This window comes from Bos grunniens, chromosome 15 (genome assembly GCF_055505025.1).
Source record: "Bos grunniens cultivar Pamir isolate PY7600 chromosome 15, Bosgru_T2T1.0, whole genome shotgun sequence".
In the NCBI taxonomy this organism is placed as follows: domain Eukaryota; kingdom Metazoa; phylum Chordata; class Mammalia; order Artiodactyla; family Bovidae; genus Bos; species Bos grunniens.
Window position 1 is genome coordinate 1,290,260 of NC_141179.1, and position 72,089 is coordinate 1,362,348.

Genomic DNA, 72,089 nt, shown 5'->3' on the forward strand with positions numbered 1-72,089 from the left:
ATGAGATGGCTGGGTGGCATCACTGACTCGATGGACGTGAGTCTGAGTGAACTCCGGGAGTTGGTGATGGCCAGGGAGGCCTGGTGTGCTGCGATTCATGGGGTCGCAAAGAGTCGGACATGACTGAGCAACTGAACTGAACTGATAGAAGGTATCAATGGAAGATTTTGCCTCAGGGAATAAAAAATAGCCCCACCTTGTCAGAAATTTGTAGACCAAGCTGTGCAAAATGTTAGAGGAAAGTATAAGGATCTATATTTGATGCATTATATGGATGATATTTTGACTGCTCATAAAGACAGAGCCTCATTGCAACAAATCATATCTAAATTGATTGAGGCCTTAGAAAACTGGGGTTTGAAGATAGCTCCAGATAAGATACAAGTAAATCCTCCTTTATTTTTATTTAGGGAGGGTATTAAATACCCATACTGTGATTCATGCCCCTTTGCAGCTGTGGAGAAATCATTTAATAACTTTAAATTATTTCCAAAAATTATTAAGAGATATTGATTGGATACCACATTCAAGACTGAAAACTGCAGATTTAAAGCTTTTGTTTAATTGCTTAAGGGGCAGTCCTAATCCCAGTTCTAAGGGAAAATTGACTAGTGAGACAGAGTCTACTCTTGTTAAAGTGGAAGAGGCTTTAAATGATCAGTTAATTAAGATTAATATTACCAGAGGGTGGAATTTAATTATTCTTGCCACAGAACATACACCTACAGGATGCTTGTGACAAGAAGGCCCATTAAAATGGCTCCATCTACCAGCGTCCCCAAGAAAAACAGTTTTATCTTATCCCAGCTTGGTGACACAATTAATTATAAAAGGTAAAAAAAAAGAAGTGTGAAAAAAATTTTTTAAAGTAACAAATATAGTGATTCCATTCAATAAGGATCAACTACAATTTCTTTTACAAAATAGTGATGATTGACAAGTTGCCCTGATAGATTTCAGGAGTCAAATTTTGTTTCATTTTCCCTCAAGCCCCCTTTTTACATTTTTTGAAAACACATCCAGTGATTTTTCCCCAAAAAATTTCTATTCAACCTTTGAAAGGGACAATTTTAGTTTTCACAGATGGTTCCTCTAATGGTAAAGCAGTCATTAATTATTAATTATAATTAATAATTATAATATTTTAATTATTAATAAAATTAATTTAAAAATCCCATGTTCAGGTAACTGAAGAGACATCTGCCCAGAGGGCTGAGTTACAAACAGTTATTTGGGCTTTTCAACATTTAAGAGACCATGCCTTCAATCTTTTGACTGACTCCTGATATATTGTAGGGTTGTTTCCTCATATTGAGACTGCAAATATTCCGGAAAATGAAACTACCATCTTCTCCTTGTTATCTGATTTACAAAAACGGATTAAATATAGAGATAAAAATATTTTTTGAGACATATTAGAGCCCATTCCAGCTTGTCCAGCCCTTTGCATGAAAAAAAAAAAAAATGCTTTAACTAAAGTAATTTCTTTAAAGTTACATAAAAAGATAGACAAGGCCAAAGATTCTCACAAAATACACCATCAAAATGCAATAGGGTTAAGGTATAAATTTCATATCCCGAGGGAAACAGCTAGACAAATAGTTAAGTTATGTCCAAATGGCCCAACATTTATTCCATCTCTACCATTGGGGATAAATCCCCAAGGCCTTAGGCCTAATGCTCTCTGGCAAATGGATGTAATCATACCCCGGCCTTAAAAAAAACTGTCCTTTGTACATGTTACCATGGATACCTTTTCTTATGTTATTATAGCCTTTCTTAGATCAGGTGAAACAACAAGAGATGTAATTCAGCACTTGTTTCAATGTTTTTCCCAAATAAGACTCCCTGAACAGATAAAAACAGATAATGCCCCAGATTATACTTCTGCTGCTTTTAAGATATTTTATCAACAATTTTCTATAGTACATTCAACAGAAATACCTTATAATCCCCAAGGCCAAGCCATAATAAAAAGGGGGCACCAGAATTTAAAAAATCAAATAGCTAAATTAAGACAGAAAAGATTTAAGTATTCCTCTCCACATCATATTCTACACCATGCTTTATTTATAATTAATCATTTAAACATAGACACACAGAGACAGACTACATTGATGAGACACTGGATTCCTAAAGGGGCTATGACTTGGCCCTTGGTCGAGTGAAAAGACCTCCTTACTGGAGAGTGAAAAGGGCCAGATGTGCTGTTAACTTGCAGAGGAGGTTATGCTTGTGTGTTTCCACAGGATTCCACTTCTCTTGTCCAGATTCCTGACAGACTGATTCAACATGTCCAGTCCCATAAGATCTCCAAGATCACAAAGACCCCTGAGGTCACCAAGATCCTTGGAGTCTGAGACCAAAAAAAGATGGGGAGATCAAAAGCTTGTCGAGTCCAGACCTGAGAAAGCCAAAAAAAAAAAAAAAAGCCAAAGGACAAGTGACCCTTCACCTGAGGCTTCACTGCTAGTACATCGCTTCAGACACCTGGCACTTCAAGAGAGACATGCTGATCAAGTCCAACCATATTCTGCTCCATCTCATCGCCGTCACCATACTCAAACAACTACTTCCAACACGGTGCCAATTTGGGGCCAGCTAAAACGTCTTGCTCAACAGGCTAAAAAATTAATAGAGAAGGAGAGACATGAGGCCACTTCTATGATAATGTTTGTGGCTATGCTTGCTGTGTTGGCTTGTCACCCAAGGTCCTCCAACCCAAAAAGTTCATTGGGCATATTTACCTAATCCACCTTCTTTTCAGCCTGTTGATTAGATAAATGAGCCAATTTGTGTTTTTGTTAATGATGTTCATCTTTTGGGCGGGGCTTCCATCTATCCTAATAATGTTAAAGCAGTGGTCAGCACGCCCTTCAATTTTTCAGGCGTGTCCATTTATCCACCTATTTGCTTTGCCATGCCTTCCTCTTTGCAAGGATCAGCTTTAAATGGATGTGTTAACACGTCCTTGAAAGGCATGCTTACTGATTCTCTGAAAAACAATGACAAGAAAGATTTTTGGTCCTTACAGCTGTTGATGCTGGGGGCACAAGAAAGACTATATGATGCCATAAAACAGACAGCCCTTCATTTAAAAGACTTTCCGAGCTGTACACTCCCCCCTCTGGATTCTGATGAACAAAGACTACAGGCCTAAAAAAACAAACAAAATTTCTGGCTTTCCTCGTTAAAAAAAATATACATGTATACCCTAAAGTTATTTATTCCCATTGTTGCCACCAGACATTTTCTGATTAAATGGGGGTGCCCCTAACTTTAAGATCAATGATTAAATTTAATTTTTAAAAAACCTTATAGATCCATATGAAATGATTCATTCATCTCTTATCCTTTAACAATTACTAGGTGACATGTTAATAGATGGGTTCCTCCTTTAGTGAGTGTCGATAAAACAAGTCCCATACAACCTGAATTATGGAGAACATTGGCTGCTATGACACCTGTGATCTTATATAGACCTTTAAATAAACAAAGATATATTGTACGGGCCTGCATACATTCTCCCTATGCCTTTTTGTTGGCCAAAAATTGAAATGAGTTGGGAGTTTTTAAAAGAAAAACTGTTTATAATGTCAAATGTGTAAATTATTTTATATCAAATTGTGTTGATAAAAATGACTAAAGTAATTATAAGGCTGTAATGATTGTAAAACAACCACCATATTTGATGGTTCCTGTAAAATTAGAGAGACAATGGTTTGATGATTATATATTAAAAGTTTTATATGAATTTAATGGCTTAATTTCTCAACCTAAGAGATTCATTGCCGCTCTGGTTGTGGGAATAATTGCCTTGATTGCCATAACTGCTTCAGTTACGGTTTCTACTGTTGCCCTGTCAAAAAAAGTGCATACTGCCTCATTTGTCAATCAGCTGTCCAAAAATGTCTCCGTAGCCCTTACTACACAAAAAATTATAGATGAAAAAACAAAAAATAAGTTCAATGCTTTAGAAAAAACAGTTCTACTTATGGAACAAAAATTTAAAAATTAGGTTGTCTTTAAGGTGTCATGCTAAATTTAAATAGATGTGTGTTACCCCTCTACAAGTAAATGATTCCATACATTCTTGAAAACACATTAAAAATCATATTTTAGGTGTCTAAAATCATTCAGATTTTAGTATTGATATTTCTAAGTTACATCGAGATATTCAAAATTTAAAGCAGGCCAAGTCTGACTTTTCCTCTCAGTGGCTTTCTAATTCCCATTTAAAAAATCTAGAGGGGTATCTTTCCCATAGATCCTTTTTTACAATAATGATTAATGTGGCCATGTGCTTATGCCTATTCATTCAGATTTGTGTAATAATCCTGAGCCTTTTCAAAATACTCAACCAGAATGTTTCTGCTTTACAGAGTTTCATATCTATGCTGTAAAAAAAAAAAAAAAAAAAGAGGGGGGAGATGTCAGGAGCCGAGTTAGGCGTTACTGACAAAATGGAGGCACAACTCCAACACCCTCTCTTTGTCCCTCAGGCACAGACCCAGGATGAAGGAGTTAGGCCTTTTGATTCTGACTTCTTTTTTTACTCTCCTTGGCTGAGTTGACTGAAAAGAATATTAAGTTCAGTTCAGTTCAGTCGTTCAGTCGCTCAGTCGTGTCCGACTCTTTGTGACTCAATGAATTGCAGCATGCCAGGCCTCCCTGTCCATCATCAAATCCCAGAATTCACTCAGATTCACATCCTTCGAGTCAGTGATGCCATCCAGCCATCTCATCCTCTGCCGTCCCCTTCTCCTCCTGCCCCCAATCCCTCCCAGCATCAGAGTCTTTTCCAATGAGTCAACTCTTCCCATGAGGTGGCCAAAGTACTGGAGTTTCAGCTTTAGCATCATTCCTTCCAAAGAAATCCCAGGGCTGATCTCCTTCAGAATGGACTGGTTGGATCTCCTTGCAGTCCAAGGGACTCTCAAGAGTCTTCTCCAACACCACAGTTCAAAAGCATCAATTCTTCGGTGCTCAGTCTTCTTCACAGTCCAACTCTCACATTCATACATGACCACAGGAAAAACCATAGCCTTGACTAGACAGATCTTGGTTGGCAAAGTAATGTCTCTGCTTTTGAATATGCTATCTAGGTTGGTCATAACATTCCTTCCAAGGAGTAAGCGTCTTTTAATTTCATGGCTGCAGTCACCATCTTCAGTGATTTTGGAGCCCAAAAAGATAAAGTCTGACACTGTTTCCACTCTTTCCCCATCTACTTCCCATGAAGTGATGGGATTGGATGCCATGATCTTCGTTTTCTAAATGCTGAGCTTTAAGCCAACTTTTTCACTCTTCCCTTTCACTTTCATGAAGAGGCTTTTTAGCTCCTCTCCACTTTCTGCCATAAGTGTGGTGTCATCTGCATATCTGAGGTTATTGATATTTCTCCCAGTAATCTTGATTCCAGCTTGTGCTTCCTCCAGCCCAGCGTTTCTCATGATGTACTCTGCACAGAAGTTAAATAAGCAGGGTGACAACAGACAGCCTTGACGTACTCCTTTTCCTATTTGGAACCAGTCTGTTGTTCCATGTCCAGTTCTAACTGTTGCTTTCTGACCTGCATACAGATTTCTCAAGAGGCAGATCAGGTGGTCTGGTATTCCCATGTCTTTCAGAATTTTCCACAGTTTATTGTGATCCACACAGTCAAAGGCTTTGACATAGTCAATAAAGCAGAAATAGATGTTTTTCTGGAACTCTCTTGCTTTTTCCATGATCCAGCAGAAGTTGGCAATTTGATCTCTGGTTCCTCTGCCTTTTGTAAAACCAGCTTGAACATCAGGAAGTTCACGGTTCACATATTGCTGAAGCCTGGCTTGGAGAATTTTGAGCATTACTTTACTAGCATGTGAGATGAGTGCAATTGTGCAGTACTTTGAGCATTCTTTGGCATTGCCTTTTTTGGGATTGGAATGAAAACTGACCTTTTCCAGTCCTGTGGCCACTGCTGAGTTTTCCAAATTTGCTGGCATATTGAGTGCAGCACTTTCACAGCATCATCTTTCAGGATTTGAAATAGCTCAAATCACCTCCACTTGCTTTGTTTGTAGTGATCTTTCTAAGGCCCACTTGACTTCACATTACAGGATATCTGGCTCTAGGTCAGAGATCACACCATCGTGATTATCTGGATCGTGAAGGTCTTTTTTGTACAGTTCTTCTGTGTATTCTTGCCACCTTTTCTTAATATCTTCTGCTTCTGTTATGTCCATACCATTTCTGTCCTTTACTGAGCCCATCTTTGTGTGAAATATTCCCTTGGTATCTCTAATTTTCTTGAAGAGATCTCTAGTCTTTCCCATTCTGTTGTTTTCCTCTATTTCTTTGCATTGATTGCTGAGGAAGGCTTTCTTATCTCTCCTTGCTATTCTTTGGAACTCTGCATTCAGATGCTTATATCTTTCCTTTTCTCCTTTGCTTTTCGCTTCTCTTCTTTACACAGCTATATGTAAGGCCTCCCCAGAAAGCTATTTTGCTTTTTTGCATTTCTTTTCCATGGGGATGGTCTTGATCCCTGCCTCCTGTACAATGTCACGAGCCTCATTCCATAGTTCATCATACACTCTATGTATCAGATCTAGGCCCTTAAATCTATTTCTCATTTCCACTGTATAATCATAAGGGATTTGATTTAGGTCATACCTGAATGGTCTAGTGGTTTTCCCTACTTTCTTCAATTTAAGTCTGAATTTGGCAATAAGGAGTTCATGATCTGAGCCACAGTCAGCTCCTGGTCTTGTTTTTGTTGACTGTATAGAGCTTCTCCAGTTTTGACTGCAAAGAATATAATAAATCTGATTTTGGTGTTGACCATCTGATGATGTCCATGTGTAGAGTCTTCTCTTGTGTTGTTGGAAGAGGGTTTGTTATGACCAGTGCATTTTCTTGGCAAAACTCTATTAGTCTTTGCCCTGCTTCATTGAGTATTCCAAGGCCAAATTTGGCTGTTAATTCAGGTGTTTCTTGACTTCCTACTTTTGCATTCCAGTCCCCTATAATGAAAAGGACATCTTTTTGGGGGTTAGTTCTTACAGGTCTTTAGGTCTTCACAGAACCATTCAACTTCAGCTTCTTCAGCATTGCTGCTTGGGTCATAGACTTGAATTACTGTGATATTGAATGGTTTGCCTTGAAAAAGAACAGAGATCATTCTGTCGTTTTTGATATAGCATCCAAGTACTGCATTTTGGACTCTTTTGTTGACCATGATGGCTACTCCATTTCTTCTAAGGGGTTCCTGCCAATTGTAGTAGATATAATGGTCATCTGAGTTAAATTCACCCTTTCCAGTCCATTTTATTTCGCTGATTCCTAGACTGTCGAAATTCACTCTTGCCGTCTCCTGTTTGACCACTTCCAATTTGCCTTGATTCATGGACCTGACATTCCAGATTCCTATGCAATATTGCTCTTTACAGCATCAGACCTTGCTTCTATCACCAGTCACACCCACAACTGGGTATTGTTTTTGCTTTCACTGCATCCTTTCATTCTTTCTGGAGTTATTTCTCCACTGATCTCCAGTAGCATACTGGGCACCTACTGACCTGGGGAGTTCCTCTTTCAGTATCCTATCATTTTGCCTTTTCATACTGTTCATGGGGTTCTCAAGGCAAGAATACTGAAGTGGTTTGCCATTCCCTTCTCCAGTGGACCACATTCTGTCAGACCTCTCCACCATGACCCGCCCATATTGTGTTGCCCCACGGACATGGCTTAATTTCACAGAGTTAGACAAGGCTGTGGTCCTAGTGTGATTAGATTGACTAGTTTTCTGTGAGTATGGTTTCAGTGTGTCTGCCCTTTGATGCCCTTTGCAACACCTGCTGTCTTACTTGGGTTTCTCTTACCTTGGGTGTGGGGTATCTCTTCACGGCTGCTCCAGCAAAGTGCAGCCACTGGTCCTTACCTTTGACGAGGGATATCTCCTCACCATCACCCTTCCTGACCTTCAACATCGGATAGCTCCTCTAGGCCCTCCAGCGCCCGCGCAGCCACGGCTCCTTGGGCGTGGGTTTGGTCCTCCCGGCTGCCACCCCTGGCCTCGGAAGCGGGGTAAGTCCTCTCATCACTGCCCCTGACCTCAGATGCGGGGTAGCTCCTAAGGTGCTTATTGTTCTTTAGAGAAGCATGACAAAGCACAGAGCCTTCTGCAGTTGTGCCCAGAAAAAAATCTATAAAGTAACCATTGACATCTGTTTAAGAATCATTACAAAGAACGTTATGGGATGAGCACATAGGCCACAGCTTGAGGCCATGGGAAAGATGCCCAATATGCTACTGAAGAGTGGAGAAATAACTTCAGAATCAATGAAGTGACGGAAGCAAAGCAAAAAAAGTGCCATGTGGATGTGACTGGTGATGGAAGTAAAGTCCGATGCTGTAAAGAACAATACTGCCTAAGAACCTGGAATGATAGGTCAATGAATCCAGGTAAATTATAAGCAGTCAAACCGGAGATGTTGAGTGAACATCAATATTTTAAGAATCAGTGAAATAAAATGGACTGGAATAGGTGAATTTAATTCAGATGCTCATGATATAAACTACTGTGGGCAAGAATCCCTTAAAAGAAGTGGTGTATCCCTGATAGTCAACAAGAGTCCAAAAGGCAGTAATTGGGTGCAGTCTCAAAAGTGTCAGCATGATCTCTGTTTATTTCCAAGGCAAACCATTCAATATCACAGTAATCCAAGTCTATGCTGAAGAAACTGAAGTTGAACATTTCTATGAAGACCTACAAGCCCTTCTAGAACTAACATTCCTAAAAAGATGTCCTTTTCATCATAGGGGACTGGAATGTGAAAGCAGGAAGTCAAGAGATACCTGGAGTAACAGGCAAATTTGGCCTTGGAGTACAGAATGAAGGAGAGCAAAGGCTAATAAAGTTTTGCAAAAAAAATAAATAAATAAATAAATAAAGTTTTGCCAAAAGAGCACAGTGGTCATAGCAAGCACCTTCTTCCAACAACAGAACAGAAGACTCTACACATGTCCATCACCAGATGGTCAATAGTAAAATCAGATTGATTATATTCTTTGCAGCCAAAGATGGAGAAGCTCTATACAGTCAGTAAAACAGGACCGGGAGCTGACTGTGGCCCAGATCATGAACTCCTCATTGCCAAATTCAGACTTAAATTGAAAAAAAATAGGGAAAACCACGAGACCATTCAGGTATTAACTAAATCAAACCCCTTACTATGTATGGTAGATATAATGGTCATTTGATTTAAATTCGCCTGTTCCAGTCCATTTTAGTTCACTGATTCCTAAAATGTTGATGCTCACTCTTGCCATCTCCTGTTTGACCACTTCTAATTTACCTTGATTCATCGACCTATTCCAGGTCCCTATGCAATATTGTCCTTTACAGCATGGACTTTACTTCCATCACCAGTAACACCCACAACTGGGCAGTGTTTTTGCTTTGGTTCTGTCTCTTCATTCTTTCTGAAGTTATTTCTCCACTCTTCAGTAGCATATTGGACATCTACCAATCTGGGGAGTTCATTTTTCAGTGTTCTATATTTTTGCCTTCTTATACTGTTCATGGGGTTCTCAAGGCAAGGATTCTGAAGTGGTTTGCCATTCCCTTCCCCAGTGGACCACGTTTTGTCAGAACTCTCCACCATGACCTGTCCATCTTGGTTGGCCCTACACGGCATGATTCATAGTTTCATGAGTTAGACAAGGCTGTGGCCCATGTGTCCAGTTTGATTAGTTTTCTGTGACTGTGGTTTTCATTCTGTCTGCCCTCTGATGGATAAGGATAAGAGGTTTATAAAAGCTTCTTGGTGGGAGAGACTGTGGGGGATACCGGGTATTGCTCTGATGGGTGGGGCCATGCTCATTAAATCTTCAATCCAATTTTCTTCTGATTGGCAGGACTGTGTTTCCTCCCTGTTGTTTCATCTGAGACATACTATGATGGAGGTAATGAAGATAATTGCTTTTTTGAAGAAAAGCTATGACCAACCTACAGAGCATATTAAAAAGCAGAGATGGTACTTTTCCAAAAAAACGTCCATCTAATCAAAGCTATGGTTTTTCCAATAGTCATGTATGGATATGAGAGTTGGACTATAAAGAAAGCTGAGCACTGAAGAATGATGCTTTTGAAATATGGTGTTGGAGAAGACTCTTGAGAGTCCCTTGGACTGCAAGGAGGTCAAACCAGTCAATCATCAAGGAAATCAATCCTGAATATTCACTGGAAGGACTGATGCTGAAGATGAAACTCCAATACTTTGGCCACTGGATGCAAAGAACTGACTCATTTGAAAAGATCCTGATGCTGGGAAAGATTGAAGACAGGAGGAGAAGGGGATGACCATGGATGAGATGGTTGGATGTCATCATAGACTTGACGGACATGTTTTTGAGCAACTCCAGAAGTTGGTGATGGACAGGGAAGCCTGGCATGCTACATTCCATGGAGTCACAAAGAGTCAGATACGACTGAGCAACTGAACTGACTGACCCCATAGAGGTTAAATGGCCCTTTGCTTTTATATTGTTAAAGTAATTTCAAATCTCATGTTACAGTCAAGATAATATCATCAACTGTGATATATAAAAGTGAGTAAGAAAAGTAATGTAACTTATTCATATATAATGAGCTAATATATAATTGTTCATGTATGGTATATGTAATAATATATAGCTAATATATAATATAACATACAGGGCTTCCCTGGTGGCTCAGATGGTAAAGAATCTGTGTGCAATGTAGAAGACCCTGGCCAATCCCCTGGAGGTGGAAATAACTACCCACTTCAATATTCTTGTCTGGAGAACACCATGGACAGGGAATCCTGGCAGTCTACAATCCATGGGGTCAGAAAGAGTGGGACACAACTGACTAACACACGCATGTATATATATAAGTGTGTGTATATATAGCATATATACTATATTATACTTTATTTATTAATGTCTTTGTGATTCCATGGGCTATACAGTCCAAGGAATTCTCCAGGCCAGAATACTGTAGTGGTTAGCCTATTCCTTTCTCCAGGTTATCTTTCCAACTCAGGATTCAAACTTAGGTCTTCAGCATTGTGGGCAGATTCTTTACCCCTGAGCTACCAGGGAAGCCCATATATACATATATGGGTGTATATATACACTTAAGTATTTCTGGTTTGGAACTTTGTTGTTTTTTTGTTTTTTTTTTTTGTTTTTAATTTGCTTCCTTACTTATAAAACGGAGATAATAGTAGTTTCTACCTCTTTGGATTGTTATGGAAATTACTCTCAATACCAATACGTTTTGTATTTCTTTAATTTTTTATTAGAAAGAATGCTTGTGAATCTATATACATTGTTGAATTAGTTGGAAAAGACTGTGATGCTGGGAGGGATTGGGGGCAGGAGGAGAAGGGGATGACAGAGGATGAGATGGCTGGATAGCATCACTGACTCGATGGACATGAGTCTGAGTGAACTCCGGGAGTTGGTGATGGACAGGGAGGCCTGGCGTGCTGCGATTCATGGGGTCGCAAAGAGTCGGACACGACTGAGTGACTGAACTGAACTGACTGAAGCCCCAATATGGAAGAATATTTCAAATGTTTACCCTTGCCTAAATACTTCTTATTTCTTACCATCATTTCTTCTATCACTGCAGAATTTATGATTATAATGCTTAGCTGTTTTCTTTATATCATAAGTATTCATTGCTAAGATTATTGACAATGCATTTTTGACCCTTGCTGCCACTGAATACTGCCAGGGTCCTGCCCCGGTTGGATTCAGGGATTCCCTCAGGATGACGGCGTCGGTGATTAGAATAGCTATAGCTTAATTAAGTATTAATTAGATATAAAGAGTGGTTAAATAGCGATAGCTCAGTGAGAAAATTCAGTGGAGAAAAGAGGCTGAATAACTTGGTTTATGTGGAAAACCAATAAAACTCCAAGACAAGGAATTTGCACCACGTACGTAGGCCACAGGTGTCCTTCTGTTCTCCTGACGGAGAGGAGATGCTAAGGCCTCCCCGGTCAGATCTTAGAAGCCCAGGCAAAATTAATAGGCTTGACGAGCCTCCACGCTCCAGATGGGAATTCAGCCAGAAGGTGAGAGAAAGAACGACATGGGGAGACCAAGCTTCGGTGAGCAAGGCCAATAGCTTTATTTTCAACAGGGGCTTTTACACCCTAAGTTGCACATAGAGGATAATAGGGGGTGTGAAATCATGCAAAGTCAGCAGTCTTTGATCCTTATCAAAACCAGGGTTTCTTTTCTGCAAACTTATCGTATACAAATGGTTTAGGTGATTTACATCATCTTCTGGCCAGAAGGCCTGTTAACATTTTATGACTCTGACAAAGGTTTGTCAACCATAAGACTTATTTTCTCTAAGAGTAATTATTTAAAGTTTGGTGCCACCCTCCAAAGGTGTTAGATAAAGTTGCATTCCTATAGGGCAAAGGTGCAGTGGGTTTACAACAAAGGAAAGAATTTATTACCTTAAAGGTCTAAAGTTGTTAACACCAAGGCCACTACTTATTTTTTCTACATACCAACTATATTAATTAATACACTTCCAAGGATACAATACAAGGGATGTGGAAACTTGGCAGCAAGCATTGGCTCAACAATGAAATCTTCTACTAGTTCTATTCTGACAATTTCTAACTCTCTGAGAGGCTCTATACTATTTGAATATCTTAAGCTTCTTAAGGTTCGGAGACTGTAAACAATCGTATGCGTAGCTGTAGGAATCCGAGTAAACCTGTCAGGCAAGTTAGAGAGCCATCTGAGGGGTTTGTGAACTAAAACACTCTTGTCACGCCCAGGAACTTTATTAACTGGAGCTGTCAGTTAACTCTTTTTCAGAGAGGGAGATGGTGGTGGGGGACAGCCCCCCATAAAGTCAGAGGTGTAGGTGAGAGAACAAAACAGTAAAGTAGGCAGACTCTGGTTTTGGGGGTAGATGCTCGAGAATTTCCAGGGGGACTCCTGAGGCTCGATCCTGCCTTTGTGTATGCCGGCCTCCTTCCTCATGACTTTTGCCACAGGCGGAATTCCTCATGCTGGCTCCTGGCAGAATACATGTTAGGTTCCAATCATATTTTATGATTCATCTGAAATAGCTTTCCTACTATACAGTTTCCTAATAGTATTTTTCATCTGAGTATTTCTCAAAGTATAGATTAAAAGATTTAACATGGGAGTTATCATAGTGTAGAATACAGACACTGCTTTATCAATAGGTAAAGTAGTTGCTGGTCTCAAGTATACAAATATGCAGGGCACAAAAAATAGGACCACAACTGTTGTATGGGAGACACAAATGCAGAGAGCTTTTTGCCTTGCCTCCAAGCTCTGGGACCTTAAGGAGTGCAGAATGACCACATAGGAGCCAATCAAGAGAAGGAAATTTAACAGACAGAGGAAACCACTGTTGACAGCAACAAAGAGCCCTGGAGTATTAATACAGGCAAGATTGAGCAAAGGATTCAAGTCACACATAAGGTGATCTATGATATTAGGGCCACAAAAAGGTAATCTGAGGATGTAGATGATCTGTATGAATACATGAAGAAAGCCTGCTACCCATGACACTCCCGAAAACAGGTGACATACTCGACGAGTCATGATGCTTGTATAGTGCAAGGGCTTGCAGATGGCTATATAGTGGTCATAGGTCATCACAGTAAATAGGATGACTCCAGCATCTCCAAAGAAATGTTCCCCAAAGATTTGGGTCATGCACTCATTAAATAGAATGGTCTTCTTTTCATGGAGTAAATCTACTATCAGTTTAGGGGTATTGACAGAGGAATCATTTCAGCACAGTTCAGTTCAGTCGCTCGGTCATGTCTGACTCTTTGCCACCCCATGAACTGCAGCACGCCAGGCCTCCCTGTCCATCACCAATTCCCAGAGCCTACTCAAACTCATGTCCATCGAGTCGGTGATGCCATCCAGCCATCTCATCCTCTGTCGTCCCCTTCTTATCCTGCGCGCAATCCCTCCCAGCATCAGGGTCTTTTCCAATGAGTCAACTCTTCGCACGAGGTGGCCAAAGTATTGGAGTTTCACCTTTAGCATCAGTTCTTCCAGTGAACACCCAGGACTGATCTCCTTTAGAATGGACTGGTTGGATCTCCTTGCAGTCCAAGGGACTCTCAAGAGTCTTCTCCAACACTACAGTTCAAAAGCATCAATTCTTCAGCGCTGAGCTTTCTTCACAGTCTAGCTCTCACAACCATACATGACCACTGGAAAAACCATAGCCTTGACTAGATGGACCTTTGTTGGCAAAGTAATATCTCTGCTTTTCAATATGCTATCTAGGTTGGTCATAAATTTCCTTCCAAGGAGTAAGCGTCTTCTAATTTCATGGCTGCAGTCACCATCTGCAGTGATTTTGGAGCCCCCAAAAATAAAGTCTGACACTGTTTCTACTGTTTGCCCATCTATTTCCCATGAAGTGATGGGACCAGATGCCATGATCTTCGTTTTCTGAATGTTGAGCTTTAAGCCAAATTTTTCACTCTCCTCTTTCACTTTCATCAAGAAGCTCTTCACTTTCTGCCATAAAGGTGGTGTCATCTGCATATGTGAGGTTATTGATATTTCTCCCAGCAATCTTGAATCCAACTTGTGCTTCCTCCAGCCCAGTGTTTCTCATGATGTACTCTGCATATAAGTTAAATAAGCAGGGTGACAATATACAGCCTTGATGTACTCCTGTTCCTATTTGGAACCAGTCTGTTTTTCCGTGTCCAGTTCTAACTGTTGCCTCCTCACTTGCATGCAGGTTTCTCAAGAGGCAGGTCAGACGGTCTGGTATTCTGATCTCTTTCAGAATTTTCCACAGTTTATTGTGATCCACACAGTCAAAGGCTTTGGCATAGTAAATAAAGCAGAAATAGATGTTTTTCGGGAACTCTCTTCCTTTTGCCATGATCCAGCAGATGTTGGCAATTTGATCTCTGGTTCTCTCAAAGCCGCAGACTGAACCTTTGCAGGATTCCAACCCCAAATTTCCAGCCAGCTAAAAATGAATGGAACAACATATCCCCTATCCAGATTCCGGGCTCTCAAGATCTATAAAAAACATGACTGAGCGACTAAGCACAGCACAGCATAAATATACATATATAATTGAATCAAGTTCAGGGGTGGTGGTGGAGAGGATATATCCCACGTCCAAGGCAAGGAGCAGTGGTTGCGCTTCACTGGAGCAGCTGTGAAGAGATACCCCACGTCCAAGGTAAGAGAAACCCAAGTAAGATGGTAGGCACTGAGAGAGAGCGTCAGAGGGCAGACAGACCGAAAACACAATCACAGACAACTAGCCAATCTGATCACACAGATCACAGCCTTAACTCAATGAAAGTAAGCCATGCCAGGTGGGGCCACCCAAGACGGATGGGTCATGTTGGAGAGGTCTGACAGAATGTGGTCCACTGGAGAAGGGAATGGCAAACCACTTCAGTACTCTTGCCTTGAGAACCCCATGAATAGTATGAAAAGACAGGAGTGGCAAGCATCAATAAAGGAGAGATAGGCCAGGAAATAGTGCATAGGGGACTCCAATAATGGGCTGGCAGTGATGATGACCACAATGAGCACATTTCCTACCACAGACACAATGTAGATGACTAAAAACCCAATAAATATGATTTTCTGGGTTTTTTTTTTCTTTTTTGATTCTCTGTGAGCCCCAGTAGAATAAATTCAATAACATTATTCTTATTCTCCATATATTTCATGGTATGCATAGTTACATTACTTGAAAAAAATCACTTTTTCTTAAATGAACCTTGAAGTTATTAACATAATAAGTTATATGTCTGTAGACACAACTGAGCGACTGAACTGAACTACTGAAATCTGAACACTTATGAGATTTTCTTTTTTTTTTTATTTTTCAGATAGGAAAAAATGTTCTATTTCCTTGAAAATTATTCACATTATCTTCTGGAGCAAGGTGATGTTTATAGATTTGAGGAACTTAGTAAACATGGGCAGGAGATTTTTTTCTGCACCCTTCATCATGTGAGATGCCTCAGAGCCCAACATGAAACAGACGATCTCAGATATAGTGACAGCAAAGTCTGAAAAGAGTAGAAAATAGATGTAAAGGCTATAAATGCAAGCCAAGGATCTTGTTTTCTTTATTCTTGGTTAATGGGAAACCAGGAAAAGTAGTTGAGAATTTGAGTGTGGGATGAAGAAGGATTTGAGAAAGAGGGAATTTTAGATATGTATCTAATAAAGATGTTTGTATCACTTAGGTAAGGTGTACTGAACTTCTGTAAGGTGATAAAAGATAAATAATTTCCAGTGTCAGACTATTTATAGTAATTGAAAGTGTAGCAGGATATTTATGATGGAAAGGAAATAAAGTAATACAGGAGCTACTATAATCAAATGACAAACACTTTGCCTAAATCCAATAACTTTATGATAGGTAATAAATATACTTTTAATGATTGATTGAAATCACCATAGCAAGACAGCAACCTTTGTAGATGCTATTATTTCATCCATTTAGCACATGAGGAACAATCTCAAATAAAAATGTTGGCAGTAATGTTCAGTTCAGTTCAGTTCAGTCACTCAGTCATGTCCGACTCTTTGCGACCCCATGAATTGAAGCATGCCAGGCCTCCCTGTCCATCACCAGCTCCCGAAGTTCACTCAAACTCACGTCCATCGAGTCGGTGATGCCATCCAGACATCTCATCCTCTGTCGTTCCCTTCTCCTCCTGCCCCCAATCCCTCCCAGCATCAGAGTCTTTTCCAATGAGTCAACTCTTCACATGAGGTGGCCAAAATATTGAAGTTTCACCTTTAGCATCAGTTCTTCCAGTGAACACCCAGGACTGATCTCCTTTAGAATGGACATGTTGAATCTCCTTGCAGTCCAAGGGATTCTCAAGAGTCTTCTCCAACACCACAGTTCAAAACCATCAATTCTTCAGTGCCTAGCCTTCTTCACAGTCCAACTCTCACATCCATACATGACCACAGGAAAAACCATAGCCCTGACTAGATGGACCTTTGTTGGCAAAGTAATGTCTCTGCTTTTGAATATGCTATCTAAGTTGGTCATAACTTTCCTTCCAAGCAGTAAGCATCTTCTAATTTCATGGCTGCAGTCACCATCTGCAGTGATTTTGGAGCCCAAAAAAAAATAAAGTCTGACACTGTTTCCACTGTTTGCCCATCTATTTCCCATGAAGTGATGGGACCAGGTGCCATGATCTTCGTTTTCTGAATGTTGAGCTTTAAGCCAACTTTTTCACTCTCTTCTTTCACTTTCATTAAGAGGCTTTTTAGTTCCTCTTCACTTTCTGCCATAAGGGTGGTGTCATCTGCAGATCAGTAATGTTAACTGTCATATCACCAAAAATTTAATCAACCCTTAATTATGCTCCAAGTGATTTTTCGAAGCTGTTTTTTATTCTCATTATAAACCTATGAAATGATTGATATTATAATTTATGCTTATTTTATACATTAGGAAATAGAAACAGAGACGTTAAGGATCTTACTCAAGAACAAGCCAAGATTAGATTAAACACCTTAACTTCTTTTTCTTCCAAATATTTTACACACATGCTATAGTGTGATGTTATAGCAAACAATATTAAACTAATAAACTCCTTTAGATATGACCATAATAATTATAGCTATTTAATATTGCTTCAGAGGCAAGTATATTTGAAACAATTTCATCAACAGACACAACAGACACATCAAACACACATACACACAATATTATAATACTCAAATATTAATAAACAAACTATGATTAATAACTATGCTTCATTGAAAGTTCTTTTTATCTTTGTTCCTCTCTCACCATATTTCTTGTCTCCCCAGTTCCCTTGCAAAGCATGGTCCCACAGACTCCTCTTGAAAAGTTGAAAATAAGAATCCTGCTGGTGAGATATATTGGCTTGAGAATCAGGAAGACCAGATTAGAATTTGACTTTTTCCTACTAGCAACTTCTTGACCTAAGGCACATTTCTTGGCATCTTATATCCTTGTTTCCTCTAACAGGTGAGAAACATAGGGTCCACCTCACAAAGGATAAGAATCCTTTGAGGAAAAAGCTATATGAAATTATCCCTCACACAGCTATGGATGCACAAAGGACCCTCACTTCTTTTCATGACTGTCTACACACCCATGTGATAAGAATTGACATTTCGAGCAATAAGACAGAGAAATATTTAGCCATACAAGAAACCAAGGAAAAATCATTTCCTATTTTACTTTCAAAGAAGCCACAGAGATCTGTATCATTCATAGCAGTTAATTTCAGAGAGAGTTATTTGGGTTCATATTTGGATTAAACAAGTTATAATTAATATGATTTAATACATTTATGCCATTTTGTCTGTGAAGTGTATTTAAATATTGTTTTCATTCTAATAGCTACTCTTGATTATTAAATGAATTGTCTCATAACACACAAAAAAAGCCTATTGTTAGCCTAGGTCTTGCAAATTTCTTAATCTCTATGAGCCTCAAATTTTGCCCAAGTCAAATTAGGTTAATGATATTTACCAGCTATCTTTTGATGAATGGGGTGAGGATGACATGTGCTGATACTCTATATGAAAATTATTGAAACATAATGATAAAAATGTATGAAAAGTAATAGTCTTTTTAATTTTTAAAGTAACAATCTTTAATGAGCATCAGCACTATTTTTTAAGTGTTTTTTTTTTTTTTAACTTACTTTCTGTACTTAGATGATCTTACTGATATTTGGGGCTGTTCAGAACTAATCCCATCTTCAAATTGACATCCTCTTTGAATAAGTAACTCAATATAAAAGATATGACATATTCAGAAAGAGACTGTAGTCAGTTCAGTTCAGTCACTCAGTCGTGTCCGACTCTTTGTGACCCCATGAGCCGCATCATACCAGGCCCCCCAGTCCATCACCAACTTCTGGAGTCCACCCAAACCCATGTCCATTGAGTTGGTGATGCCATCCAACTATCTCATCCTCTGTTGTCCCCTTCTCCTCCTGCCCTCAATCTTTCTGAGCATCAGGGTCTTTTCAAATGAGTCAGTTCTTCGCATCAGATGGTCAAAGTATTGGAGTTTTAGCTTCAACATCAATCCTTCCAATGAACACCCAGGACTGATCTCCTTTAGGATGGATACTGGTTGGATCTCCTTACTGTCCAAGGGACTCTCAAGAGTCTTCTCCAACACCCACAATTCAAAATCATCAATTCTTCTGTGCTCAGCTTTTTTATAGTCCAACACTCACATCCGTACATGACTACTGGAAAAACCACAGCCTTGACTAGATGGACCTTTGTGGATAAAGTAATGTTTCTGCTTTTTAATATGCTGTCTAGGTTGGTCATAACTTTCTTTCCAAGGAGTAAGTGTCTTTTAATTTCATGGCAGCAATCACTATCTGCAGTGATTTTGGAGCCCCCCAAAAATAAAGTCAGCCACTATTTCCACTGTTTTCCTATCTATTTGCCATGAAGTGGTGGAACTGGATGCCATGATCTTAGTTTTCTGAATGTTGAGCTTTAAGCCAAATTTTTCACTCTCCTCTTTCACTTTCATCAAGAAGCTTAGTTCCTCTTCACTTTCTGCCATAAGTGTGGTGTCATCTGTGTATCTGAGGTTATTGATATTTCTCCTGGCAATCTTGAATCCAACTTGTGCTTCCTCCAGCCCAGCATTTCTCATGATGTACTCTGCATATAAGTTAAATAAGCAGGGTGACAATATACGTACTTGACATACTCCTTTTCCTATTTGGAACCAGTCTGTTGGGTAATTCAATATCAAATCAATAGTACAGAATTATTTTATGTCTAAATATTTCTTTCTAGCCTACAGAAAACCCAAGACTTGAATTTAAAATTAGTTTATTTGTAATGCTATGTAGAAATGATCTTCTATACATGGCTATGATCCCATAGGCAGGAGGCAGAATACATAGTGGAAACACATTCAAATGAGTCATTCCATCCTTGATGAAGCTTGTTCTGAAGATGTGAAAAATAACCACACAAAAAGGCTTTTTTTTTTAACCTACAATTCAAGGATATTTAGTCAGGTTGCCATAAAAGATCAAGGACGTTATCTTGTAGCTGCTATTTTCTCTCCCAGAAGTTAATTATTTCCTTTGATGGAAAGACTTTGTCTTAGAAAGAGATACTCTGGAGAGATGTGTTCAAGAAACACTTATTAAGAATAAGTGGGGGAATTTTAGTCTCTGTTATTGTTATTGTTGTTTAGTCACTAAGTAGTGTCTTACTCTTTTGTGACCCCATGGACTGTAGACCTCCATGCTGCTCTATCCATGGGGTTTCCCAGACAAGAAGACTGGAATGGGTTGACATTTTATTCTCCAGGGGATCTTTCCAACCCAGAGATTGAACCCGAATCTCTTGCATTGCAGTGGCTTCTTTATCACTGAGTCACCAAAGAAACCCTTTAGTCCCTGTCCTTGGAACCAAAAACATGAAAGCTTCTTCTATCAAAACTTGGATTTCTTAGAATGGTCAAAGTTATGTGAATATCAATAATAGAATAATTCCAACCTGGGGGCCTCAGATATAGACTCAAATTAGAGAAGGTACTTCTTTCTTACATTAAAATTTTTCTGAGAAACTAAATTTGATTGCTTGAGGACTAGAACAGTGAGGACAAAAAATTAATGCTAGTCATTTTAAAGTGTGTGTGTGAGTGTGTGTGTGTATTTGTGTGTGTTTGCTCATTTGTGTCCGACTCTTTGTGACCCCGTGGACTGTAGCCCACCAGGCTCCTCTGACCATAGAATTTTCCAGGGAAGAATACTGGAGCATGTTGCCATTTCCTACTCCAGGGGATCTTCCTAACCTAGGGATATAACCCCTGTCTCTTGCATCTCCTTCATTGGCAGGTGGATTCTTTACCACTATCCCACCTAGAAAACCCATTTTAAAGTACTTATCCATAAACCTATTACTCACATTCATCAGAGGGCCTATGAAAATAAACAGAAACTCTAAAAGGCTCCCAATAAGTTATTTCTTACAATTATGTGATGGCTGTCATGGAAGTGAAAGTGAAAATCCCTCAGTCATGTCCAACTCTTTGTTGGACTCAGTCCAGAATACTGGAGTGGGTAGCCTTTCCCTTCTCCAGGGAATCTTCCCAACTCAGGGATAAAACCCAAGTCTCCCACATTGCAGGTGGATTCTTTATCAGCTGAGCCACAAGGGAAGCCTGTCATGGAAACCTAGGCAATATTAAAAATGAGGAATGATATTTAAACCACAAAAAGAGAGTTCTAATTTCAAACACATGAATTGTTCCACATTCTTGCCCTTGCTATTTTCCTATTAGTCATTCTAGGAGGTATGCAGAGATAAATTACTGAGGATATAGTTTGTTTTCCTGATTAGTGGAAATTATTGGAAATTAGACTAATTTCCAAATTAGTCAATTTGCTGAACATTTAAAAATACTGTTATTGGCCATTTATGTATCTTCCATTTTAAATTTCATTTCAAGCCCTTTGTAATTTAACTATATGTATGAACATTATATTATATTCAATGATTTACCTATCTCCTTGTGTCAATACCACACATTTTTTTAAATCACTGCTTTATAATGACTTCAATTCAGATAGAAAAAGTTCTCCAACCATGTTTCTTTTTCTTTCTTTCTTTCTTTCTTTCTTTTTTTTTTTTTTTTTTGATGCTGATTTTCTACTACACATTCATTGTTTTAAACTTCTATTGAAATATAGTTGATTTACAATATTGTGTTAAGGGCAAATTAGTTGATACTGTTTTTTAATGGCCTAACACTTAATTTTGTAGATATTCATGTATGCATGCTGAATAATAGGATTCTTTGGTATAGGTACTATTTTATTTATGCATCTATATTCTCATAAATTTTTCTGTTTAGAATTTTTATATACTTTATGATTTATTGCCAACTTTATTTATCAATAATTTAAAAAGTAATATTGAAAATTTCTACAGTGATGGTGGATTTATGTTTTCTTCAGGTGGATGTAATTAACTTTGATTCATGCTTTTTCAGGCTATATCATTAAGTACATATACGTCAGTGTCATGTAGTAGGTCAAAGCTGGAGGCACATGTTATGATTTAAGGGGAGTTTTGTAAGAGATTATTTTCAAGATATGGACAGATGGAGAAAAGCCACAAGGAATGTGCAATATCTTGGGACTAGCAAGAGCTGAATATGTTAGAGAACAGTGGGTGTCCAGAAAGGGTGAAGAGAAGCAGAAACAAGCAAATATATATATATATATATATATATATATATATGATTATATATATTATTTTATAATATATATTTAATATATATATTATTTTTAATAATATAAAATATTATTTTTATTTTTAAAAAATAATATGATTTTTATATTTTAATATATTAATATAATATAATATAATATAATAATATTACATAATAGTATTGTTTTTTAATGGAAGGATAATTGCTTTACAGAATTTTGCGGTTTTCTGTCATGCATCAACAAGAATCAACCATAAGTACGTCCACATCCACCCCCTCCAAGACCTCCCTCCCATCCCCCTCCCCACCGCACCCAACAGCCTGACACAGAGCCCCTGTTTGAGTTCCCTGAGTCAAACAGCAAATTACCACTGACTATCTGTTTTATACATAGTATTGTAAATTTCTATGTTACACTCTTCATACATCTCCCCTTCTCCCTCCTCTCCTCCCAGCTTGTCCATAGGTCTGTTCTCTATGTCTGTTTCTCCATTGCTGCCCTGAAAATAAATTCATCAGTGCTGTATCTTCAGATTCCATACATATATGTCAGTATTCAATATTTACATTTTTCTTTCTGACTGACTTCACTCAGTATAATGAGCACTAGTTTCATCCACCTAATTAAAACAGATTCAAATTTGTTGCTTTTTATGGCTGAGTAGTATTCCATTGTGTATATGTACCACAGCTTTTTTATCCACTCATCAGCTGATGGACATCTAGGTTGCTTTCACGTTCTAACTATTGTAAATAGTGATGCAGTGAACATAGGGGTACATATGTCTTTTTCAGTTTTGATTTCCTCAGGGTATATGCCCAGGATTGGGATTGCTGAGTCATATGGTGGTTTTATTCCTAGCTTTTTAAGGAGTCTCCATACCATCTTCCATAGTGGCTGTATCAGTTTTCATTCCCACCAGCAGTGCAAGAATGTTCCCTTTTCTCCACACCCTCTCCATAATTTATTGTTTGTAGACATTTTGTTGACGGCCATTCTGACTGATGAGAGGTGGTATCTCATTGTACTTTTGATTTGCATTTCTCTAACAATGAATGATGTTCAGCACCTTTTCATGAGCTTGTTAGACATCTGTATGTCTTCTTTGGAGAAATGTCTCTTCAGGTACCTTTCCCACTTTTTGATTGGGTTGCCTGCTTTTCTGGTATTTAGTTGTATAAGCTGCTTGTGTATTTTGGAAATTAATTCTTTATCAGCTATTTCCTTTGCTCTCATTTTCTCCCATTCTGAGGGCTTAGGTTTGTTTTTTTTTTAATCTTGTTTGTAGTTTCCTTTGCTATGCAAAAGCTTTTAAGTTTACCTGGACCTCACTTGTTTATTTTTGTTTTTATTTCCATTACTCTAGGAGATGGGTCATAGAAGATCTTGCTCTGATTTATGTGATTGAGTGTTCTGCCTATGTTCTCCTCTTACAGTTTAATAGTTTTGGGTCTTACATTTGGGTCTTTAATCCATTTTGAGTTTATCTTTGTGTATGGCATTAGGTACTGATCTAATTTCATTATTCTGCACATAGCTTTGCTGTTTTCCCAGCTGTCTTTCCCCACAGTGTATATTTTTGCCTCCTTTGTCAAAAATAAGGTATCAGTAGGTGAGTGGGTTTATCTCTGGGTTCTCTATCTTGTCCCATTGGTCTGTATTTCTGTTTTTGTGCCAGTACCACACTGGCTTTATGACTGTAGCTTTGCAGCATACTCTGAAGACAGGAAGGTTGATTCCTCCAGCTCTATACTTCTTTCTAAAGACTATTTTGGTTATTCAGGGTCTTTTGTGTTTCCATATGAATTGTGAAATTTTTTGTTCTAGTTCTGTGAAAAATGCCATTGGTAATTTGATAGGGATTGCATTGAACCTGTAGACTGCATTTGCTAGTATAGTCATTTTCACAATATTGATTCTTCCTACATGGAACATGGAATATCTCTCCATCTGTTTATGCCATCTTTGATATCTTCTATTAGTGTCCTATAGTTTTTCTATACGGGTATTTTGTCTCCTTATGTAGGTTTATCCCTAGATATTTTATTTATGTGTTTTGTTGTTGTTGCAATGGTGAATGGTTTTTATTCCTTAATTTCTCTTTCTGATTTTTCATTATTTGTACATAAGAATGCAAGTAATTTCTGTGTATTGACCTTGTATCTCATGACTCTGCTGAATGGACTGATTAGCTCTAATAATTTTCTGATAGTTTCTTTTGGGTTTTCTATGTATAGTTCCATAGCATCTGCATACAGTGAGAGTGTTACTTCTTCTTTACCAATCTGGATTCATTTTATTTATTTTTCTTCTCTAATTACCATAGCTAGAACTTCCAATACTATGTTGAATAATAGTGGTGAGAGTGGAAACCCTTGTATTGTTCCTGATCTTAGAGGGGAAGCTTTTAGTTTTTCACCTTTGAGAATTATATGCGCTGTGGGCTTTTCCTATATGGCCTTTACTATGTTGACATAGATTCCTTCTATGGCCATTTTTTGAAGATTTTTTTTTTCATAAATGAATGCTGAATTTTATCTGGATCTATTGAGATGATTATATGGTTTTTATCTTTCAATTTGGTGATATGGTGTATCACTTTGGTTTGCATATACTGAAGAATCCTTGCAGCCCTGGAATAAACCTGAATTGATCATGGTGTATGAGCTTTTTAATGTGTTGTTGGATTCCGTTGCTAGAATTTTGTTGAGGAATTTTGCATCTATGTTCGTCAGTGACATTGGCCTGTAATTTGCTTTTTTCTTGTTGTTTTTTTCCTGGTTTTGGTATCAGGGTGATTGTGGCCTTGTAGGATGAGTTTGGAAGTTCTCTTTACTCTGCAATTTTTTGGAAGAGTTTCAGAAAAATAGACATCAGTTCTTCTCTAAATGTTTCACAGAATTCCCCTGTGAAGCCATCTGGCCCTGGGCTTTTCTTTTGGGTACGATTCTTGATCACTGCTTCAATTTTAGTGCTTGTAATTGGTTTGTTCATAATTTCTGCTTCTTCCTGGTTCAGCCTTGGCAAGCTGATCTTTTTGAAGTATCTGTTCCTATCGTGCCTGTTGTAATCTCTCCTTTTTCATTTATAATTTTATTGATTTTATTTTTCTCCCTTTTTCTCTTGGTGAGTCTGGATAGTGGTTTGTCCATTTTGTTTATCTCCTCAAAGAACCAGCTTTTAGTTTTACCAATCTTTGCTATTGTTTCCATTTCTTTTTCAATGATTTCTGCTCTGATTTTTATGATCTCCTTTCTTATGCTGTCTTTGGGTGTTTTTTTGTTCTTCTTTTTACAGCTGCCTTAGATTTAGATTTAGGCTGTTTACTTGATCTTTTTTGTTTGTTTGTTTGTTTGTGGAGGTAGGATTGTATCGCTATAAACCTCTTAGAACAGGTTTTGCTGAATCCCATAGGTTTTGGGTCATCATGTTTTCATTGTCATTTATTTCTAGGAATCTTTTTATTTACTCCCTTATTTCTTCAGTAACCTCTTTGTTATGTAGTGATGTATTGCTTAATCTCCAAGAGTTGTGTTTTTTTTTTTTTTTTTCCAGTAGTTGATATCTAGTATCATAACATTGTGGTCAGACAAGATACTTGATACAATTTCAATTTTCTTAAATTTACTGAGACTTGATTCAAGGCTCAGGTTGTGGTCTATCTTGGAGAATGTCCCTTGTGCACTTGAGAAGAAAGTGTATTCTGCATTTGGATGGAAAATCCTTAAAATATAAATTAGGTTCATTTGGTCTAATGTTTCATTTAAGGTTTGTGTTTCCTTTTTGGTTCTATGTTTTGATGAACTTTCCATTGGTGAAAGTGGGGCATTAAAGTCTCCTACTATTATTGTGTTGCTGTCAGTTTCTCCTCTTATGTTTGTTAGTGTTTGCCTTATGTATTGAGGTGCTCCTATGTTGGGTGCATAGACATTTACAATTGTTATGTCATCTTCTTGGATTGATCCTTTGATCAGTATGTAATGTACTTCTTTGATTCTTGTGATATTCTTTATTTTAAAGTCTATTTTGTCTGAAATAAGAATTGCCACTCCAGCTTTCTTTTGGTTTCCATTTGCATGGACTATCCTTTTACATCCTTTTACTTTCAATCTGTATTTGTCTCTAGGTCTGAAGTGGGTCTCCTATAGGTAGCATATATATGGGTCTTGTTTTTATATCCATTCAATCAGTCAGTGAAAGTGAAAGAGGAGAGTCAAAAAAGTTGGCTTAAAACTCAACATTCAGAAAACTAAGATATGGCATCCAGTCCTATCACTTCATGGCAAATAGATGGGTAAACAGTGGATACAGTGGCTGACTTTATTTTTCTGGCTCCAAAATCACTGCAGATGGTAATTGCAGCTATGAAATTAAATTAAATTCTTACTCCTTGGAAGAAAAGTTATGACCAACCTAGAGAGCCTGTTAAAAAGCAAAGAGATTACTTTGCCAACAAAGGTCTGTCTAGTCAAGGCTATGGTTTTTCCAGTGGCCATGTACGGATATGAAAGTTGGACTATAAAGAAAGCTGAGTGCCAAGGAATTGATGGTTTTAAACTGTGTTGTTGGAGAAGATTCTTGAGAGTCGCTTGGACTACAAGGAGATCCAACCAGTCCATCATAAAGGAGATCAGTCCTGGGTGTTCAATGGAAGGACTGATGCTGAAGCTGAAGCTCCAGTATTTTGGCCACCAGATGCGAAGAGCTAACTCATTTGAAAACACCCTGATGTTGAGAATGATTGAAGGCGGGAGGAGAAGGGGACAACAGAGGATGAGATGGTTGGATGGCATCACCAACTCAATGGACATGAGTTTGGGTAAACTCCGGGAGTTGGTGATGGACAGGGAGGCCTGGCTTTCTGCGGTTCATGGGGTCACAAAGAGTCGGACACGACTGAGGGACTGAACTGAACTGAGTCAGTTTGTATCTTTTGGTTGGTTCATTTAATCCATTTACAGTTAAGGTAATTATTGATACATATGTTCCTATTTTTTCATTTTCTTTATTGTTTTGCGTTTGTTTTTGTGGGGACTTTTCTTTCTCTTGTGTTTACTGGCTATGTAAGTCTCTTTAGAATTTGTTCCAGGGCTGGTGGTTCTGAATTAGTGGTTCTGAATTCTCTTAATTTTGCTTATCTGTAAAGTTTTTGATTTCTCTGTCAATTTTGAATGAGATCTTTGCTAGACATAGTAATCATGGTTGTAGGTTTTTCAGTACTTTAAATATATCTTGTCATTCCCTTCTGGCCTGTAGAGTTTCTGCTGAAAGATCCTCTGTTAATCACATGGGTTTTCCCTTGTATTTTACTTGTTGCTTTTCCCTTGCTGGTTTTAATATTCTTTCTTTGTGCTTAATCTTTCTTACCTTGATTAATATGTGTCTCAATGTGTTTCTCCTTGAGCTTAACCTGTAAGGGATTTTCTGTACTTCTTGGACTTGATTGACTATTTTCCTTCCTATGTTGGGGAAGTTTTCACCTATAATTTATTCAAAAATTTTCTCAGTGACTTTCTTTTTTTTATTCTTCCTCTGGGACCCGTGTAACTTAAGTGTTGGTGTGTTTAATATTGCCCCAAAGGTCACTGAGGCTATCCTCAACTCTTTTCATTCCTTTCCCTTTATTCTTCTCTTCAGCAGTTACTTCCACCATTCTAAACTCCAGCTCACCTATCTGTTTCTCTGCCTCAGTTATTCTGCTATTGATTTCTTCTAGAGTATTTTTAACTTTGGTAATTATGTTATTCATCCATTTGCTTATTTTTTATTTCTTTAATGTCCTTGGTGATTTTAGTAACTGTGTTAAATGCTTCTTGCATATTCTCCATCTATTTTCAAGTCTTTGATGCATATTTGCTATTATTAGTCTGAATTCTCTTTTAGAGAGCTTACTTATTTCCTCTTCGTTTATTTGGGGTTGTGAGTTTCTACCTTGCTCTTTCATTTGTGCTGTATTTCTCTGTCTTTTCATTTTTTTTTTTTTTTTAATAACTTGCTCCACTTGAGGTCTCCTTTCCCCAGGGTTTAGGGTTGTATTACTTCTTCCTTTTGATTTTTGGCTTTGGAGGGAAATGTTGGTTTGCTGATTTGTGTTGATTTCTTTTTGGGGAATGACTTGTGTCTGTGTTCTAGTAGGAGGAAATCAAGTAGGTAATTACAGAAATACTAGGATATATACACACATACTTCCACACTTACAGTTATAGCCAAAGTCTTCTAAAGAAAATAGTACAGGAGATTGACATGGTTAACAAGGGAAACCAGAGGTGAAATCAACTGAAAGTAAAGTTAGCTAATGCTAAATCTGGAAATCTGAGCATGTGCAGAGGGCCAACTGGGGAAAATAGCATAGACAGCTCAACAGTTTAACTTACTTGGTGAAATAAGAAAGAGTGAAGGAAAAAAAGGGAGAATTAAAAAAGAGAGAACAAGAAAAAGAAGAGTGGAGGGAAAAGAGAAAAGGTGGGGGTGAAGAAGAGGATTAAAAAAATAAAAATTAGAAAAGCAAAGATAAATAGACATATGTGGATAAGATTTATATATATTCAGGAATAACTACAGCCAGAAAAGAACTGTAAGAAAAGCAGTTTAATATATCAAAAATAAAATTTTTAAAAAAAATCAAGAAAAATGAAAGAAAAAAAAACTGATAAAGAGAAAAAAAACATTTAAAGTTAATTTTTTTGTTTTTCTTCTTTTTTGACAAGAAACACAAAAAGCAAAACTCCACAGCACTGCAAAAGGCTAATATGGAGGTAGAAATATATAGGGGGAAAAAATGTGTGATGTATAAGAAAAAAAATAAAAATAAATCTTAAAATTAATAATTATTATATTTTTTAACAAGGAAAACAAACAGGAAAACTCCACAGCACCACAAAAAGTTAATGTAATGGTTGAAATATGTTGGGGAATAAACAGTGTGGAGAGAAAGAAAAAAAAAATTAAAGTTCTCAAGACGTAGCTCTTGGTTGCGGAGTCTGCCACTGTGGAGGGGGTTGGGTTAGAGTCCTGTGATATTTTCCTGGTTGGGGGAGCTTGTGCCTGTGTTCTGGTTGAAGGAGCTGGGTCTCCTCTTTCTGAACGGCAGTGCAGTGTCCAGTAGTAGGTTTTGGAGTGTCTATGCTTTCAGTATGTCTTTGGGCAGTCATTCTAGCTTTTGTGATGTTCAGTTCAGTCACTCAGTCGTGTCCGACTCCTTGCAGCCCCATGAAGTGCAGCACTCCAGGCCTCCCTGTCCATCACCAACTCCTGAAGTCCACCCAAACCTATGTCCATTGAGTCGGTGATGCCATCCAGCCATCTCATCCTCTGTCATCACCTTCTCCTCCTGCCCTCAATCTTTCCTAGCATCAGGGTCTTTTCAAATGAGTCAGCTCTTTGCATCAGGTGGCCAAAGTATTGAAGTTTCAGCTTCAGCATCAGTCCTTCCAATAAACACCCAGGACTGATCTCCTTTAGGATGGACTGGTTGGATCTCCTTGCAATCCAAGGGACTCTCAAGAGTCTTCTCCAACACCACAGTTCAAAACCATCCATTCTTCAGTGTTCAGCTTTCTTTATAGTCCAACTCTCACATCCATACATTACCACTGGAAAAACCATAGCCTTGACTAGATGGACCTTTGTTGGCAAAGTAATGTCTCTGCTTTTTAATATGCTATCTAAGTTTGTCATAACTTTTCTTCCAAGGAGTAAGGGTCTTTTAACTTCATGGCTGCAGTCACCAACTGCAGTGATTTTGGAGCCCAAAAAAATAAAGTCTGACACCATTTCCACTGTTTCCCCATCTATTTCCCATGAAGTGATGGGACCAGATGCCATGATCTTCGTTTTCTGAATGTTGAGCTTCAAGCCAACTTTTTCACTCTCCTCTTTCACTTTCATCAAGAAGCTCTTTAGTTCCTCTTCACTTTCTGCCATAAGGGTGGTGTCATCTGCATATCTGAGGTTATTGATATTTCTCCCAGCAATCTTGATTCCAGCTTGTGCTTCTTCCAGCCCAGCGTTTTTCATGATGTACTCTATATATAAATACTCTGATGCTTTACTGTCTGAGCCACCAGGGCAGTAAGTTAAATAAGCAGGGTGACAATATACAGCCTTGACATACTCCTTTTCCTATTTGGAACCAGTCTGTTGTTCCATGTCCAGTTCTAACTGTTGCTTCCTGACCTGCATACAGGTTTCTCAAGAGGCTGGTCAGGTGGTCTGGTATTCCCATCTCTTTCAGAATTTTCCACAGTTTATTGTGATCCACACAGTCAAAGGCTTTGGCATAGTCAATAAAGCAGAAAGAGATGTTTTTTGGGAACTCTCTTGCTTTTTCCATGACCCAGTGAATGTTGGCAATTTGATCTCTGCTTCCTCTGCTTTTTCTAAAACCAGCTTGAACATCTGAAAGTTCACGGTTCATGTATTGCTGAAGCCTGGCTTGGAGAATTTTGAGCATTACTTTACTAGCCTGTGAAATGAGTGCAGATGTGCAGTAGTTTGAGCTTTCTTTGGCATTGTCTTACTTCCAAGGTCAGGAATGGTGGCTGTGAAGAGATACCACATGTCCAAGATAAAAGAAACCCAAGTAAAAGGGTAGGCACTGAGAGAGGGCATGAGAAGGCAGACAGACTGAAACTACAATCACAGACAACTAGCCAATCTGATCACACGGACCACAGCCTTGTCTAACTCAATGAAACTAAGCCATGCCACGTGAGGCCACCCAAGACTGAAAAGTCTGACAGAATGTGGTCCACTGGAGAAGGAAATGGCAAACCACTTCACAGTGCTAGGCATGTCTATTTCCACAGCTGCTTCAAAGTGACCCTCTCAGCATATCTGCAGTGCTGCCAGCCCCTACCTGTCCCTGGGATCCTTGCCTGTGCTTCTGTTCCTCTGTCCTGCCCTGCCCTGCTGGCCGAAACTTGCTAGGTAGATGCTTGTGTGGATTCCTCTGCATCTGAGTGACTTGTGTCAGCTTCCCCCCGCCCCCTAAGTTCACCCTCTGTGCCTTGGGGCTTGTGTGCACTTGTCTCAGTTCCCTAGGTCCGCCCTCTTTGCTGTGGGGCTCGTGTGCACTTGTCTCAGCCCACTAAGCTCACCTTCTTTGCTGTGGGGCTCCTGCGCACTTGTTCTGGCTCCCCAGACCTGCCCTTTGCTTCATGGGGCTAGTGTGGACTTGTTTCCACTCTCCGTGCCTGCCTTCTGCACAGGGTTTATGTGCATGTATTTCAGGTCACCGCCTGTGCTCTTTGTCTTGGGAGTTATTTGGGGTTTTTTTGGCTGTGCTGGGAGGGTTGTGTGGAAATAAGCAATTTTTTAAAAGTGAGACATCATATATAACAAGATTAGCCTTTGTAGTAAACTTGCATAGACCCATAGGGATTATCTACTATAAAGTAAGGACTAGAATTTAGTCAACGTGTTACTTTACTTTCTGGGGTCATTTCTCTCTCTCTTTCACCCAAGGAAAGAAAGGACAAAACCAAGCCAAACGAATTAAAAAAAAAAAAGGTGGGGGGGAGGGGGAAATGATTAATCATTGTGGCTTTTCCCATTTCTAACCAACACCCTCAGTTCAGTTCAGTTCAGTTCAGTCGCTCAGTCATGTCGGTCTCTTTGCAACCCCATAAATCACAGCACGTTGGGCCTCCCTGTCCATCACCACCTCCCGGAGTTCACTCAGATTCACGTCCATCGAGTCAGTGATGCCATCTCATCCTCTGTCGTCCCCTTCTCCTCCTGCCCCCAATCCCTCCCAGCATCAGAGTATTTTCTAATGAGTCAACTCTTCGCATAAGGTGGCCAAAGTATTAGAGTTTCAGCTTCAGCATCATTCCCTCCAAAGTAATCCCAGGGCTGATCTCCTTCAGAATGGACTGGTTGGATCTCCTTGCAGTACAAGGGACTCTCAAGAGTCTTCTCCAAAACTATAATTCAAAAGCATCAATTCTTTGGCACTCAACCTTCTTCACAGTCCAACTCTTACATCCATACATGACCACAGGAAAAACCATAGCCAACACCCTAATACTAGGTAATACAGTAACAGAAAAAAATGTGTAAATTGGATAATTAAGAATGAAACATTTGTTAAATATATATTATGTATTGTGATAAATAGTGACAAGTCTTGGAGGAAATATTCTAGGAGAGGAGAGAGATGAAAAAGTAAAAGTATCCATAACATTTTCAGTGTTATAGCATTAGAGAAGTGTTGCATCATTAGTCCAATAACCACCAAGAGATAAATTAAAAAAGTAACCTTCAAACCTATGTGTATATACTCACCATAATTTTATTGGCTTTATTTACAATTACGACTACAAACCCATTGGCTGCTGCACAGTGCATGAGGGAGTTTTTCCCTCTGGTCCTTTTGTACCTTGTAATCGAATTGAAGATATCCCTAAATTATCTATATTTTTCTAAATTACTTTTGATGGAATATTCACAGGAACTTAAGAGGTATTCCATATTTATTTGCTGTTTCATAGCACACTCACAGACAAATAAAAGGAACTAGTCTAAAGAACTATAGTACTTCAAAAAAATTTAAAATCTCACAGGTAAGCATTGTTTATATATATTGCCATTTTCTTCTCCAGGGGATCTTCCCAACCCAAGGGTCAAACCCAGGTCTCCCACATTGCAGGCAGACACTTTAACCTCTGAGCCACCAGGAAAGCATATATACATATACATATATATATATATATATATATATATAAGCATTGTTATATATATATATATATAGAATATATATATTCTATATTTAGAAGCATATATATATAAGCATAACAATGTTTACCTGTGATATATATATATATCTATATATATAGATATATAGATATATAGATATATATAAAGAGAGAGAGAGAGAAAGAGAGACATATTTATATGTGTGTGTGTGCATGTCACTTAATTGAGAAAAATAATTTAGGTAAATGTTGAAAAAATAATTGGGAGTTTGAACAGCATTTTATTTTTACAAAAATCTTTGATCATAGTAAATTCAATCTACTGCTGCTCAGCATTATTAGTTCCACTTAGTAGTTGAAGAAGGAGGCTTAGAGAAAATGAACTGCTTACAGCAGGATACAAGAGCCTTGATGTGCATGCTCAGTAGCTCAGGCATGTTTGACTCTTTGCAATTCCACGGACTGTAGCCTGCCAGGCTCCTCTGTCCATGGGATTTTCTGTGCAAAAATGCTGGAGTGAGTTGCCATTTCCTACTCCAGGAGATTTTCCCAAACTAGGAGTCAAACCCACGTATCATGTCTCCTGCATTGGCAGGTGGGTTCTTTATCACTAGGGCCACCTGTGAAGCCTGGATCCTCATCTTCGTAATCATTAGATGAGTCATCTCTTTAATGGTTCATATTGTTCCCCACTTATACCATTAAAATAATGTATTGAAATTAAAAGTCCTTTAGGTAAAATATATTTTCACTGGGAGACATCGGATTATGAGTAAAAGATGACAGTTCTACTATATTCAGTATCTGCTCCTAGTTATATTGCATCAAAGTGGTGGCACTATTCAAAATGTGTATTTCAATAAGCAGATCATCTATTAATCACATTGAGTTATTCAATATGTCTACAGATAACAACCAAATTTCCGAAGTGTTTCTTGTGTTACAATAGTGACCTGTAAAATATTATTTAGAATGATTAATAAAAGGAGAACACTTTATTTAATAATAACTTCTCTTCCTATATTTAGACACCCACTAATTTTGCCTCAAATTCATTTTCTGTATGTCCATGGTGCAAAGAAGGAGAGTCATTGAAACTGTTAAAAAATGATTAAGACTATGCCTGCCATAATTAAGAACCTTGTTTTGTTTATATTTCAAAAATAAATGTTTGCTTCCAATGGGCATTTGTAATTTTCACCTATAATTTAGACTTTATCCAAAAATTTTGTGTACCATAGAGGAGGGAAGGGACTTACCTAAAGTTTTACAGGTAAATGGCATAGATGGCATAAAACCCCATATTCTGTATGGAGATGGGAAAGACCTGGTAGTACATTTATTGGATCAGTAGATGAGGTAGCATAGCTGTTTTGAGCATGGAAAATGGCATCAAATGCAGGTTCATATATTAGGTTGCTATTTAATTATCTTAATTATTTTGTAGAATTAACTGTCCTGTGCTGTGTTTAGCCACTCAGTCATGTCTGACTCCTTGCAACTCCATGGACTACATCCCGCCAGGCTCCTCTGTCCATGGGGATTCTCCAGGCAAGAATATTGGAGTGGATTGCCATGTCCTCCTCCAGGGGATCTTCCCAACCCAGGGATCGAACCCAGGTCTCCCGCATTGTATGCAGATTCTTTACCATCTGAGCCACCAGGGAAGCCTGTAGAATTAATTGATTCCCCATTTTTTGGTTTATCCATATGTAAAATGAATATCAGAGTAATAATTATTAGTAATAACTAAACATGGGCTTCCCTGGTGGCTCAGAGGTTAAAGCGTCTGCCTGCAATGCAGGAGACCTGGGTTCGATCCCTGGTGTCGGGAATATCCCCTGGAGAAGGCAATGGCAACCCACTCCAGTATTCTTGCCTGGAGAATCCCATGGACAGAGGAGCCTGGTGGGCTACAGTCCACGGGGTTGCAAAGAGTTGGACACAACTGAGCAACTTCACTTTCACTTTACTTTCAAGCATGAGTTAAACGCATTTGAAATGTTTACAAAAGTTTCAGGCATAAGACAGGCTTTTACTAAATACCTCTTTAAATATAATAACACCATTAATCTAAAAGGATTTACAAGATTGTATCTGGAATAAATCCTGCATAAACTACATTTTTATTCATGTTTAAATACTTCAAAACTTAGAAAGTGCCATTAAAGATATATTATGTTCTGCATCATTTCAGATGAAGTAAATTTCTCTTGTGTGTTTTGAACTCACCTGAACCTCACGGAAAATCAGAACAATGTCACAGAATTTGTTTTCATGGGACTGTGGTGTAATAAGAAAGTAGAGCTACTGCTATTTTTCTTGTTCCTGCTCTGTTACCTGACTGTCTTAATGGGGAGTTTTATCATCATGCTCACCATCACCTGCAGCCATCTAATGCAACAATCGATGTACTACCTTCTCTGGCACCTCTCCCTCATGGATGTCAGCTACACCTCCATGGTGGTCCCCAAGCTAATCAAGCACTTAGCTGCAGCATGAAGAAATATTTCCTATAACAGCTGTATGACCCAACTCTTCACTGCCCACTTTCTGGTGGGTGTATCCACTAAGCCATCTTGGTGTCCATGGCTTTTGACTGCTATGTCACCATCGTCAAGCTCCTGCACTACATGGTGGTCATGAACAGACAGAGGTGTGACATGTTGATCGTCCTGCCCTGGGCTGTGGGTTTTTGGCATTCTATTGCTCTGCTGCTGGTAGTACTCAGTTTACCTTTCTGTGGTCCTAATCAGATAGATCACTACCTATGTGATGTGAAGCCACTTTTGAAACTAATGTGCGAAGATATTCATGTTGTTAATATCTTAATGATTGCAAATTCAGGGATGGTGGTGGTCCTTGTTTTTCTTGTCCTATTAGTTTCTAATATAATCATATTATATAATCTTAGATCATACTCCTCTGCCATGTGAAAAAAAGCTCTCTCAACCTGTAGTTCTCACGTAATGGTTGTAGCTTGTTTTTTGTTCCTTGTATCTACATTTATGTTCTACCTGCAGGTAGTGAAAATAAGGATAAGGAAATGTCTGTGCTTTACACTGTGTCCCCATGTTGAACCCTCTCATCTACACCCTGAGAAACATGGAGATGAAAATCGCCATGAGGAAGGTATAGTCTAAAGTAGTACATTCAGAATTAAAGTGAGTAAGGTGATACTCATTGCACTTCTGGTCAGTGCCCACAGGATATTTATTAATTTAAATAAATAGGAAAACTATATAAGTTTTTGGAGAAGTTGGACCAAAGATGCTAGTCACTGTTATTTATACTGAAATCTGCACTTTAAAGGGTCCAACTAATTCTGAGTGCAATCACATGGATTTGAGGTATGCATAAATGTCTTTCTGAAGCACATCTCTGATCATATCACAACTTTCTCCAAAAAATGACTGGAACCCAATTTTCCTTGAAATAGAATCCAACTTTCTCACTTTTTGAAATCAAATACCTTCTCAAATTTGTCCATGTTTGAGCTTACTCAGAATAGGAGAAAACATTGCTTATTATTAGAAAAATGGACTCCAAAATTGCAATGCAATATCACCTCACACTAGTCAGAATGACCATCATCAAAAAATCTACAAGCAATGGATGCTGGAGAGAATGTGGAGAAAAGGATACCCTCTTGCACATCTGGTGGGAATGCAAATTTATAAGCCACTGTGGAGAACAGTGTGGAGATTTCTTAAAAATCTAAGAATAAAGCTAATATATGACTTAGAAAACCCACTTCTGGGCATATATCCTAAGAAAACCACAATTTTAAAAGACCCATGTACCACAGTATTCATTGCAGCACTACAATAGCCAGGATATGGAATCAACTTAGATGTCCATTGACAGATGAATGGATACAAAAATTGTGGTACATATATGTAATGGAATATTACTCAGAGATAAAAAATAAAAGAGAACAAATTTTGGTCTAGTGAGGCAAATGAACCTTGAGTCTGTTATGCCGAGTGAAATAAGTCAAAAAGAGAAATCAGATATCATATATTAACACACATATATGAAATCCAGAAACATGGTGCTGATGAAACTACTTACCGGGCACAGATATAGACACAGACATAGAGAACAGACACGTGGACACAGCAGAGGAAGGAGAGGGTGGGATGAATTGGGAGAGTATCACTGAAGCATAAGCATGCCCATGAGTAAAACAGTAGGCAGTGGGAATTTTCTATATAATGTAGGGAGCTCAACCCAGTTTCTGTGACAAGTTAGAGGGGTGGGAAGGGGTGGCGGGTAGGAGGATGATTCAAGAGAGAAGGGACATATGTATACACCCAATTATTAATGCATCTCGTGGTGAAAGTAAAGATTGATACTGTAAAGAACAGTACTGCATAGGAACCTGGACTATTAGGTCCATGAATCAAGGTAAATTGAACGTGATCAAACAGAAGATGGCAAGAGTGAGCATCAACATTCTAGGAATTAGTGAACTAAAATGGACAGGAATGGACAAATTTAAATCAGATAACCATTATATCTACTACTGTGGGCAAGAACACCTTTGAAGAAACAGAATGGGCAATTAAAAAAAATTATGTCTGCTTCATTAATTATGTTAAAGCCTTAGACTGTGTGGATCATAAAAAACTGTTAAAATTTCTCAAAGAGATGGGACTACCAAACCACTTTACTTGTCTCCTAAGAAACTTGTATTCAGGACAAGAACTAATAGTTGGAATCAGACATGGAACAATAGACTGGTTCAGAATTGGGAAATGGAGTATGTTAAGTCTGTATATTGTCACTCTGTTTATTTAACAGAGTACATCATGTGAAATGCCAAGATGGATGAATCACAAGATGGAGTTAAGTTTGGCAGGAGAAATATTAATAAACTCAGATATGCACATGATACCACCCTAATGGCAGAAAGCAAAGAGGAACAAAAGAGCCTCTTATGAGGGTAAAAGAGAAGAGTGAAAAAGCTGGCTCATAACTCAACATTCAAAAAATGTAGATTGTGGCATCCAGTCCCATCACTTCATGGAAAATAGACAGGAGGAAATTGGAAAGAGTGACAGATTTTACGTTCTTGGGCTTCAAAGTCATGTGGGCTGTGACTGAAGCCATGAAATTAAAAGACAAACTTAGACAGCACATTAGAAAACAGAGACATCACTATGCCAACAAAGGACCATATAGTCAAAGCTATGGTTTTTCCAGTAGTCATGTACAGATGTTAGAGTTGTATCATAAAGAAAACTGAGCACTGAAGAATTGATGGTTTTAAACAGTGGTGCTGGAGAGGACTCTTGAGAGTCCTATGGACAGCAAGAAGATCAAATCAGTCAATCCTAAAGGAACTCAACCTTGGATATTCTTTGGAAGGACTGATGCTGAAGATGAAGTTTCATCACTTTGGCCACCTGATGAGAAGAGCCGACTCATTGGAAAAGACCCTGATGCTGGGAAAGATTGAAGGTAGGAGGAAAAGGGGGTGACAGATGATGAGATGGTTGAGTGGCATCGTGGACTCAAAGTTCATGAGTTTGAGCAAACTCTGGGACACAGTAAAGGACAGGGAAACCTGTCATGCTGCACTCCATGGGTCACAAAGAGTGAGAAAGTACTTATCTACTGAACAACAATTACAACAACAACATGAATGATTCATGTTGATGTATTGCAGAAGCCAATTAAACATTGCAAAGCAATCATCCTACAATTAAAAAATAAATAAGAAGTCATTGCTGCTAAGTCGCTTCAGTCATGTCTGACTCTTTGCGACCCCAGAGACGACTGCCCACCAGGCTCCCCCGTCCCTGGGATTCTCCAGGCAAGAACACTGGAGTGGGTTGCCATTTCCTCCTCCAATGCATGAAAGTGAAAAGTGAAAGTGAAGTCGCTCAGTCGTCCGACTCTTAGCGACCCTATGGACTGCAGCCTACCAGGCTCTTCCATCCATGGGATTTTCCAGGCAAGAGTACTGGAGTGGGGTGCCATTGTTACAGCAATATAAAGTGCACTGTTCCATTAATAGGCTTGGGGTCAGGTAGACCTGGGCTTCCCTGGTGGCTCAGAGATTAAAAAAAAAAAAAAAATCCACCTGCAATGCGGGAGCTGCAGGAGACTTGGGTTCAATCTCTGCATTGGGAAGATCCCCTAAAGGGAACATGGCAACCCACTCCAATATTCTTGCCTGAAGAATCCCATGGACAGAGGAGCCTGGCAGACTCAGTCTATAGGGTTGCAAAGAGTTAGACATGACAGAAGTGACTTAGCATGCATGCATGCAGGTAGACCTGTGTGACTACTGTCTCTGAGTCTTAGCAATTTGCTTTAATTATATGCATCCTCTCTCTTCAAATATCTATGAAATGAGTATTATTTGCACTCCACAAAGAAGTAATATTCCTTCAGCTAATACAATTGAAGTTTTAGCAGGGTATATGGCATAACATTGACTCATGGCTGGCATTTTTGTCTTACCTCCATTTTCTTCTGATATTTCCCTTTGCTTGGATACTTTCACCCAGTTTGTTTGGACCTCTCTCTGTTCTCCAAACATACACTAAATCTCATTCATAGGACTTTATCTCTGTATCTCTAGTTATAATGCCTTCACCCTTATGTTTTAATGTCCCTGTCTTACAAATAATTCATGCTCATTTTCTTATTCAAAAGATGTTGTAGATCTATCAATAGATCAGAAGTATTTCTAATTCTTGTCCCGCTTTTTGTTGCTATCAACTGTGTATTCACTCTATTTCAAATAGTTCTATACTCCATCCTAGTGTTTTTTCTTATGAACTGTGTTTTTCCAGTTTGACTAAGACAGAAGCTTATATGTTATATCTTTATTTTTGTATATGTCTCTTTTTTAGCAATGCATCCATGCAAATTAAGAGGTTAATGAACAGTTATTGAATTAAAAGATTATCTTCTTATTTGACTATGTACACAATTTTTATACAACTTGGAATTTTACTTGTGTCATTAATAATCATGCATTAACAAGAATGTAAGAAATGTCAGAAAGACCCTGATGCTGGGAAATGTGGAAGGCAGGAGGAGAAGGGGATGACAGAGGATGAGATGGTTGGATGGCATCAGTGACTCAATGCCTATGAGTTTGAGAAAACTCCGGGAGTTGGTCAAGGACAGGGAAGCCTGGCATGCTGCAGTCTACAGGGTTGCAAAGAGTCGGACACGACTGAGTAACTGAACAAAAATGTCAGAAAGACTAAAATTTTAACAGAAATCCCCATGTGTCTATTGGAAGGAATGGAATCTAGCAAGCTCATAACCCCGTATAATGTCTTTTTACTTTATGCAGTAAGGAAGTATCACAAATGTATTATTTATTTCTCCCTGCCTTCTATGGCCACTTCTTAGATCTCATTTCTGACACCTCCTTAGTCATGAATTAAGATTTGTGTTTTTTTCTCTTGTTAATCTGTCTTGTGTCACAGCCAATGACAAAACCTCTAGAGACATAGAAAGGAAATCCCATCTTCTGCCATGAGAAAACAAACAAGCAAAAATAATATTTTTTATTATAATTTGTTTTATTTTCTCAAAGGTCTACAAGATTTTATTGGCAAAAATATAACAATATTATATACTAAGCCCAAAAAATAAATATTTAACTAATATTAGTTACCTATTCATTGGATGTTCTTTCTAGAATTCACTTTCCAGGCTGTAGCACAAAGCATAGCTTAACATCTTTGAAAACACCTGCCAAATAGATGCCTGACATGCAAATCTGAAAACAGGATGCTTAAAACACATTAATGTTTGTAAATGAAATTCTATTCATTTACATAGCAATTTGTTTAATTTAAAAATCCACTATTATAAACATTCATTAGAAGAATTCCTTCAACAACTAATGAACACTAATTTTAAAAGGCACACTTCTGAAGGCCCCTATTGCCATAAAGTACCAGACTAGAATAAATTTTAGAAGTCTTAGAAGAAATTCAAAGGAAAGATTGGAGGCCAAAACTAGCTGCGAGTGGTGGAGTTCTATGTGAATTCCAATTCAGTCACCATCTTCTTATCCTTCACCATTTTCTTCATCCTTGTAGCTATTTCTAGACATCCACTGAGAGGATTAGTTTAGACACTTCTATACTAGTCTAGTGTTTTCTTCAACATCAGAGAGAGAACTATTTTTATGGCATAACATCATGTCCTTTAGAGATTTCTAAAGATTTGTTAGTTTGTTGGGAAAACATCCCCATCTAACTAATTACACATCCATTGTCTTATATATTTCTCTCTCTTTTTATTTGGTGAGAACATTTAAGTTTTGCTCTCAGAAAATTTTACCATAATTTATGTTAAATCCTTAGACCTTATTCATTTTATAGCTGAAATGTTATCATCTTTTACCAATTTCTCCCTGTTTCTTACATCACCCACTGATAACCACTTCTTTAACTTATGCACATATGAGTTTGATTTTTTTTCCCAAATAACACATATAAGTGATACATTCAGGTATTGGGGTTACCAGACATTTGGTACTGTCCAAACTGAACATAAGACATCTGGCCCACACTAAAAGTTCCTTGAAATTTGGTTCTCTCAAAAATGTCCATGAACAATTTGGTCCATGGCAAATGGTTTTGGACAAGACCAAATATTGAGGACTGTTTGGCCTGGACCAAATATAGTAAGCCCTCTACATACAAACCATCAAGTTGCGACCTTTCAAAGATGTGAACATGTGTTTGTATGTCCAGTTATGTAAAGCATGAGTGAAATTAAAGCTTGTCTTCCATCTTTGATTGCTAAAGATCCTTCAGCTGTACTATCTCCCATCCACTCTCCCTCCTGTCATACTGTCCTAATGTACTTTTCAAGGTACTATAAGATTAAAAGTACTTTCCTTGTTGTTGTTGTTGTGTGTGTGTTTTATGTGTTATTTGTGAGAAAGTATATTAAACCTATTACACAATAATACCATATAGCTGATTGTGTTAGTTGGGTACCTCAGCTAACTTGTTGACCTTATGAACAAAGTTAAATTTAAAAATACACTCTCAGAATGGAACTCATTTGCATGCAGGGGACTTACTGTAGCTATCTTACAGATACTTCAGTTCAGTTCAGTCGCTCAGTCGTGTCCGACTCTAAGCGACCCCATGAATCACAGCACGCCAGGACTCCCTGTCCATCACTCAGTTCACTCAGACTCACGTCCATTGAGTCAGTGATGCCATCCAACCATCTCATCCTCTGCTGTCCCCTTCTCCTCCTGCCCCCAATCCCTCCCAGCATCAGAGTCTTTTCCAGTGAGTCAACTCTTCACATGAGGTGGCCGAAGTACTGGAGTTTCAGCTTTAGCATCATTCCTTCCAAAGAAATCCCAGGGCTAATCTCTTTCAGAATGAACTGGTTGGATCTCCTTGCAGTCCAAGGGACTCTCAAGAGTCTTCTCCAACACCACAGTTCAAAACCATCAATTCTTCAGTGCTCAGCCTTCTTCACAGTCCAACTCTCACATCCATACATGACCACAGGAAAAACCATAGCCTTGACTAGACGAACCTGTGTTGGCAAAGTAATGTCTCTGCTTTTTAATATGCTATCTAGGTTGGTCATAATTTTCCTTCCGAGGAGTAAGCGTCTTTTAATTTCATGGCTGCAGTCACCATCTGCAGTGATTTTGGAGCCCAAAAAGATAAAGTCTGACACTGTTTCCACTGTTTCCCCATCTATTTCCCATGAAGTGATGGGACCGGATGCCATGATCTTCGTTTTCTGAATGTTGAGCTTTAAGCCAACTTTTTCACTCTCCACTTTCACTTTCATCAAGAGGCTTTTTAGTTCCTCTTCACTTTCTGCCATAAAAGTGGTATCATCTGCCTATCTGGGGTTATTGATATTTCTCCCTGCAATCTTGATTCCAGCTTATGTTTCTTCCAGTCCAGCATTTCTCATGATGTACTCTGCATATAAGTTAAATAAACAGGATGACAATAGACAGCCTTGACGTACTCCTTTTCCTATTTGGAACCAGTCTGTTGTTCCATGTCAAGTTCTAACTGTTGCTTCCTTACCTGCATACAGATTTCTCAAGAGGCAGGTCAGGTGGTCTGGTATTCCCATCTCTTTCAGAATTTTCCACAGTTTATTGTGATCCACACAGTCAAAGGCTTTGGCATAGTCAATAAAGCAGAAAGAGATGTTTTTGGGGAACTCTCTTGCTTTTTCCATGACCCAGCAGATGTTGGCAATTTGATCTCTGGTTCCTCTACCTTTTCTAAAACCAGCTTGAACATCAGGAATTTCACAGTTCACATAGTGTTGAAGCCTGGCTTGGAGAATTTTGAGCATTACTTTACTATCGTGTGAGATGAGTGCAATTGTGCGGTAGTTTGAACATTCTTTGGCATTGCCTTGGGACAGGACAAAATGTCCTGCAAGGAGCATTTTCCTTTTTCTTTCTGACCTATTTTATTTAGCATAATGCCCTCAACATCTACCCATGTTGTTACAAATGGCAGGTTTTCTTATTTCTCACAGATGAATAATATTCCACTGTACATATATATGCACAAATTTATTCTTTTATTAAGCCAGGGTCAACACAGTTTTTCTCCATTAGTTAGTTATTATGAATAATACTGTACAAAGTAATCATCATTTCAAAGTAATATTTCTTTCTCTGAACTAAATTATCAGTTTTACAAAACATTTTGAATTTATTAAACACCTATTAGATGAGTGCTTCACATGAAAATACACAGAACAATTTATTTTACTTCACAGAACTTATTGTACAGGTTATAACATCACCAACTCAGTGGACATGAGTTTGAGCAAGCTCTGGGAGTTAGTGATGGACAGGGAAGCCTCGCATGCTGTAGTCCACGGGGTCGCAGAGCCAGACACGATTGAGCAACAGAACTGAACTGATGGTACCTTTACTACAAATATGCTATAGTTTGAAAAGGGGTCAGCCACAGGTAAATAGGACTAGCAGATAAATACATCAGAGGAGGATAGAGAATTTTTCTTATATTTGGGGATTCCATATTCCTGTCCAGTTCATATATTAGACCAATAGTACTTAGAATGTTTTCACATGCAAATGGTCCTGAGGGAGTGTACTGTGGCACGTGTATTATGGTGACCATGAAGCCAAAATCTTATGTTAGTGAGACATGTTTATGATGTATTGGCTTTGTATTCTATATGTGGTTCTGTAGTGTAGTAGTGAAGTTGCTCAGTTGTATCCGACTCTTTGCGACCTCATGGACTGTAGCCTACCAGGCTCCTCCATCCTTGGGATTTTCCAGGCAAGAGTACTGGAGTGGGTTGCCAATTCCTTCTCCAGGGGATCTTCCTGACCCAGGAATCGAACCCAGGTCTCCCACATTGTAGACAGACGGTTTTACCGTCTGAGCCACCATATATGATTCTAGTAGCTGCTTTTGCTTTTAGGGTTATAGAAAATTGAAGTTCCTTGCCCAGAGATGTTGGGCCATGTGACTTGTTAGAGGTTGTATTCAGGCTCTTGAATGGAAATGGAAACTCTCTGTAGTTAACTATGTATTAGCCTGGAAAGCAAGAATGTTCCTTGACTTCACTTTTTTCTTAGGGGGAAGGAAGACACTTGGTAGCCCCTGCTTCCTCTCCCCAGTATACTGGCTCCATGCACTGAATATCCCCAGGGTCGGCCAACAGCACACTACTCCACATGCGCAAGTTCTTTCTGATTGGATTCTCAAGTATTATTAACATTTTATGTTCCCTGAATTCCTTAACTTTCATTACAATTTATATGGTAAATTTATAGCATGTATTATGATTTAACTTCATTCACCACAACTACACCTAAATCTTAAGAATGGGCAAGACACGATATACTTTGATAAAGATATTTATTTTCTTCCAACTGCAAAAAATTTTGCTGTTGTGTTCAGACTTTCTTGAAGCTTCTTTCTTTTCTTACAATTAGTTATTTTCTAAGCTGCTTCTTATTCTGCATGCAAATATTTTTATACATTACAATCATCATGTTTAAAACTATAGTCACCATATTTTACTTAAATCTTTAGACCTTATTCATTTTATAGCTGAAACTATATATCCTTTTACTAATCTCTCACTATTCTCCCCACCCACAACCCTGGGCAACTACTTTTCTACTTTCTGCTTTTATGAGTTTTACTTTCCTTTTTCTGTTGTTGCTGTTTTTCTTAGATTCCACATATAAATTATATTTAAAGCTAATTATACAAAACATAAAAAGCCTAGAGCCTGCTTGCTAAAATCTTCTATATTTCTCTATCTGAGCTTCCCAGGTAGCTCAGTTGGTAAGGAAGCTACCTGCAATGCAGGTGACACTGCTTTAATTCCTGGGTTAGAAAGATCTGCTGGAGAAGAGATAGGCTACCCACTCCAGTATTCTTGGGCTTCCCTTGTGGTTCAGCTGGTAAAGAATCTGCCTGCAATGTAGGAGACTGGGGTTTGATCCCTGGGTTGGGAAGATCCCCTGGAGAAGGGAACAGCTACCCAATCTAGTATTCTTGACTGGAGAATTCCATTGCCTGTATAGTCCATGGAGTCACAAAGAGTCAGGCATGACTGCATGACCTTCACTTTCACTCTCTAGATTTCTATCTGGGGTTCCCTGCTGGTTCAGGTGGTAAAGAAGGTGCCTGCTATTCAAAAGACTTGGGTTCAATCCCCAAGCCAGGAAGGTCCCCTGGCTTGTTTTTCTTTTATTGAAATCACAACTCTTACTGATGGCTTTCTGACCCTAAGTTTGTGATATGAACAATGGAGAATGATACTTAATGTTCAAAGAAAATTTATAAATAATGTAATACTTGTCATTTACCTTTTTTTAAATTCATATTATTTCTTTTATATGATATTATACATGTTTTAATGCCTTTCTCCCAAATCACCCCCCTCCCTCCCTCTACCACAGAGTCCAAAAGACTGTTCTATACATTTATGTCTCTTTTGCTGTCTCACATACAGGGTTGTCGTTACCATCTTTCTAAATTCCATATACATGCGTTAGTATACTGTATTGGTGTTTTGTTTTACATTCTAAAGTAGTTTCATACCATAGTGTTATTGTCAATTACCACCAACAATAATGTGTACAAATTTGTAGAGTATTTAATAAAAAAAAGAATTTAGTTATATGTAATGAACACGTATGGGCTTCTCAGGTGGCTCAGTGGTAAAGAATCTGCCTGCCAATGCAAGAGATGTGGGTTCATCCCTGGGTGGAGAAGATACCCTGGAGAAGGAAATGGCAATCCACTCCAGTATTCTTGACTGGAGAATCCCATGGACAGAGGAGCCTGGCGGGCTAAAGTTCATGGGGTTGCAAGAGTCGGACATGACTTAGTGACTAAACTGCTACCATGCATAATAAAAAAGGTGTGTGCCTATCTATCTATCTATCTGTCTATACTATTGTATATATAACTAATGTATATATGCCAATTTATATAAAAATATCATATATATGTATATAGACAGAAAGATGGATATATAGTCACTCACAATACCTGTCTCAATAAATGGTAACTGGTATAGTCTCACAGGTATTCTTAGCCTAAGTTACAAAAAATATCCTTTTGATCCTTGCATCAGTTGAATGAATGTTGGGTTTCTCACACATCTTATTGATCACCTGAAATCACTTTCCTACTACACAATTTTCTAATGGCATTTTCCATCTGGTCATTTCTCAAGGTATAGATTAAGGGATTTAACATGGGCATTATCATAGTGTAGAATATAGCAACTGCTTTATCAATGGGTAAACCAGTTGCTGGTCTCAGGTACTCAAATATGCAGAGTAAAAAGAAAAATACAACGGCTGCGATATGGGAGACACAGGTTGAGAAAGCTTTTTGCTGAGCTTCCAAACTCTGGGTTTTTAAGTGCCAGGGTCCAGCCCCAGCAGGATCCAGGGATACCCTCAGGATGATGGCATAGGCGAAAGGATAGCAAAGCGGAGAGAACAGAGGCTTGATCTTCCTTGGTTTACACAGAAAGCCAATAAAGCTCCTGGCACAGAACTTGCTCTGTTCACAGAGGCCTCAGGCGCCCTCTCGGTGGGGTGAGGACGCAGGACGCCCCCTCCCCGGTGAAGACACAGGGCGCCTTCCCAATCGGGTCTTAGAAGCCCAGGCAAAAAAGTGAACTCAGAGAGCCCCTGTGCCCCAAGGAGTCATCCTGAAAGAAGAACAGAGAGAGAAAAGGAGAGAAAAGGAAAAAAGAATGACACGGGGAGACCAAGCTTCGGTGAGCGAAGCCCATAACTTTACTTTCAAAAGGAACTTTTATACCTTGGCTTGTACATAGAGGGAAATGAAAGATGTAAAGTCATACAGAGTCAGCCCAAACATTACATCTGTTTTGTCTTTATTGAAACCAGGATTTTTTCTGCATACCTTTCCCATAAACAATGTTGTGTACATTATCTTCTGGCCTTGGAGGCCTGTGGATATTTTATGACCCTTTTTTCATAAAGGCTGCTCAACCAGAAAACTTATTTTCCCTTGAAGTGTTTTTTCTTTATATTTCTAATCTATGTCAGCCTTGGAAAGTGCTAAACAGAGTTACATTCTCACAGAGCAAAGGTGCAGTGAGTTACAACATAGAAAGGACCAATTAGCTCAAAGGTCTGATATGGTTAATTTCAAGGCTACTCCTTGTTTTTCTTACATTCCAACTATATTAACTAATGCACTCCCAGGTGCACAATGGATGAGGGATATGGGAACTTAGCAGCAAGCATCGGCTCAACAATGAAATCTTACAACAGCACTACTCTAATAGTTTTTAACTCTTTGAAAGGCTCTACATTTTTAGAATGTTTTAGGCTTCCCATGTCTCTCAAGGTTGGGAGGCTGTGAACAATCACATGCATAGCTGCAAGAGTCTGGATAAACCTGTCAGGCAAGCTAGAAAATCATCAGAGGTGTTTGAATTGAAACACACCTATCATGCCCAAGAGACTTATTAACTAAAGCCCTAAGTTGACTTTTTCCAGAGTCAACTGGTCGGGGATTGCTCCCTGTTAATGTCAGAAGAGTTGGTGAAAGGCACAAAATAGTAAGACGACAGATTCTGGTTTTCGGGTAGATGCTCGAGCAGATCCAGGGAGTCCCTCGAGTTCTGATCCACCTTGCTCGTCAGATCTCTTCCACATGACCTTGTCATGGGTGGGATCTCCCATGGTAGCTCCTGGCATTTAAAGAGTGCAGAATGACTGCATATGAACCAATCAAGAGGAGAAAGTTTACCAGACAGATAAACCCACGGTTGGCAGCAACAAAGAGCCCAGAGTGTTGGTATCAGTGCAGGCAAGATCAAGCAAAGGGTTCAGATCACACATAAAGTGATGTATGACATTAGGGCCACAGAAGGGTAATTTGTTGAAAATAATCTGTATGGTTGCATGAAGAAATCTTCCCACCCATGACACTCCTACTAAAAGGCCACAAACCTGCCAGTTCATGATAGTAGTATAATGCAAGGGCTTACAAATGGCCACATAGTGGTCATATGCCATCACGGTAAGCAGAATGATGTCAGTTCAATTCAGTTCAGTTCAGTTGCTTAGTATAAATATATACATATATGTATGTACATTTGTATGTATATGGACAGAAAGATACACAAATAGTTCAGAACAATCCCTGTATTAATAAATAGTAACTGTTATAATTTTGCTACACTTCTATCATCATCTCCTGGCTATATATATCACAACCATTAATAACATGGTTAGAGAGGTCAGTTACTTTCTAGTTACTGGTTCTTCAATGTTACTGTTTGGGAAAAAACACTTTACTGCTTGTTTTCCAACATGCAAAATGGGGATGATAGTAGTGCCTACCTTTCCATATTGTTAAAAAGCTTACTGCTGAGTATCACTGAATCTTAATATTTATTTTACTTTCTTTTATTATGATGAAAGATTATGAATCCTTATACAATGATGGAGCCAGTAAAACTAGACTCTACTTTGGAAGAGCTTTTCAAATATGCAAACAGTAGCCCAAGGCTATATTTTTCCTCTCTTTCCTTGCCTCCATTTATTCTCCTCTCCTTGTAGAATCAATCATTTGCAGTTTTATTTTTATCTCATAGGTATTCTTGGCTGAGGTCAGCAGTAATGTCCTTTGGATTTTATTTAAGTTGAATGAATGCTGGGTTCCAGGCACATTTTATGCATCACCTGAAATCACTTTCCTACTGCACAGTTTCCTAATGGCACTTTTTATCTGGTCATTTCTCAAAGTATAGATTAAAGGATTTAACATGGGAGTTATCATAGTGTAGAATACAGAAACTGCTTTATCAACAGGTAAAGTAACTGTTGGTCTCAGGTACACAAATAAGCAGGGCACAAGGAACAGGATAACTGCTGTGATGTGGGAGACACAGGTGGAGAGGGCCTTACGTCTAGCCTGTAAGCTATGGGCCCTTAGGGAGCGCAGAATGATCACATAGGAGCCGATCAAGAGGAGAAAGTTTGAAAGACAGATTAAACCAGTGTTGGCAGGAACAAAGAATCCTAGAATGTGAGTGTCAGTGCAGGCAAGATAGAGCAAAGGGTTCAAATCACACATAAAGTGGTCTATGACGTTAGGGCCACAGAAGGGTAAACTGATGATGAAGAGGAGCTGTATGGTTGAATGAATAATGCCCCCCACCCATGCCACTCCCACTAGCAGCCCACACAGACGCCGATTCATGATGGTCGTATAGTGCAAGGGCTTACAGATGGCCACATAGCGGTCATAGGCCATCACAGTGAGCAGGATGACATCAGCACCTCCAAATATATGTTCCCCAAAGACTTGGGTCATGCATTCGTTGAAAGGGCTGGTTTTCTTTTCATAGAAGGAATCTATTATCACTTTAGGGGTACTGACACAGGAATAGCAGGCATCAATGAATGAGAGATGGGCCAAGAAATAGTACATGGGGTACCCCAATAATGGGCTGGTGATGATGGTGACCATTGTGAACACATTTCCTACCATAGAGACGATGTAGACAACCAAAAAGACAACAAATATGATTTTCTGCATCTTTGGATTCTGTGAGAGTCCCAGTAGAATAAACTCCGTCACGTTGTTTGCATTATCCATGTATCTTATATTATTATTAATTATGTTACCTGAAAAAAGTCGCAATTTATTAGCTCAACCTTAAATTAAGTGTCAATGTAAGAAATAATAAATACTTAGATTCTATTGAGTTCTGAATTTTAATAATATTTTTAAGATAGAAAAAAATTTCTGATCTTTTGAAGATTGTTCAAATTCTCTCCTGGGTGAAGGTGATTTTTAATATATAGACATGCAAACCCCTATGCAGACAGAAGCAGGAGATGATCTCTAGGCCCTTAACCATGTGAGATAGCTCACAACCTAATGTGATTCAGTAGATTTCATGTACAGTGGCAACGAAGACTGAAAAGAAGGATAGAAAACGCATGCAAAGTCTGTGAATTCAAAGCTAAGGAATTTCACTTTTACTGTTAGGAAATGGGAAGACAGCACAAGTAATTGAGAATATGAGTGTAAGATAGAGAGGGATTCAAAAAGAGGGTTTCTTGGGTATAACTCTAGTAAAGGTGTTTGTATGTCTTGAATGAAGTGGCTTGAGGTTCATTTTGGAGATAGAAACCAGAGAAAAGAACCCCTGGCAACAGATTAGTTGTAATTGTTGACAAAGTATAACAGGGTATTGCTCATGGGAAAGTAACGAAAGGATACAGGAACTACTGCAATACATTTAATAAAGGATATCGCCCAAATCCGGGCTTCTCTTGTGGTTCAGTGGTAAAGATTCTGCCTGCAATACAGGAGATGCATCTAGACTCGTGTTCGATCCCGGAGTCAGGGAGATCCCCTGGAGCAGGGCATGACAACCCACTCTAGTATTCTTGCCTGGAGGATCCCTTGGACAGAGGAGTTTGGTGGACTACTGTCTATAGTGTCACAAAGAGTCTGAACTCATTCACAACTGGGCAAGCATGCATCACTTAGGGCTTCAGGATGGGGAACATATGTACACCTGTGGCGGATTCATGTTGATGTATGGCGAAACCAATACAATATTGTAAAGTAAAAATAAATAAATAAAAATTTAAAAGTAATAAAAAATAAATAAATCCAACAGCTTTTTAATAGCTAATTACATACTTTTAATGGTTTGAATTGTGGTGTTGGAGAAGACTCTTGAGAGTCCCTTGGACTGCAAGGAGATCCAACCAGTCTATGCTAAAGGAGATCAGCCCTGGATGTTCTTTGGAAGGAATGATGCTAAAGCTGAAACTCCAGTACTTTGGCCACCTCATGAAAAGGGTTGACTCATTGGAAAAGACTCTGATGCTGGGAGGGATTGGGGTCAGGAGGAAAAGGGGACGACAGAGGACAAGATGGTTGTATGGCATCACAGACTCGATGGGCCTGAGTTTGCGTGAACTCCGGGAGTTGTTGATGGACAGGAGGCCTGGCGTGCTGCAATTCATGGGGTCGCAAACAGTTGGACACGACTGAGTGACTGAACTGAACTGAACTGAATGGTTGATTTCCATATGCATGGCATGGTAGCAACCTGTGTGGATGTTATTATTTCATTAGTTTTGCAGATGAGAAACAATCTCAGAAAATCATGTTAATAATGACAGTAATAATAGAAATCTTATTACTGTAAACTTCCTGAACACTTACTTTACTCTCAGGTATTTTGTAGGCATTTGTTTTTTAATTCTTAACCCAAACTTATGAGATGATTGCTACCCTCATTTTATGCTTATTTCTCACATTAAGAAATATGAAGCATAGAGAACTTAAGAATCCTGTCTAAGATCAACCAGATAATAAATAACAGAAGCGTGATTGGATTTTTTTCCTCCACATCCTTAACCCATGCTCTACATTGTCATAATAAACAATGCTTACTAAACTCCTTTTGATATGATCATAATAACTATAATTATTTCAATTCAACATCAGAGGCCAGTATATATGAAGGAAACTGATCATCAGACACAGATACACATACACACAAAAACACTAGATACACACACAGTATAACTTATTGATGGTGGTGGTTTATTCACTAGATCGTGTCCAACTCTTGCGACCCCATTGACTATAACCTGCCAGGCTTCTCTGGCCAGGAGATTCTCCAGACAAGATTACTGGAGTGGGTTGCTATTTCCTTCTCCAGGGGATCTTTCTGACCCAGGAATTCAACCTGGGTCTCCTGCATTGAAGGCAGCTTCTTTACTGACTGAGCTATGAGGTAAGACTCTAATACTGATAGCCATGTGGCACTTCTTTCATTGAAGGTCTACCTTATCCTCTTCTCTTCAATTCCAATTATCTTCTCTCTCCAATTCCAATCAAAAACATAATCCCACAGACTCTCTTGAAAAGTACGGACAATGACAACCCCAGTGGTAAAACAACTTGGTTTGAGAATCAGAAAGACAAGGTAAGAATCTTGTTTTTCCCCACTTGCAACTTCATGATCTGAGGTATATTTCTTGGCACCTTACATTTTGTTTCCTCTAAAATCAAGTGAGAATATTAATGACCACCTCACAGGCTGTTATAAGAAGTGATTGAGGAAACATTTATGAACATATCCATCACACACTTCAGGACACACAAAGGACCTTGACTTTTTTTTTTTTTTTTTTTGCCTGTGCACCCAGGAATAGGGGAAAATTGACATTTTGAGCAATAATACAGAGAAACATTTAACCATGCTTTAAACTTAGGAAGAATCATCTTGAACTTTACTTTTAAAGAAGCCACAGAGACCCATATTAGGCACAGTGGTTTATCCCAGGAAGAGTTCTTCATGTTTGTGTTTGAAATAAACAGGTTATGATTTAATATTCACATTATATCATTTTGTGTGTACAGTGATTTTAAATTTTGTTTGCTTTGTCATCATCAGTCTTCATTATTAAATAAGTATCTCACAGTAAATGAAGAGTATCTGGTATTAGTAAGCTGGATCTTATAAATTTCTTTATCTCTGTGAGCCTCAAATTTTTTCATCTTCAATTTAGATTAATGATACTTACCAATTAATTACCTCTTGAAGAAAGGGGTGAAGATGAAATGCTCTATTACGATATTTAAAGAGAGTTGCAATATGATGATTACTGTATATGGTAAATAACAATCTTTAATAAGCACCAGCTCTATTGAAAAGCTTACCTTCTGGTTCTAAATTATTTAATGATATTTGAGGGTGTTCAGAAATAACCCTGTCTTCAAGTCGACCTCCTCTTGGGCTAAGTAGCTTTCAACATGAAAAATATGATACATTCAAAACAGAATATTCAGTCTCACAGTCGATAAGTCTTTTAATGAGTCTAAATCTTTCCTTCTAGCCTACAGCCTCAAAAAATTTCACAGAAAACCTGGAAGTTGAATTTAGAATGGATTCACTCAGAACACTATGGAGAAATGATCATCTGTAGATGGCTTTCGTCCCATAGGCAGAAGGCAGAATGCGTGGTGGAAACACATTCAAAAGGGTCACTCCAACTTCAATGAACCTTGCTCTGGAGAATGTAAATAACAACAACAACAAAAAATTTTCACCTGTGATGCAAGGATATTTAAAGCAGTTTCCACAAAAGTCCAAGGACTTTTCTTGTAGAATCTGTCTTCTCTCCCAGGAATTAATTATCTCTTTTGATAGAAAGGATTTGCCTTGGAAGCAGGTACTCTGGAGAGACAGACCTGAGAAACACTCATTCTTGAGTGGGGAATTGTATTCCCTGCAGTTCAGTTCAGTTAAGTCGCTCAGTCGTATCCAACTCTCTGTGACCCCATGGACTGCAGCACTCCAGATCTTCCTGTCCATCACCAACTCCCAGAGTTTATACAAACTCATGTCCATTGAGTCGGTGATGCCATCTGATCATCTCATCCTCTGTCATCCCCTTCTCCTTCCACCTTCAATCTTTCCCAGCATCAGAGTCTTTTCAAATAAGTCAGTTGAAAAGACTCAGTATTCCTTGGACTTTCAAACAAAATGTGTGGGTCCCCTTTCTCTGTCTGAACCTGGGTTTCTAAGAAAACTTAATCACACGTGGCTAGAAAAGATGGCTTAATTCCAGCATGGGGACCTGTGACATAACGTATGCACTCATGTTGAAAAGAGAATTTCTATTTTCTTATAAATATTAAATCTTTTCTTAAAACCTAGTACTGATTTCTTGAGAGTTAGATCAGTGAGGGCATAATATTGTTGGAAGCTATTTCAAAGTGCCTGAAATAAAAACTTTTTAAATTTCCCCCACATTCTTCTGAGGGCAATGGAAGTAAACAGAAAGTCTAATAGAATCCAGATAATTGATCTCTGGGATCCATATGGTGATCAGCATTGAACACAAGGCAATAGTAAATAAACATTTGGAGAGATATCTAAAGCATGAGAAAGGAGCCATAAATCAAACTACAAGTATTTTTTCAGATTATGGCCACTTTGTATTACTTTTTAAAGTTATTCTAGTGGCCGATGATGTTGAGAATTTTTAAAAAGGTTGCTATGAGTGTGTCTTCTTTTTGCAGGAGGGGTTTCTTTTCAAGTTCTTCACGCAATTTAAAAATTGAGTTCTGGGTTCTTATTTCTTGCTATAAGTGATTTTTATATAGTCTGGGTATATGTATATTGTCATTTGTATTATACATATGAGATATTTGTATATAAAATGTTATGAAAAAATATATATATAATTAAATATATATACAAACTTTTTTTTTCTCCTGGTCTGTGGCTTTCCTTTTATTTTTTAAAAGGGATAACATCTGATGAACAGGAAAGCAACAGGCTTCTTCTTCTTTTATATTGTTTATAGTTCATGTTTATTGTAGTGTACCTCATAAATACTATTTTACCTCAAGGTCAAAAACATTTCTTCTAGAATTTTTATGTTTAGATTTCACATCCAGTTCTCTGACTTATTTTCCATGAATATTTTTGTGTATAGTGTGAAGGAGTGATTGAGGTTCTTTATTTTTCTTTGTATATGAATATCCAATTAATCCAATATTGTTTGAAAATATATGTGTGTGTTTGTATATATATACATATTTGCATTGAATTAGTTTGATAGCTTTGTTAGAAATTTATACATTTAGATCTGTTAATCAACATTCTGTTTCAATAGCACACAGCTTGGTTAGTGGGAAGTTTATAGTATGTCTTGAATTTAGGTAGAATCATTTCTTTTTTTGGAGAATGATTTTCTATTTCAGATTTTTAAAAATAATATCTTTCTATATAAATTTCAAAATAGGATTGTCAGTTTCTTAAAATATTCTGGGGGCATATCTTCCCCTTTACTTATGTTTTTATTGAAGTATAGTTGGCTTATAATTTTCTGTTAGTTTCAAGTGTAAAGCAAAATGATATAATTATATTGAGTTGGCCAAAAGGTTTGGTCAGATTTCTCCAACAACTTCTGGAAAGAATAGAATCAACTTTTGGACCTACCCTGTATATATTTTAAAAATTTATACCTCAACTTTCCTATTTTTACTAGCATTTTACATAGCATTTTGTTTTCAATTTCAATTTCTATTTTTGCATAAATAATTTTGATATTTTGTGTTGACATTGTATGTTGTGACATTGTTAAATTAACTGAGTAGGTATATTGGATTATTTTTAATGTCCTGAATATATATACCTTTATAATGATTCTATCTATACATTGATATATTTTTTAACTGTTTTCTCGTCTCACCTTTATATCTTCTATTTCATTTTCTTACCTTTGCAATAGCTGTAATCTAGGTTACCTTGCAGAAGAGAAATTCAGACTGGCCTAACTTGTTCATTTACAATCTTAGAGACAATTCACCATTAAGTATGATGGTAGTTGTAGTATATATACAGATGCTCTTTATCAGGCTGGGAAAATTCCTTTCTATTCTTCATTTTCTAAAATATTTTTATTCATAAATCTGAAATGAAATTTATTAATTTGTATTAATTCCAAGTAGGGAAAGGAGTACATCAAGGTTGTATATTGTCACACTGCTTATTTAACTTATATACAGAGGATATCTTGAAGAATGCCAGGCTGGATGAAGCACAGCTGGAATCAAGATTACCGGGAGAAATATCAATAACCTCAGATATGCAGATGACACCACCCTTATGGCAGAAAGAGAAGAAGAACTAAAGAGCCTCTTGATGAAAGTGAAAGAGGAGAGTGAAAAAGTTGGCTTAAAATTCAACATTCAAAAAGTTAAGATCATGGCATGCAGTGTTATCACTTCATGGCAAATAGATGGGGAATCAATGGAAACAGTGAAGGACTTTATTTATTTATTCATTTATTTGAGTTCCAAAATCACTGTAGATGGTGACTGCAGTCATGAAATTAAAAGACACTTGCTCCTTGGAAGTAAAGCTATGACCAACCTAGACAGCATTTTAAAGAGCAGAGACATTGCTTTGCCAACAAAGTTCTATTTAGTCAAAACTGGTTTTTCTGGTGGTCATGTATGGATGTGAGAGTTGGACTATAAAGAAATCAGAGCGCCAAAAAAGTGATGCTTTTGAACTGTCGTGTTGGAAAAGACTCTTGAGAGTCCCTTGGACTGCAAGGAGAGCCAACCAGTCAATCCTCAAGGAAATTATCCCTGAATATTCATTGGAAGGAATGAAGGTTAAATACTTTGGCCACCTGATGTGAAGAACTAACTTATTGCAAAAGACCCTGATGCTGGGAAAGATTGAAGGTGGGAGGAGAAGAGGACAACAGAGGATGAGATGGTTGGATGGCATCATGGATTCAATGTCCATGAGTCTGAGCAAGCTCCAGGAGTTAGCAATGGACAGGGAAGCCTGGGGTGCTGCAGTCCTTGGGGCTGCAAAGAATTGGACATGACTGAACTGAACTGCTTCTGTTAGGTCCATACCATTTCTGTCCTTTATCGAGCCCATCTTTACATGAAATGTTCCCTTGGTATCTCTAATTTTCTTGAAGAGATCTCTACCCTTTCCCATTCTGTTGTTTTCCTCTATTTCTTTGCATTGATTTCTGAGGAAGGCTTTCTTATCTCTTCTTGCTATTCTTTGGAACTCTGCATTCAGATACTTATATCTTTCCTTTTCTCCTTTGCTTTTGGCTTCTCTTCTTTTCACAGACATGTTTAAGGCCTCCCCAGAAAGCCATTTTGCTTTTTTGCATTTCTTTTCCATTGGGATGCTCTTGATCCCTGTCTCCTGTACAATGTTATGAACCTCATTCTATAGTTCATCAGGCACTCTATCTATCAGATATAGGCCCTTAAATCTATTTCTCACTTCCACTGTATAATCATAAGGGATATGATTTAGGTCATACCTGAATGGTCTAGTGGTTTTGACTACTTTCTTCAATTTAAGTCTGAATTTGGTAATAAGGAGTTTATGATCTGAGCCACAGTCAGCTCCCAGTCTTGATTTTTTTTTTTTTTTTTTTGACTGTATAGAGCTTCTCCATCTTTGGCTGCAAAGAATATAATCAATCTGATTTTGGTGTTGACCATCTGGTGATGTCCCTGTGTAGAGTCTTCTCTTGTGTTGTTGGAAGAGGGTGTTTGCTATGACCTGTGCATTTTCTTGGCAAAACTCTATTAGTCTTTGCCCTGCTTCATTCCATATTCCAAGGCCAAATTTGCCTGTTACTCTAGGTGTTTCTTGACTTCCTACTTTTGCATTCTACTCCCCTATAATGAAAATGACATCTTTTTTGTGTATTAGTTCTAAAAGGTCTTGTAGGTCTTCATAGAACCGTTCAACTTTAGCTTCTTCAGCATTACTGGTTGGGGCATAGACTTGGATTACTGTGATATTGAATGGTTTGCCTTGGAAACGAACAGAGATCATTCTGTCATTTTTGAGATTGCATCCAAGTCCTGCATTATGGACTCTTTTGTTGACCATGATGGCTATTCCATTTCTTCTGAGGGATTCCTGCCTGCAGTAGTAGATATAATGGTCATCTGAGTTAAATTCACCCATTCCAGCCCATTTGAGTTCGCTGATTCCTAGAATGTCGACATTCACTCTTGCCATCTCTTGTTTGACCACTTCCAATTTGCCTTGATTCGTGGACCTGACATTCCAGGTTCCTATGCAATATTGCTCTTTACAGCAATACCTTGCTTCTATCACCAGCCACATCCACAGCTGGGTATTGTTTTTGCTTTGCCTCCATCCCTTCATTCTTTCTGGAGTTATTTCTCCATAATCTAATGCCTAGTTTTCTGTGAGTATAGTTTCAGTGTGTCTGCCCTCTGATGCCCTCTTGCAACACCTACCGTCTTACTTGGGTTTCTCTTACCTTGGATGAGGGGTATCTCCTCATTGCTGCCCTTCCTGACCTTTAATGTGGGATAGCTCTTCTAGGCCCTCCTGCACCCATGCAGCCATGGCTCCTTGGACTTGGGGTTGGTCCTCCCAGCCGCCGCCACTGGCCTCGCGCGTGGGGTTTCTCCTCCCGGCCACCACCCCTGACCTCCGACGTGGGGTAACTCCTCTCATCACCGCCCCTGACCTCGGACTCAGGGTAGCTCCCCTCAGCCGTCCCCCTTGACCTCAGACGTCGGGTAGCTCCTCTCAGCTGTACAAAAAAGATCTTTATGACCCAGATAATCACGACTGTGTGATCACTGACCTAGAGCCAGACACCCTGGAATGTGAAGTCAAGTGGGCCTTAGAAAGCATCACTACTAACAAAGCTAGTGGAGGTGATGGAATTCCAGTTGAGCTATTACAAATCATGAAAGATGATGCTGTGAAAGTGCTGCACTCAGTATGCCAGCAAATTTGGAAAACTCAGCAGTGGCCACAGGACTGGAAAAGGTCAGTTTTCATTTCAATCCCAAAGAAAGGCAATGCCAAAGAATGCTCAAACTATCGCACAGTTGCTCTCATCTCACATGCTAGTAAAGTAATGCTCAAAATTCTCCAAGCCAGGCTTCAGCAATACATGAACCGTGAACTTCCTGATGTTCAATCTGGTTTTAGAAAAGGCAGAGGAGCCAGAGATCAAGTTGCCAACATTCGCTAGATCATGGAAAAAGCAAGAGAGTTCCAGAAAAACATCTATTTCTGCTTTATTGACTATGCCAAAGCCGTTGACTGTGTGGATCACAATAAACTGGAAAATTCTGAAAGAGATGGGAATACCAGACCACCTGATCTGCCTCTTGAGAAATTTGTATGCAGGTCAGGAAGCAACAGTTAGAACTCAACATGGAACAACAGACTGGTTCCAAACAGGAAAAGGAGTACGTCAAGGCTGTATATTTTCACCCTGTTTATTTAACTTCTATGCAGAGTACATCATGAGAAACTCTGGACTAGAAAAAATACAAGCTGTAATCAAGATTGCTGGGAGAAATATCAATAACCTCAGATAGGCAGATGACACAACCCTTATGGCAGAAAGTGAAGAGGAATGAAAAAATCTCTGATGAAAGTGAAAGAGGAGAGTGAAAAAGTTGGCTTAAAGCTCAACATTCAGAAAACGAACATCATGGCATCCGGTCCCATCACTTCATGGGAAATAGATGGGGAAACAGTGGCAGACTTTATCTTTTTGGGCTCCAAAATCACTGCAGATGGTGACTGCAGTTATGAAATTAAAAGACACTTACTCCTTGGAAGGAAAATTATGACCAACCTAGATAGCTTTTAAAAAGCAGAGACATTACTTTGCCAACAAAGGTTCGTCTAGTCAAGGCTATGGTTTTTCCTGTGGTCATGTATGGATGTGAGAGTTGGACTGTGAAGAAGGCTGAGCACCGAAGAATTGATGGTTTTGAACTGTGGTGTTGGAGAAGACTCTTGAGAGTCCCTTGGACTGCAAGGAGACCCAACCAGTCCATTCTGAAGGAGATCAGTCCTGGGACTTCTTTGGAAGGAATGATGCTGAAGCTGAAACTCCAGTACTTTGGCCACCTCATGCAAAGAGTTGACTCATTGGAAAAGACTCTGATGCTGGGAGGGATTGGGGGCAGGAGGAGAAGGGGACGACAGAGGATGAGATGGCTGGATGGCATCACTGACTCAGTGGATGTGAGTCTGAGTGAACTCCAGGAGTTGGTGATGGACAGGGAGGCCTGGCATGCTGCGATTCATGGGGTCGCAAAGAGTCAGACACAACTGAGCGACTCAACTGAACTGAACAACAATTAAGAACAGTAGTATAATCATCTTTAATAAGCATCGGCACTATTGAAAGGCTTACCTTCATCTTAGTGATATTTCAGGGTTCTCAGAAATAATCCTGTCTTCCAATTGACCCCTTCTTGGGATAAGTAACTTTTGATATGAAAAATATGGCACACTTAAAAGAGAATGTTCAGATAATTTGTATCAAATCAACAGTAGATAAGTAAGTCTTTTCATGAATCTAACTATTTCCTCCTAGCATTAACCTCTAAAACTTTCTACAGAAAACCCTGGACTTGAATTTAGAATGCATTCACTCATAACACGATGTAGAAATTATCTTCTATACATGGTTCTGGTTCCACAGGTAGATGGCTAAATGCATGGTGAATATACTTTGAAATGCTTTTTTTACGCTTGACAAACTTTGCTCTAGAGAGGTTAACAACAACAACAATAAAATAAAAATACATGAAAATGTCTATAAAATGCATGGATATTTAAACAGATTTCCACACATTCAAGGACCTTGTCTTGTAGCTTCTTTTTCTCTCCCGGGAATTAATTACTTCTTGGCTTTGTCTTAGAAGCAGGTATTCTGGAGAGGCATACATGAGAAACATCCATTTTAGAGTGGGAAATTGTATTCTCCGCACTTGAAACCAAATCATGTATGTCCACAATCTGTATATAAATCTGAGTTTCAAAGAAAATTTAATGGCATGTGATAGAAAGAGTGTCATATTTCTAGCATGGGTACCTGTAATGTATAGTCCACCTGTGGATTCATCTCAAAGAGAAAACTTCTATTTTCTTATTAATATTAAACTTTTCTGGAAATCTAAGACTGATTGCTTGTAAGTTAGAGCAGTGAGGGCATAAAATTAGTGGAAAACATTTCAAAATGCCTGAAATCAAAACCTTTTATTCCCCGTTCATCAGAGAGTAATGGAAGTAAACAGAAACTCTAATAGGATCCAGATGATTAGTATCTGGAACATGTATGATGGTCAGCTTGGAACAAACTGAACATCTGGAGAGATATCTAAAGCACAAGAAGGGAAGCCTACATCAAACAATTTCTTTCTACATTCTGATCATTATGTATTATTTTCTATTTATTTATGCTAAGAGTTATGAAGTGATAAGTTACTGAATTTTTTGTTTGCATTTCTTGATGACTAATCATTTTGAGAATTTTTAGAAACATTTTTATGGGTATATGTTTTCATTGGGAAATTTATTTTCAGGTTATTTGCACAATTTAAAAATATGAGTTCTGAGTTATCTTTTTGTTCAGTCGCCAAGTCATGTTTGACTCTTTGCGACTCCTGGACTGCAGCACACCAGTTTCCCTCTCCTTCACTGTCTCCCATTGTTCAGATTCGTGTTCACTGAATCAGTATCTTTAACTTAGTTGTTAATGATTTTTATGTATTCCAGACATATGTGTTTTGTCATATTTATTATACATATACAAAGCATGAGGTATTTGTATACAAAATGTTATGCAAGATTGATCCATTATACATAAACACAGTTTTCCCCTAGTCTGTGAATTTTCTTTAATTCTTCAAAGTCTTTCATTTTTTTGGTAGTTTTATGGTTTGTGCTTCTTATATCGTATCTAATAAATACTGATGAACTTCTAGATCTCTTTGCCTTTTCCTACTGTTCATGGGGTTCTCACAGCAAAAATACTGGAGTAATTAGCCAATCCCTCCTCCAGACTACCTTATCTTCTGAGAAATCTGTATTCAGGTCAAGGAGCCACAGTTAGAATTGGACATGGAAGAACAGAGTGGTTTAAAACTGGCAAAGGAGTATGTCAAGTCTGTATATTGCCAGCATGCTGGTACAACTTATATGCAAGCACATCATGAGAAATCTGGGCTGGACAAATCACAAACTGGAATCAAGATTGCTGGGAGAAAAAATCAACAATCTCAGATATGTGGCAGGAAGTGAAGAGGAGCTACAGAGACTCTTGAAGGTGAAAGAGGAGAGTGAAAAGGCTCGCTTAAAACTCACCATTCAAAAAACTACAATTATGGCATCTGGTCCCATCACTTCATGGCAAGTAGATGGGTAAACAATGGAAACAGTGACAGATTTTATTTTCTTGAGTTCCAAAGTCATTGTGAATGGTGACTATAGACATGAAAATAAAAGACACTAGCTCCTTGGAAAGAAAACTATGACAAATCTAGTCAATGTATTAAAAAGCAGAGGCATTACTTTGCCAACAAAAGTCCATATAGTCAAAGCTTTGGTTTTAAAGTAGTCATGTTCAGATGTGAGAGTTGGATCATAAAGTAGGCTGAAGGCCAAAGAATCATTGCCTTCAAATTGTGGTGCTGGAGAAGACTCTTTAAAGTCCCTTGAACAGCAAGGAGATCAAACCAGTCAAGCCTAAAGGAAATCAACCCTGAATATTCATTCGAAGGACTGACAGGGAAGCTCTAATACTTTGGCCACCTGATGCGAGAATACAACTCATTGGAAAAACTCTGACCCTGGGAAAGATTGAAGACAAAAAGAGAAGGGGACAGCAGAGAATGAGATAGCTAGGTAGTATCACTGACTCAATAGAGGTGAATTTGAGCAAACCTCTGGAGTTTGTCCCACTAAGGACATTGGTGCCTAGCATGCTGCAGTCCATGGCATCGCAAAGAGTCCACCAAGACATACCAACTGAACAACAACCTCACAATAAAAATACTTCTAGAATTTTTATGGTTTTAGATTTTCCATCTAGTTCACTGACTTATTTTGCATTAATATTAGTGTATAATGTGAAGTATTACTGAGGTTCATTTTTTTTGCAAGTGGATATCATATTGATCCAGCATTTGTTGAAAGATCTATTATTTCCGCACTGAATTTCTTTGATATATTTGTTGGGAAATTCATACATTTAGATTTTTATGAACATTCTAATATGTTTAAATAGCACATAACTGTTTTGTGGTAATTTTATACTATGTCTTGAATTCAAGTAGAATAAATCTTTTTTTGAGAGTGATTTTCTACCATGAGCTTCCAGACCAAACCAAGTCTCTAAAAGATCAACAAGACTAAGAAATGGATCACTTAACTCAGAAATCTGATTTTCTGTGTAGGTTAGTAAATGCTTTGTATTGTAGGATTCACCTGTATAAAATACAATTCATCTGTATAAAAATTCCCCCAGATATGGCCATATGATTTCTATAATTTGGTTTTGTTAACATGTTGTTGTTGGTTTGCTCACTTAGTCAAGTCAGACTCTTTGTGACCCTGTGGACTGTAGCCCACCAGACCCCTCTGTCCATGGGATTTCCCAGGCAAGAGTACTGCAGTTGGTTGCGATTTCTTTCTCACAGAGATTCTAGAATTCAGTAAGTTTGTGGCTTGATTACTGTCATTCTAGGCCTTATATGTGAATTTTGAAAAAGTTTCCATATAAGCAATTGCATCTTTCCATCCTCATGAAGGCATAAAAATAGCTGTTAAATACCAGTGAAATACTGACCTCTTTGTCCCTCAGGCTCATATAATGGAAAAATTGCTGGGGTCATAGCTAAGTTAGTGCACACATGGCCTTGAGCACAAGAGAATCCTAAAGTACTTCTTCCTATCCATCCAAGTAGAAACCACGGCCATACACTGGTGTAACTAATCATGACCTGAGATACGGGTATAATAGAAACATGACAGAATCTGTTCTACTGGGGCTCTCATAAAATCCAAAGACACAGAAAATCATATTTGTTGTGTTTTTGGTCATCTACATTGTCTTTATGGTAGGAAATGTGCTCACTATGGTCACCATCACCACCAGCTCTTTATTAGGTTAACCTATGTACTAGTTCCTGACCCATCTCTCTTTTGTTGACACCTGCTATTCCTGTGTCACTATTTCCAAACTGATCATATATTCACTCTATGAAAACAAAATCAGCCCTTTCAATGAGTGCATGATGCAGATCTTAGGGAACATGTCTTTGCAGGTGCTGATGTCATCCTACTTATTGTGATGGCCTATGACCCTGTGCAGCATCTGCAAGCCCTTGCACTATATGACCATCATGAATCAGTGGCTGTGTGGACTGCTAGTGGGAGTGGCATGGGTGGGAGGCTTTCTTCATTCATCCATAGAGCTCCTCTTCATCATCAGATTACCCTTCTGTGGCCCTGCTGTTATAGATCAAAAACAGTCTAGGACTACTCTTAAATATTTGGTATTTTATTAAAACCAAATTGGAGCCAGTTTCACAAGCTTGATTATTGTATATGTATTCATAAGGTTTCATCCCAGTAAAATAAATTAAAGAAATTAAAAAATATAGTGATGAAGCTTCCCTGGTAGTTCAGTGGTTAAGAATGTGACTGCTAATGCAGGGGACACTATTTGACCCCAGTCCAGGAGGATTCCACATGCTGAAGGGCAACTAAGGCTGCTTGCCATACTATGGAGCTCACACACCAGAACTACTGAAGCCTAAGTGCCTAGAGCCTGTGCTCCTCAACAAGAGAAGCCATCACAGTGAGAAGCCTACATACTACCACAAAGAGTAGTCCCGGCCTGCCACAATCAGAAAAAACCCACACACAGCAATAAAGTTGCAATGTAGCAAAAATTAATTAATTAAAAATAAATGCACAAAAAAAAAGCAAAGATAAAACAGTGATATTCAGCAGTAATTTTTACAGCAATATAAAAAGGCGAGCACTTATATTATCTTCATTTTACAGGTGGGTAAACAAACGAAAGGAGTGCATTCCAAAACAGAAATATTGAAGAACATGTAACAGGAATCTAACTGACATCTCAGATCATGCACTTAAGTGCTGTGAGAGATGGCCAAGGCAATGATGATGGAAGGGGAGCATAACTATACTCCCCTTTAGGATTCTCCTTTAGAATCCCCTTTAGGATTCTCTTGTGCTCAAGGCCATGTGTGCACTAACTTAGCTATGACCCCAGCAATTTTTCCATTATATGAGCCTGAGGGACAAAGAGGTCAGTATTTCACTGGTATTTAACAGCTATTTTTATGCCTTCATGAGGATGGAAAGATGCAATTGCTTATATGGAAACTTTTTCAGAATTCACATATAAGGGGAGTATAACTATAAATATAGTATAGCATAACTATACTAATTAATAAATTATACTAATTCAATATTTATTAATATTGAAAGACTATCTATCCATTTCCCTGTCCACATACATACATACATAGGCATATATATATGTTGTGTATATATATATATATTTTTACATGTGCACACATATAAATAATATTCATACATTTAATTAGTTATATAAGGTGTATATATATATATATTTATGTTCATTAACTATAATTCTAACAATTATATGAAAAATATAATATATATACCCCAAATATATATATATTAACTTGCAATTATTTTCTCTCATTCTAAGGGTTGTCTTTTCATTTTGTTTATGGGTTCCCTTGTGGTACAAAAACTAAAATTTAACGAGATTTCATTCATTTATTTTTGCTTTTATTTTCATTACTCTAGGAGGTGGATCCAAAAAGATCTTGCTGTGATTTATGTCAAAGAGTTTTCTGGTTATGTTTTCCTCTAAGAGTTTTATAGTGTCTGGCCTTACATTTAAGTTTTTAGTCCATTTTGAGTTTATTTTCGTGTATGGTTTTAGGAAGTGTTCTAATTTCATTGTCCAGTTTTCCCAGCACTACTTATTGAGGAGATTTTTTCTCCATTATATATTCTAGCTTACTTTGTCATAAGTTAGGGGACCATAGGTGCATGGGTGTGTCTCTGTGCTTTCTATTCTTTTTTCATTGACATCTATTTAAATGCTGAAGAGGGTGTGAAGAAAATGGAACCCTCCAACACTGTTGACAGAAAGGCAAATTTATGCAGCAGCTATGGGGAACAGTATGGAGGTGCCTTCAGTTCAGTTCAATTGCTCAGTCGTGTCCAAGTCTTTGTGACCGCATGAACCGCAGCATGCCAGGCCCCCTTGTCCATCACCAACTCCCAGAGTCCACCCAGGCCCATGTCCATTGAGTCGGTGATGCCATCTAACCATCTCATCCTTTGTCGTCCCGTTCTCCTCCTGCCCTCTATCTTTCCCAGCATCAGGGTCTTTTCAAATGAGTCAGTTCTTCACATCAGGTAGCCAAAGTATGGGAGTTTCAGCTTCAGCATCATTCTGTCCAAGGAATATTCAGGACTGATTTCCGTTAGGATGGACTGGTTGGATCTCCTTACTGTCCAAGGGACTCTCAAGAGTCTTCTCCAACACCATAGTTCAAAAACATCAATTCTTTGGTGCTCAGCTTTCTTGATAGTCCAACTCTCACATCCATAGATGACTACTGGAAAAACCATAGCCTTGACTAGATGGACCTTTGTTGACAAAGTAATGGCTCCACTTTTTAATATGCTGTCTAGGTTGGTCATAACTTCCCTTCCAAGGAGTAAGAGTCTTAATTTCATGGCTACAATCACCATCTGCAGTGATTTTGGAGTCCCAAAAAATAAAGTTATCCACTGTTTCCACTGTGTCCCCATCTATTTGCTATGAAGTGATGGGACTGGATGCCATGATCTTCGTTTTTTGAATGTTGAGCTTTAAGCCAACTTTTTCACTCTCCTCTTTCACTTTCATCAAGAGGCTCTTTAGTTCTTCTTCACTTTCTGCCATAAGGGTGGTGTCATTTGCATATCTGAGGTTATTGATATTTCTCCCATCAATCTTGATTCCAGCTTGTGCTTCCTCCAGCCCAGCATTTCTCATGATGTAAGCTAAAAATAGAACTACCTTATGATCCATAAATCCCACACTTGTGCATACATTTAGGAAAAAACAATTTAAGAAGATACACGCATCACAATATCCATTACAGCACTATTTATAATAGTCACGACATGGAAGCAATATAACGTCCATCGATAGAGGAATGGATAAAGAAGTTGTGGTACAAATATACAATGGAATGTCACTCAACCATGCTGTGCTGTGCTTAGTTGCTCAGTCCTGTCTGACTCTTTTTAAACCCATTGAATGTAGCCCACCAGGCTCCACTGTCCAGGGGATTCTCTAGGCAAGAATACTGGAGTGGGTTTTCATGCCTTCCTCCAGGGGATCTTCCCAACCCAGGGATCGAATACAGGTCTCCCTCATTGCAGACAGATTCTTTACTGTCTGAGCCACCAGGGAAGCCCACTCAGTCATAAAAAGAACAAAATAAACAATTTAAAAAATGTCCTTTCAGTGTTTGTTTTGCCCAGTCAAAAAGATAGGCCTTTTCTAGATATAAGAGCAGTGGCCAGAGATTTCCTCTTTTGCTAAATGCTTAGGTATTTGCCATAGCTGTTTTTGATGTCATGGATTCTGAGGAAGTGTCAGTTACGTGAAGATCTTCCTTTATTGATGTCTTACTTCATGTTCAGTGTTTCAAAAATATAAATTACAAGCACTCTACATCCATACCCAGATTGACATTTTATCAGAAAAAAAAAAAAACTTGAGAAATTTGTAGATCAAATTAAGAGACAATAAGTGTACATTGTTGAATAAAAAATTTTAAAGTTTCAAAAAAAAATTAAAAAAAAAACAAAAAAAAACAAAATAATGCTATTTGGATCAACATGGATGGACCTAGAGATTGCCATACTGAGTAAAGTAAGTCAAACAAAGAAAAATATCATATTATATCACTTCAAAGCAGATCAGTCCCTCAGTCATGTCCAACTCTTTGCAACCCCATGAATCGCAGCACGCCAGGCCTTCCTGTCCATCACCAACTCCCGGAGTTCACTCAGACTCACATCCATCGAGTCAGGGATGCCATCCAGCCATCTCATCCTCTGTCGTCCCCTTCTCTTCTTGCCCCCAATCCCTCCCAGCATCAGAGTCTTTTCCAATGAATTAACTCTTCACATGAAGTGGCCAAAGTACTGGAGCTTCAGCTTTAGCATCATTCCTTCCAAAGAAATCCCAGGGCTGATCTCCTTCAGAATGGACTGGTAGAGGGTATAAATAAACTTATTTATAAGCCAGAAGTAGAGTCATGGATGTAGAAAACAAATTTATGTTTACCAGGGAATAAGGAGCGGCAGGGATAATTCGGGAGCTTGGGATTTACATGTACACACTACCATATATAAACTAGATAGCTAAAAAGGACATGTTGTATAGCACAGGGAACTACTCAATACTCTGTTATGGCCTATATGGGAAAATAATCTAAACAAAAAGAGTGGATATATGTATATACATAACAGATTCACTTTTCTATATACCTGAAACCAACAGAACATTGTAAACTGACAACGTACCAATATATTTCAAAACGTCAAAACAACACACACATACACAAAACCAATGCTTGATGGATATCTTCAGTTTGATTTTCCTTCCATTATAACTGTAACTTGTATTCTCTGAATAAAATAAAATCAAAAAATGGGCCAAAGAACTAAATAGACATTTCTCCAAAGAAGACATACAGATGGCTAACAAACACATGAAAAGATGCTCAACATCACTCATTATCAGAGAAATGCAAATCAAAACCACTATGAGGTACTATTTCACACCAGTCAGAATGGCTGCGATCCAAAAGTCTACAAATAATAAATGCTGGAGAGGGTGTGGAGAAAAGGGAATCCTCTTACACTGTTGGTGGGAATGCAAACTAGTACAGCCACTATGGAGAACAGTGTGGAGATTCCTTAAAAAACTGGAAATAGAACTGCCTTATGATCCAGCAATCCCACTGCTGGGCATACATACTGAGGAAACCAGAAGGGAAAGAGACACGTGTACCCCAATGTTCATCGCAGCACTGTTTATAATAGCCAGGACATGGAAGCAACCTAGATGTCCATCAGCAGATGAATGGATAAGAAAGCTGTGGTACGTATACACAATGGAGTATTACTCAGCCATTAAAAAGAATACATTTGAATCAGTTCTAATGAGGTGGATGAAACTGGAGCCTATTATACAGAGTGAAGTCAGCCAGAAGGAAAAACATAAATACAGTATACTAACGCATATATATGGAATTTAGAAAGATGGTAACAATAACCCTGTGTACGAGATAGCAAAAGAGACACTGATGTATGGAACAGTCTTATGGACTCTGTGGGAGAGGGAGAGGGTGGGAAGATTTGGGAGAGTGACATTGAAACATGTAGAATATCATGTAAGAAACGAGTTGCCAGTCCAGGTTCGATGCGCGATACTGGATGCTTGGGGCTGGTGCACTGGGACGACCCAGAGGGATGGTGTGGGGAGGGAGGAGGGAGGAGGGTTCAGGATGGGGAACACATGTATGCCTGTGGCGGATTCATTTTGATATTTGGCAAAACTAATACAATTATGTAAAGTTTAAAAATAAAATAAAATTTAAAAGAAAAAAAATAAATAAAAAATTTAAAATAAATAAATAAATAAATAAAATAAAATATTGCTGGCAAACACATGTGGTGGCCATTAATTAAAAACATAAATTTTAGTAAGTATATTTAAAATTCATTTATGATAATGATAGCACATAGTAGATTTTATTGTGTATGCAATCTTGAACCCTTATACAAGCCAATAACATAGAGATTATTTTAATTGCCATTTTATAGACAAACACTGTGGCCTAGAAGTCCATCTATCTTTCCTGAAGTTACAGGTCTATAAGGTGATAGAACAAGGATTTGGATTCATCAAGACTGAATCCAAAGCTAATGCTCTTAATCATTGTATTCTACTCCCTATTTCAAAGCTAGAAAAAAAAAAAAAAAAAAGTTCGTGACCACTTCATCAATTCCTAATGTTTCCTGTGTTTTAGTTCACATTGCAGATGTTTAAATAAAGTGGATTAGAGGCATTTATTATGGATTAGAGATAAGGAAGACATATGAAACTGTTTTGAAACCTTCCTTCTTATTTCTCAGCAGAACAATCTTGAGGATGGGTTTACTCCGGGAACTTCAGAGAATTGCTATTTGTTCTGAATTTGCTATTTGTATGTTTTTGAAAGACATATTCAACTTTATAATATATTTGAGACATAAATGAGATAGAAGAAAAGCACTGGAAATATATCAGGAATTCTACTTCTTCCTGAGAGAAATGAAAGTATACTTAGAATTCAGAGTTTCTCCTTTGGGTGAATCACTTTTGAGGGCAGATGACTATTCACAATTATACACTCTGTTTATATTAATAGCATCTTCCAAAAATCATTTAAAATTACACCATTTCCCCTATTTAATTTGGCTGCAATTACTTCTGAACCACATAAAAACTTTTAAGTTTTCTTTCCCTGTATAACATCTTATTCTATTATCTAAACTTTATGTTTTCATCTGCATGTGAGCTTATTTTCTTTTCTGTTTTATCTCTTACATTTGTTCATCCATTCAATCATCTGAAGTACAAATAACCACAAACCCCTGTATAGTAAGTGTATGTGTCTTTGCCTGTTTGTGTACTGGAATGAGGGATATTTAGACTAGATGAGCCTGTAACAAAATTATGGCACTTCTCTTCTCTTTTATACATATGGGCCTCTTAACGCATCACATGAAACTTTTGAGACACCAGTTTAGACACCGAACTTTGCAATGTCCCAAAAGGTACAAATATATTAAAATTAAAAAAAAAAACCCTTCATGTTTATTTTTACTCTGTTGGTGATGTACAGGGAAGCCTGGTGTCTTGCAGTCCATGGGGTTGCAAAGAGTTGGACACAACTGAGCGACTTAACTGAACTGAACCGATTGAAAAATAAACGTTGACAGGAGATCATGATTAGAATTGGCACGTTTGGTCCATGAAAGAATGAGAAGCCTTGGCATTCATCTTGCCTGTGAATTAAAAAAAACAATAATAATAAAGCAAAGCATACTTTGATTTTAATTATGCTACTCCCACAAGAGTCAAACATTGTCATATATAATAATTTGTACAGATTCACTAAAACCATGACTCAATAAACAGTCAATCCAGCCCCACAACTCATCTTTTGCTTTTTGAGATAATTCTGACATGTCTTAACTTTCTCATGGCATTTTTCACTCCTGTATTCCTCAGTGTGTAGATGAGTGGATTGAGGAAGGGTGTTCCAATCGTGTAAAATACTTCCACAATCTTGTTCATGGGGAATGTGGCTGGGGGCCGAGTATATATAAATATAAACGGACAAAGAAGTGCAAGTGGAGAGGGACTTTTTCCTCCCTTCTGCATTGTGAATGCAAAATAACAATGTAAGAGATCATCAGAATTCTAAAACTGCTTGCACAAATTGCCCCGCTATTAATCACCACCAGTAAGTTCATCACATAAATATCCATGCAGGCAAGTTTCAACAGTGGCTACATATCACAGCAATGGTGATCAATCAAATTGGATCTGCAGAAGGACAATCTAAAGGCCAGAATAATCTGAGCCATAGAATGTGTAAAAGACCCTATTCATGCAAGAACAATCAGGATGATGCAGACTTGCCGCCTTATGATGGTTGCATAATTCAAGGGCTTATAGATGGCCACATACCAATCCATGGCCATAAGGACCAGGACAAAGATCTCCATGCATCCAAATAAATGCAGTGCAAAGATCTGAGTCAGGCACTCATTGTAAGACATGCTTTTCTTTGCATACAGGGCATCCATGATTAATCTGGGGCTATTGAAGTTGGAAAGCAGGTATCAACCAAAGAAAAATGAAATAGGAAGAAGTACATGGGGCTCCCAAGTGTCTGGCTGAATTTTTATGGTCATAATAATAAGCAAATTACCCATCAACATTCCTGCAGAGAAAATGAAGAAGATTACAAATACCATTTTCTGTCTCTTAGGATCTTGAATCAATCCTAACAATATGAACTCGATTACATTGTTATTT

General features: G+C 38.3%; 1 protein-coding gene and 4 pseudogenes across 1 annotated transcript; 1 reads left to right on the plus strand and 4 right to left on the minus strand.

The window, feature by feature from the left end:
- Positions 1-13,095: 13,095 nt before the first annotated feature.
- On the minus strand, positions 13,096-15,770 carry LOC147357231 (olfactory receptor 4C13-like; annotated as a pseudogene).
- Positions 15,771-29,041: 13,271 nt separating this feature from the next.
- LOC147357232 (olfactory receptor 4P4-like) lies at positions 29,042-36,127 on the plus strand (annotated as a pseudogene).
- A 10,511-nt stretch (positions 36,128-46,638) lies between these two features.
- LOC147357233 (olfactory receptor 4C46-like) lies at positions 46,639-48,563 on the minus strand (annotated as a pseudogene).
- A 634-nt stretch (positions 48,564-49,197) lies between these two features.
- LOC147357234 (olfactory receptor 4C46-like) lies at positions 49,198-50,172 on the minus strand. Its single transcript, XM_086341950.1, has one exon. It carries the CDS (start codon positions 50,125-50,127, stop codon positions 49,198-49,200), a length of 930 nt encoding a protein of 309 aa, XP_086198076.1. The 5' UTR covers positions 50,128-50,172.
- Positions 50,173-71,201: 21,029 nt separating this feature from the next.
- LOC147357235 (olfactory receptor 4C11-like) overlaps positions 71,202-72,089 on the minus strand; it is an 896-nt pseudogene continuing 8 nt past the window's right edge.

Bases quoted from the DNA above. Each gene is read 5' to 3' on its own strand.
- LOC147357234 (XM_086341950.1), bottom strand. From the start codon at position 50,127: ATGGATAATGCAAACAACGTGACGGAGTTTATTCTACTGGGACTCTCA.